The sequence below is a fragment of the Fistularia commersonii genome, chromosome 9 (genome assembly GCF_037954325.1).
Source record: "Fistularia commersonii isolate RoL2024-O1a breed Wild chromosome 9, RoL_Fcom_v1.0, whole genome shotgun sequence".
In the NCBI taxonomy this organism is placed as follows: Eukaryota; Metazoa; Chordata; class Actinopteri; order Syngnathiformes; family Fistulariidae; genus Fistularia; species Fistularia commersonii.
In genome coordinates this window covers 9520416-9582724 of record NC_141292.1, presented here as the reverse complement: position 1 = coordinate 9582724, position 62309 = coordinate 9520416, and the positions used below count along the sequence as shown (strand labels likewise).

The following is a 62309-nucleotide window of genomic DNA, read 5'->3' as shown; positions in this document are numbered from 1 at the left end:
TGAGAGCTCTGCCGGGGGATGGGGTGTAAGGGGGGGGCTTTTACAGCTCTTGGGTAGAAGCTGTTTTTCAGCTGAAATGTGTGGGTATTGATTGTCCTGTACCGCTTTCCTGATGGGAGCGGCACAAACAGGCTGTTGCCCGGCTGGGAGGGATCCATTGCAATTTTCTTAGCCTGTAGCGCTGAGAGAGAGGATGCTTTATATTGTCAATCTATAGAAGCAGCTGAGAGGAAAGAATTGTTGCTGGGCTTTCTTTACCAGGTGTGAGGTGTTTGCGGTCAAGGTCGGGTCGGATGAGATGTGGATGCCCAGGAATTTGAGGCTTGTGGAGAAGAGCGTGCACCGTTCTCCTGGACCTCCTGGAATCTCCAAGCCATCTCCCTGGTCGTGGTTGTGTTTAGGATGAGCTTGATGTTTGAGCACCGTTGAGTTAGGCGCTGGATCTCTTCTCTGAAGAGGGTCTCATCGTTGTCTGATATGAGACCCGCCACGGTGGTGTCATCTGCAAACTTGATGTGTTGTTTGTGGGATGGATGGCAAGACAGTCGTGTGTGAAGAGGATGAAGAGGATGCAGCCCTGCATTGTGCCAGTGTTCAGAATCCAAGAGGAAGATTTGGAGTTCCACAACCTCACCACCTGCAGCAGGTTGATGAGGAAGTTGTCGATCCACAAACACATGGATGCGGGCAGACCTAAGTTGCTGAGCTTCAGTGCCAACTTGTCTGGGAGGATGGTGTTGAAGGTCGAGCTGAAGTCCACGAACAGCATCTTGACATAGGTGTTGGGGTGTTGTAGGTTCGAACAGGGCCGTGTGAAGTGCTAGCAAGACAGTATCTTCAGAGGAGCGGTTCTCCCAGTAGGTAAACGGTTGGCTCTCCAGCCCAGCAGGGATAGTGTCCTTGATATGTCAGAGGAGGATTCTCTCGAGGCACTTCATGGTTACTGATGCCAGAGCAACACAACTGTAATCACTGAGGCAGGTGACAGTTGAACTTTTCAGCACAGCCACAGTTATTGAGGACTTAATTTATCCTCAGGGTGGAATGCAGCCTCAGGGAGGCACAGGCCAGTGTCTCCCTGAGCCAGTCCCAAGCCCAGATAAATGTGATAAATTGCGTCAGAAAGGGATGACTGGACTACAGTAGGTCAAAGAAGGAGAGGAGGAAGGTGTGTTGGGAAGCAGAGAGAGAAGAGAAAAGGCAAGAGACTGGGACTGAGAGCTTTGAATATCTGGACTATGTAATTGGTGCTGACTTCAATGGGCATGTTGGTGCAGGCAACAGAGGGGATGAAGAAGTGATGGGCATATTTGGTGTACAGGTTAGGATACCAGAGGGACAGATGGTAATAGACTTTGTAAAAAGGATGGAAACAGCTGCAGTGAACATATTTCCAGAAAAGACAGGAACATAGGGTAACCTTTAAGAGCATAAACTACATCTAGACTACATCTTGTATAGCCTGGGTAACCTGAAAGAGATCAGTGACTGCAAAGTAGTTGTAGGTGAGAGTGTAGCCAGACAGCATAGGATGGTGGTTTGTAGGATGACTCTGGTGACTAGAAAGATCAAGAGGACAAAAGCAGAGCAGAGGACAAAGTGGTGGAAGCTGAAAAGGAGGAGTGTTGTATGGTTTTCAAGGAGGAGTTGAGAAAGGCTCTGGGTGGTGAGGGAGAGCTTCAAGATGATTGGACAGCTATAGCTAATGTTATCAGGGAGACAGGTAGGCGATTATTTGGTGTATCATCTGGAAGGAAAGCAGATAAGGAGACTTGGTAGTGGAATGAGGAAGCGAAGGACTATACAGTGGGGAGAACATGTATTTGATTCACTGCTGATTTTTCATCTTTTTCTACTTGCAAAGCATGTAGAGGTCTGTAATTCTTATCACAGGTACTCTTCAACTGTGAGTGACAGAATCTAAAACAAAAATCAGAAAAACACATTGTATGATTTTTAAGTTAGCAATTTGAATTTTACTGCATGACATAAGTATTTGATCACCTACCAACCAGTAAGAATTGCAGCTCTCACAGATCAATTAGTTCTCCTTTAAGAAGCACTTCTGTTCTTCACTCACCTGTGCCAGTTTGAGCTCATTAGTTGTATAAAAGACACCTGTCCACACACTCAATCAAACAAACTCCAACCTCTCCTTAATGGTCAAGACCAGAGAGCTGTGTAAGTTTGCAAAATTCAGAGAAGGAATGGAAGAAGGTCATGTGGTCTGATGAGACAAAAATAGAGCTTTTTGGTCTAAACTTCGCTCACTGTGTTTGGGGGAGGAAGAAGGGCGAGTACGACCCCAAGAACACCATCCCAACTGTGAAGCATGGAGGTGATAACATCATTCTTTGGATATGCTTTTCTGCAAAGGGGGCAGGGTGACTGCACCGTATTGAGGGTAGGATGGATGAGGCCATATATTGCAAGATCTTAATACAGGGAATTCTGGTATTTTATAAGGAAGTCTGGAGTGGCAGTGAAGTATGTTGGACCGGTTGCAGGACATGTATGCTAGCTGTGAGACAGTGGTGCGGTGTGCTGTAGGGGTAACAGAGAAGTTCAAAGTGCAGGTGGGACTCCATCAGGGATCAGCTCTGAGCCCCTTCTTGTTTGCTGTGGTGATGGACAGGCTGACAGATGAGGTTAGACAGGAATCTCCAGGGACCATGATGTTTGCAGATGACACTGTGATCTGTAGTGAGAGCAGACAACAGGTTGTTCCAACAGGTGCAAATAAAATGGTGAATAAGCTACTCTGTAGGGCTCATGCAGTGTGTTTGTAAATCTGACTGTGTTGATGTCAGTGCCTCGCCAGCCATGAACCTCACCGCGCGTCACTAGGCCACGGGCCAGTTGAGATCAAGAAGTTGGAGGAATTCAGGTGCTTGGGGTCAACAGTCCATAACAGCGGCGGGTGTGGAAAAGAAGTGTAGAGACGGGTTCAAGCAGATTGGTCAGGAATGAGTCGATCAGAGGAACAGCACATGTTAAATGGTTTAAACAGAAGGTCAGAGAAGCCAGACTGAGATTGGTTCAGTCATGTACAGAGGAGGGTGAGGGAATATATTGGTGGATGGATGCTGGAATTGGAGCTGCCAGACAGGCGGTCTCGAGGAAGACCAAAGAGAAGATTTATGGATACGAGGATGTGAAGGTAGTTGGTGTGAGAGAGGAGGATCAAGAGAACAGGGATAGATGGAGAAGGTTGATTCGCTGTGGCGACCCCCGAAGAGAAAAGCCGAAAGGAGAAGACGACACAATTATTGAGGACTTGAGGAAGACCGGGACTGTGGACAGTCGCAAGGACAGATTGAAGATATGCGACTGAATGAACGGCTGAATGTTACTCCATAATGAGACATCAAGTTTACTGGTTCCTCCGGCCCATCTGATTTTTTTCAGAATAATGCGGTGAAAAACTAACTGACCCAGCGGTCGGAATTTGACACAGATGTCCGTTTGTGCCGTTGGATTATTATCATGTGCGGCTCTTTATGTGCTTATACGAGCGAAACGCATTCCACAAAGGATCATGGGCTGCAGATCCCCTCAACAATCAGTAATTACTGTGATCAGCCCCCCCCCCCGTCTGCGGGGCCACAGCCATCAGATGCGTGGTAGAAAATTAAAGCTCGGATAATGAAAAAAAACGTGTAATATGCTGCAGATTTTACAAGTGTCGGTGACCTGCTGCCCATGGGTGCACCCGTCAACTGCCTACAGCACCAGCGGGCGATGAGTAACTATTTTCCAGATTAACATTTAGTTAATCACTAAGGATTTGATCAAATGTGTACATTCAATGCTATTGTGCATATTAAAGGACAGAGCGGTTATATAAAACCCCCTAGGCCAGATGTCCGACCCCCAGGCCACCAGTCAAGAAAGGAGTCATTCAACCCAGATTGCCATCCGCAGGTTTCCAGTCCCCGCTGTTTTTTTTAGCCGTAGTCCTTCTCCTCCCTCCGCTCATCCCTCCTTCCCTTTGCATTGAGAGCATTAAGGGCCAAAATACATTTCATCAGATCGCTGCAGATGTACGTCAAGTTGGACCTGAGCCTAAGAGGATTTGTAGCCGTGTTTAGAGCGGCCGCATACAAAGCCGCCCCGGCTGCTTCACCGCAGCCCCGTGCTCGGCCGAGATCACAACCCCAATTTCTTACCTCGTCAACTTGCCATCTGGATTTTCGGCATTTAGGGGGTCAAAGCGCCTTATATTCGATTCTAACAAATACCATCAGCCTATAAGATGGCGGACGTATAGAACGGCTCACGTAGGGGGACGAGTAAATCCTGATTAAAATCTTGTTTGCCCAATGACTCATCGTGCTCTCCCGAATTGCATTTTTAAAGAGACATGTAAGTTCTGATGGCATTGTTTTCCAAAGATCTCCCTCATGTGACAGCACATGTACTAATTCCTCTTTTTAAATGCGGGAAGCAAAGTATTTTCAGAATTTTCTATGTGACAACGTGACCATGAGAAAGACATAGTTTCAGGCAGAATCTACAGATCCAACGTTGTCTTTTGCCGCTTTATAAGAAAGCGATCCCCTTTGATAAGAAGTCGGAATACCGAGTTCTTTGAGCGATGAAAGGAACCGTTAAGCCCGGTTAAACGCTGATCGGATGTATATCCCACTGTTAAACCTATTAGATGTGAGTTTTTTTCAAAAACAAACCACTGTGTAAAGTTCGGATCTACGTCACATTGAATCGGTCATTGCAGCAGTTTAGACTGTGCGGTTCACAGGGACTAAATCTGGAAGATATTTTTGGTTTTATCGGCAGCCCGATGGAGATTAACATCTTTTCCAGAAGGACGGCAAGAGTTAGAACTTTCACAGTCAACACCTGACAACCAGAATCCAAACAACCAACACTTTTAACATTTGCAGGAGTGAACAGTCAAAGATTAGATGTCTGAATATATATATATATGATTTAAGACTGATTAGTAATGGAGAGTTGAGATGCTTAGATGACAGATATCACCAGATTTGCGTCAACTCGATGCCGTACCGGGAGGCTGGGATTCTGCCAGTTCGAAACAGTTTGGTTGAAAATGCCAAACAATTGTGGACAGATTACTGGGGCTCTTAGTTAAACAAAGTAAAAAAGGGTTTCACAGAGTTTGAAACTGTACAGAGCACTCCGGACATTTTTTGGGATTTGTTAGGATAAAGGAAAATTCTGCGGTCTGGTGATGTGTGAGAGCCTGAAGTCGAGGGGATGAGGGGATTTCTGCATCTCCCACCCGAGGCCGATGGACAGGAACGGCCAAAATTGGTTTGGTATGATGTCAATTGATGAGGAGTTCGGAGGGTTTTTCATACGCGGAGCAAAGAGTTTGTCAAAAAGCTGATACAGATTTTGTCCCAGACGCCGCGCTTTCAGCCAATCCAAATTGAAACCCCTGACCCCTATGGTCAGACATGCCAATAATCGTCACATGTGCATCCTTACAGAAATAACCATTTAAATTAGTATTAGTAACCATTAGTATTTTGATTCAAGGAAAAAAAAATGATTTGCAGGGAAGAACTGCAGGTGACGTTTCTCAGGTTGATTTCTTGTGCTAAGCTAAGCTAACAGGCCTCTATCCTGTTTGTACCGTGGCGTTCGGCTGCTTATTGTGTTCAATCACAGCTCAGTTGTGGGTGACTAATTTTCCAATATTTAAACGATTTATAAGTGATTCTTTTCCCTTTGAATCTTTTCTGTTTGTTGATATTGTGACTTGATGTTTCCTCTCTGACTCGTGTGAAATTTCCCCCTTTTTTAACCCTAGAAAACTAACATCGGGTGATTTTCACACACACAATTCTTGTCATGTGATTTTAGTTGTGTTGCCGTTGAGTTTTATGGGTCCTTGGGTAGCTTCAGGCTGCTCACCAATGTTATTAATTCTGTGTTTGTTTCCTTCCTCCCATCGGCCCATCTATAAATTGATGAAAACTGTATTTTATCCTGGATATTGTATTGGGTAAATATACCCAACGTTAGTGATGGTGTAACTTATTTTAACGTTTGTGTTCTAGGGTTAAAAACACGTGTAAGTCTATGCATATAACAGTATGTATATAATTATATATTCCCAATTTAGGACCATCTCCATCATTCCTGGACCGCCAATCTGGTCTGCCTGTAGTTTCTTTACATACTTCGATGATATTTTAAATCGTCTCTGAAAATCCCCCCTCCTCCCATCGTAACATCTACAAGATGTACCTGTTTATTCCTCTTCTTCCGCATTTGTTGATGGTTTTAGGCCAGCAGCTTCAACTGTGACATAACCTCCGGGCTCAGAACAGGAGCACCGAGGCTCAGTGATGGGTGATTACGGCTCATTCTTCAGAGCGCTGGGTTTATTTTAGGGTCGGACTGGATAAAACAGGATTAGCATCACAATGAATCCCCGGGCATTCAAACCCAGAGGTCAGCTCCTGAGCAACCTTTGACATTTGTAATGTATATAAATCCCCATCTGTGTTGTGACAGCTAAACATAGAGCTCATCATCTGCATTGCAGTGAGGTGTCACGTTTTGAGAAGTGTTTTTTAAGAGGACCAGACTCGAGGTTATACAGTTTCTGTTCTCTCCGTCAGCGTTTATCCACTCCCTTTTTAAAAATCATGCTACCCCTTGTTTTTTTAGCGAACCACATGCAGGTGTTTGCTTCAACGCTGATGTTAAGGTTCTGCTTGGTCGACCATCTCTGTTGGGGTCACTGTTTGGTTTCGGCTGTCAAAATACTGACATTTGCTCAAGAATGGCAGGCATAAATTATGGGGGATGATGGGTTTTTTTTACAAAAAAAATTGAATTAGCAATACATTTATTTAACTGATTAATCCTCACTTTATCTAAGTTGACTCATGAGCTGTTTGGTCAATAAAGGTCAAAAAATAGTTAAACACATTAGTATTCAAGGGACCCAGAAAAAAGCATCCCTCCAATATCCACAGGCTTACAATGTTTATTAAAAAAAAATATATATATACGCACATATATATTTAAAATGTTTTATATATATATCATAAAATATTTTATGATATATCATTTTATAATATGTATATATAAAAAATATTCTATTATTATATACAGTATTTTATAATATATGTATATATATATAGTATCTTATAAAATACACTCCTGGTTTTTCTTTTTTAATATAATATACATTTTTTTTGTTACATTCAAGTCTTCAAGGGAGCCCAAAATATCCACTGCTTTCAGTATTAAATAAAAAAAGTTAAATTTAAAGTGAAAAAACAATGACCTCAGCCAAGACAGTGAACCTCCATTTGCACTATATTGATATAATCAGTGTTGAAAATATTGCAAACAAAATTGCATTCATGTTCTCTAAAAAACATGGTAAACTGTGAAAGCAGGTTAAGACATGAAAGGAAAAAACTTTGCTGCAAAGTGGAAGAGCTCTGCTGACAGTAATGGGAGGAGAGAGAGCTAAGTGAAGATTGACGGTGATCGAAGGTACATTCTGTTTCAGCGCCACCCTCCATTTATACGTTTCCTCTCCTCGAACCGCAGCTCTGAGACATGATCCTCTGAGGTACAGCTGTGGTTTTTGTATCTTATTCGAGAAGTTGGAAAAAAAAAAAAGTTTCCGCCCCTCTTGCAAGTCATTTTATGTGTGACAGAACAAGGTTGAGAGTTTCCATCACATTGACTCTGCAGGCTCAAAGTCTGAGGCTTCGATCAGCTCATGTGGGTCATTGGTGGGCGTCCATCACGGCTCCGGCCTCGGCTGAGCGACAGCCCGGGCCAAACGCTCGCTGTGTGATATCACACACAGCTTCAACTCGCAGACACCTTCGATATTTCCTTCTCTTCATTTCCACTTGGTTAAATCCAAACTACAGTAAAAGCCAAAAGTATTTTTGCTGATCTCTGCGTGTTTTTGCTTGTGTCTCTTGATTTATCGCTGATTTTTGCTACATTCTTGCACATTTTTTAGGTTACTTTTCTGACCTCTGAAAGCAGTTAGACTACTTTGTTCAAATTTTGAAATTCATTGCTTATTTTACTTCAGTGTTTATCTTGTTTTCAGGTATTTATCAATTTTTTTTTTTTCATTTTGAAGATTTCTGGGTAATTTTCGCACCACTACTTCTCAACTGCATGCATTTTTGGACACAAAGGTGCCACAACGTCATTATAATATTATAATAGAGACGTTTTTTGACTGGCTGGAAGAAATGGTGCCGGCCTACCGCGCATCATGAGACCTGCTGTGAACTGCTCTCAGAATGTGATGTGTGACACTCACAGGACACATGGGCCCTGGTACGCGAGTAACCGGCCTGTGAATATTTGGGGGGTAATACGTGGATGATAATTTTTTTTTTCTGTTTTTGAGGTGCTGATTTCCTTCCCTCTGTCAGTGAAATCCTCGTTTCCTCCTGCCTGCAAGACGCTTGTGAGTTGGGTGCAGTTTGAGTGGGCTACTTCACCAACGTCCTTCTCCATCAGTCTCTGTTACTGTGACCCGGCTCTCCCTCGCTCATCCTTCACGCCGCCACACGTCCTCATAAATTCTTGGGCCGAGTCGACGGTCGACCGCTGCTGTCGCAGCTGCCGTCACAGCGGTCGACCGTCGGGAAAAGAAGGCAACGCTGCGGCATTCTGCTAGAAAGTTTTATTGAATTTAGTTAAATGTTCCAAAGACACAATCGAGGTGTATTTCTATTTTTTCTGTGTGAGCTTTACAAAAAAATATACATGTTTTTAATTTTCTAGGGCAGATTTTAATTCAGGTCTTCAGGGTTTTCTTTAAGATTATTTATAACCGATTTATCTGTGATAATGTCATTGTGCCTCATTTTGGGTGAGGTTCTTTCTCAGTTACAGGATTTTCAATTTGATCTTTCAGTTTAGGCATATTTTCATTTCAGTTCCGCCGAAGTCGAAACCAAACTGGTTTCATTCCAGTATTTTGCGTGTATAAAGTCTGCCCCCGTGATCGAAGCTCTGGTTGGTTTCCAGCTGATGACGAGATCATGTCTTGTGTTGATTTAGCTCACCTGGCATTACTGACTCACATTTTTACGACCGGCCCACGTCTGACAGGCAGAGATAAATGACAGTAAAAGGATTGAAAGTATTTTATTCTTTATAGCCTGAAGCGCAGTGGGCTAGAACAAGTGAAGGGGATAAAGCGTAATAAACCCTCACCTTTCACAGACTTGTTAATATTTGACTCTGAATTCATACAGGATCGCTTTGTTTTGGAGGTTCTGTTGACTTTCTCCAGCCCGACAGTCTCGATGAAAAGCAGAATTAATGAAGTAAAGGGTTGCAACATGTTCTATTGATCTGGTTTTTTTTTTGTTTTTTTTTCAAAAAAATTTTGATCGCATTTTTCGAATACATTCTTCTTGATCATTAGACATGATTTCTATTGATACTGATGCTGACTTTTATGGAGTTTGTTAAAAAAAAAAAGATTTCAAGCTGCTTTTTTTTTTAATCTAACCTTTCCACTTTTCCACTTTACCTTTATTTTAAACCTTTTCAATTTTGCTTTCTGGGTGATTCAGGGATGATTTACAATTTATCATTATCTTCTATTTTGAGGTATTTGTTTTTCTTTTATCTGACATTGACTGATAGTTTAGCCGACATGTCCATGGTGATATTTTGGTAGATTCTAACTGATTCTAAATTTGTTGGTTTATTTGTTGGGTCCATGTTCCAACTTGACAAGTATTTCTTTGTGATTTCTAACAATTCAAGTAAGCAAATTTTGAAATGGAAGTGAGCTTGGGTAAGATTTTTTTTAATAAGGGAACACACTGGCCTTGGAGCAGGAAGGCTTAGGCCAGATCACACACACCACTGCTGACCGGGGGTGACGTCACCTCGCCTAGCCCTGCCCCTTGTTAATTACCAAGAGATCCATTTTACACCCAAGCAATTAGATAATCGCCGTGAGCATTATCTCTCAGCACAGTTAGGAGACTGCGTTACAGATTTATATCCCACGTGACCTTTGGGGGTTTAAGCAAAGCATGCATTCAGTGTAAGTTATGTGTTAAATGGTGTCTAATCACGGTTTGTCCTTTTGGAACAATCTAGATATCTGTTGAAATACTGACACGCTCCAGCACAACAAATATCCATAGACTGTAAAGAAACAAATGTAAGCTTCCATATGAGGGTTTCATCTGGTCTACTTCAGTTCAAGAGACTGTTGTCACCGCTCTTATCTTTAATTGTAATCAGTTTAGTCTCCAGGCAGTCGTATCTCCCAGACGCCTCATATTACTCCGGCTACAGCTGCTTGCTCAGCATATTGACCTTAATTATTGATTAACAATTTTAGTATTTACTGCACCAGGAGGCCATGGGGCGCGGCGCGCTAAGCAGCATGTGACCAAAGTATTTCAGGAGAGGATGTGGCGTGTTTGCAGCTTGACTAATCCCATCACGTTCTCCCTGGGATTGGAAATACCGAGGTACTTTAGTATCATGAAGCTGAAACTGTAATATTGATAAATGAAATTGTACATCACTTTGATGGAAAGCGCTCACTGAAAGTATTTATTATTATGCACATGTATATTTCAGTATTATGTTTCTATAAACAATATCAATTATGTAATGTATGTAATGTATGTACTAAATTCTTGGTATGTGTACATATATTTAAAAACTACGTATATACAAACATATAAACGTACTTATAAATACATAATTACATATGCATGTAGACATAGTACATCTGCTATTTCAATATTATGTGAATATAGGTATATAGGCATATCTATGTAAGTCTGATGTACAGTTCGGCCCAGAAATATTTGGAGAGTGACATAGGTTTTGTTATTTTAGCTGTTACGGAAACATATTCAGGCTACAATTATATAATGAATATGGGCTTAAAGTGCAGACTCTCAGCTGTAATTTGAGAGTATTCATACCCAAATTGGAGCAAGGGTTTAGGAAATACAACTCTTTAATACCTAGAAGTCTCTTTTTCAAGGGGAACAAAAATAATTGGACAATTGACTCGGAAGGCTGCAAAAAAAAAAAATAACAAGGCTGCACGGGCTCTTCCCTCTGTAACCTGCCATTAATTAAGAAGTTAAATGGTGGCATTCAAATTTTGAAGCTGTTCTTCTGAAGCGCTTCACTTCAATTCTGTTGTAGTTATTTCATTTCAAATCCATTGTGGTGGCATCTAAATATTTCTGGGCTTAACTGTATTGGGAATATATTTATGTAATATATTGCATATATGAAATATAAACACAATACTATGTATTTTATATATGTATGTATGGATGCACGCACATATCAATTCACATTTTTATTTATATAAAACATATAACACATGTATTTGAAAATATACATCCACATATACAAATATTTATGCAAAAGTATTCATACCCCTTGAATTTTTTCCAAATTTTGTAACATTGCAACTATAACTTTGTAACAGACCACAACAAAGTTGCACACAATTATGAAGTACAAGAGAAAGATACCTGAGATTACATTACAAACAGGTGGAATCTGTTTAGTCAATAGGCCAATTGTCGGTCATTCAGGAATCATCAGGGAACTTCTGAGGGCGCGTTATATCACTCAGATAAAGGGGGTCTGAATACTATTGCAGAGCGCAAAAAAAAAAAAAATCGAATATGATTAGCTTTGTCTTTCACAATTGTGCGCCACTCTGTGTTAGTATAAAACACATAGGTACGTTTGTGGTGGTATGAGTGATTTTGCAAGCCACTTTATGTATGTATGTATGTATGTACGTATGCATTTATGTATGTAGGTTTGTGGTGTGGGTGTGTGTAAATAAATACATACATACATTTACACAAATGCACACATTTATACTGACATACATACTTTCATACGTACAAACACATACATGCATACATACATACCCATGCATAAATACATACATATACACACACACATACATACATAACTATATACATATACACACACACACATATATATATATATATATATACATACATAAACAGATGCATGCAAACATACATACTTACATATACATGCTTACATATATAAATTCATACATACAAACATACAAACAAGCCATGCATATATATATACATACATACCCATGGAAAAATACATACATAAGCACACACACACATTCATAATTACATACATACAAAATACATGCATACATACATACATGCATGAATTAGCACATACACCCACACACGTACATACATACATTTATAAATACATGCATATATATATATATACATTCATACATACACACATGAATTGACACAGGCATGCACACAAACAGGTACACACACACACGTATACATACATATGTAAATACATACAACCTTACAAATTTACATATATATATATACACATACGTAAATATATACATGCATGCATACAAACACACATATGCATACATACATACATACAAACACACAAAATGCATTCGTACATACATACCTAGATACATAAATTCATATATACATGCATGCATACATACAAACACAAAAACATGCATACATACATACATTCATACATACATGAAAACATTCACACATACATATATACAGACATATATACACACACAAACACATACATACACAAATACATGTGTACGTACATACACACATGCATACATACATATATAAATACATACATGCAGGCATACACATACAAGCATACATACATAGATACACACAAACATGCATACATACATACATTCAAATATACATTCATATATACATTAATGCATAAACACACATGCATATATATACATACAAACATATATACATACATACATTTATACACACATGCATACATACTTACATACATACATGAATACATACAGATATGTACATATATACATGCATGAATATATACACACAGATACACACATACATACATACATACATAGATAAATACATGAAAACAGAAGCATACATAGATACACACAAACATACATACATATATACATATATATACATACGTAAACACAAACACATATATACATACATACATATGTTTATACACAAATGCATACACACATGCATATATACATACATACAGACAAATACAAAAACATGTACGTATATACGTACATACATACATACACAAATACATTCACACACACATACATACATTTTTACACACATGCATACATACATACAAACAAAAAACATATACAAACATACATACATAGATAATACATAAATAAACATATACATAAAAACACATACATACATACATAGACACATACATAAATACATATATACATACATACACACATACAAACAAACATAAATACATACATTAATACATACAAGTTTGCCAAAACACAAATGCATACATACATAAATACAAACACTCAAACATGCATACATGCATACATACATACATACATACATATATTCAAACATAGATAAATGTATAAACACAAAAGCATATATATATAAATACTAACATATATACATACATATATACACAAACAAATACATACATACATAAACATGCATAAATACATACATACACACACACACATACATATTTACATATATACACACCTGCATACATACGTACACACATAAATAAATATATACATACATTCATACATTCATACATACATGAATGCATACACACACATGCATACATATATATAAACAAACATACACACATACAAACATATGAAAAAAAAAATCCATACATACATACATATATACATGCACCCAATGCACACACAAAAAAACATACATACATACACATATATACATACATATATACTAAAATACATTCATTCATACATACATACATACATGCATACAAAAAATGAATACATACATACATACTTGCATACACACATACAAACATACAAACAAACATACATACATGCATATATATATTCATACACGCATACTTGCATACATACATATATACGTACATATATTCATATACACAGACTTGAATTCATACATACATACACACCTTCATACATACATACATACATTCATATATACCTACATACATACACATGAGTGCATATACACACACACATACAAATATTAATACACACACACATACATACACACACATGCATACAAACATACTAACATACATACATACATACATACATACCTACATCTATACATAAATATATAATTACAAACATTAATACAAACATACTTACATACATATGTATATACATACATACCTACACACATGCATACACACAAATGCTTACAAACATAACATTAATACATATAACATGTATATAAACATATTACATATATACATACATACATTTGAATGCATAGATAAATACATACATACATACATATATAGATACACACAAACATACATACAAACATACATACAAACATACATACATACATTTATACACACATGCATACACACATTCATTCATACACATGTATGCATAAATACATACATACATGTATACATATATACATTTACACATATATACATACTTACACACATACATACACATACACAAAAGTATGCATATATACATACATACATACATATATAAATACATACATACGAACAAACACACAAACATGCATACATATATACATTCATACATTTTTACATAGATAAATGCATAAACAAACAAGCATAAATACATGCATACATACATGTAACAAACAACCACACAAACATGAATATATACATACACACCTGAATAAACACACACATACATACAAACATATACATGCATTAATACAATTGTACACAAACAAACTAACCCTAACCCACATACATACATACATACATACAAACAAATATATACATATATTCATACATACATGCATTTGTACAAACAAATGCATACATACATAATGACATACAAACGAACACACAAACATGCATACATATATACATATATATACACACACACTTACATATATACATACATACATAAAGTACATAAATACATTTATACACACATGCATACGCACATTCATTCATACACATGTATGCATAAATACATACATACATATATACATATATACATTTACACATATAAACATACTTACACACATACATACACATACACAAAAGCATGGATATATACATACATACATACATAAGTATTTTCACACATACATATTTATGCATGTGTGTATGTATGTATTTATGTATATATGAATGTATGTATGTATGTATATATGTATGCACTTTTGTGTACATATGTATCTATGTATGTATGTATGATTGTTGGTATGTATGCAAGTCTGCGTGTATGAATATATGTAGGTATGTACGTATGTATGTATGTATGTATGTACGCTTGAATGTATGTATGTATATATGTGTATGTATATATATATGTTAGTATATTTGTATGCTTCTGTTTGTATGTATGTATGAATGAATGAATGTGTGTATGTATGTATTTATGTATGTTAGTATGTTTGTATTTGTGTGTGCATAAATGTTTGTACATATGTATGAATGTATATATGTAAGTATGTATTTTTGTATGTATGCATGTTTGTGCGTGTTTTTGTATGCATGCATAATTGTATGTATGTTTGTATGTATGAATATATGTATGTATGCTTGTATGCTTGTATGTATTTATGTATGTATGTATCTTTGTATGTATGTATGTGTTTTTGTATTAATGCATGTATGGCTGTTTGTATGTATGTAAGTATGTATGTATGTTTGAATGTATGTATTCAAGCATATGTATCTATGTTAGTATGTTTGTATGCATGTGTGTGTATGTGTTTGTGTGTATGAATATATGTATGTATGTATGTATATATGCATTTGTGCATGTATGAATGTATGTATGCAAATATGCATGTACCTTGTAAGTATGTATGTTTAAATGTATGCATGTTTGTGCGTGTTTTTTGTATGCATGCATAATTGTATGTATGTTTGTATGTATGTATGTGTGTATGTATGTTTGTATATTTGTATGTATGGATGGATGTTTATTTGTGTTTGTGGTTGTTTGTGTGTTTGTATGTATGTATGTATGTATATTTTTATGTATGTATGTATATTTTTATGAATGTATTTATGTTTGTATGTATGTATATATATATATATATATGAATGGTGTTTATATATTCATGCATGTATGTATGTATGTATGTATGTACATACGTATGTATGTATGTGTGTTTGTATATACGTATGTATGTTTGTATTTATGTATGTATAAATGTGTGTTTGTATATATGTACTCTAGCATATGTATATATGTATGTATGTATGTTTGTGTGTGTATATATTCATACATGCATGTATATGTATGTATGTATGTACATTAGTATGTTTGTATTCTTGTGTATGTATGTATGTATGAATGTATGTATGTATGTTTGTGTGTATGAACTTATGTGTGTGTATGTATCTATGTATGTATGTTTTGTTGTATGTATATATGCAAGTCTGCGTGTATTAATATATGTATGTTTGTATGTATGTATGTAAGTATGTATGTTTGTATGTATGTATTCAAGCATACGTATATATGTATGTAAGTATATGTGTGTGTATTTATTTATGCATTCACGTATGTACGTATGTATATACGTATGTATGTATATATGTATTTATGTATATATTTATGTATGCATGCATGAATGTGAGTATATATGTATATATATACGTAAGTATGTTTCTATTTATGCATGTTTTTGTATGTATGTATGTACATATGTATGTTAGTAAAAATGTATGCATGCCTGTGTATGTATGTATGTATATATGTATGTATTTGTGTTTCTATGTATGTAATCAATCATATGTATATTTGTATGTCTGTCTAGATATTTTTGCATGCATGTATGTTTGCTTGTATATATGTGTGTATCTATGTTTGTTAGTATGTTTGTATGCATCTGTTTGTTTGTATGTATGTATGTATGTATGTATGTATGTATCTATGTATGTATGTATGTATGCATGAATATATGTATGTATATATGTATGTATGTATAAAAAAAAAATATATATATATGTAAGTATGTTTGTATGCATGTTTTTGAATGTATGTACATATGTATGGATATATATATGTATTTATGTATGTTAGTATGTTTGTATGCATGTGAGTGTATGTTGTATGTATATATGTATGTATGTATGTATGTATGTATGTGTGTATGTATGTATTTGTGTATGAATATTTGTATGTGTGTGTGTATGCTCCAATGTATACGTATATATGTATGTACGCAGGTCTGTGTGTATGAATATATGTATGTATATATGTATGTTTGTATTTGTGTGTGTATGAATGTAGCCATGTTCATATGTATGCATATATGTATGTATGTAAGTCTGTATGTTTATGTGTATGCATGTTTGTGCGTTTTTTTATTATGTATGCATAATTGTATGTATGTACTTTTGTATGTATGGATATTTGTATGTATTTATTGATGTTTATTTGTGATTATGTTTGTTTGTGTGTTTGTATGTATGTATGTATGTATGTATATATGTATGTATGTATGTATGTATGTATATATGTATGTACTTTTTTATATATGTATTCAAGCACCTGTATATATGTATGTACATATGTATGTACGCATTTATGTATGCATGCATGAATCTATTTATGTATATATGTATGTTAGTATGTTTGTAAGCATGTGTGTGTATGCATGTATGAAGGTATGTATGTATATATGTATGTATGCATGTATGTATTTATGTATGCATGTATGAATGTACGTATGTATGTATATATGCATGTTAGTGTGTTTTGTATGCTTGTTTTTGTACGTATGTACGTATGTATGTATGTATGTATGTATGAATGTATGTATGTACGTATGTATATAAGTATGTTAGTATGTTTGTATGCATGTATGTGTATGTATGTATGTATGTATATATATATATATTTATGTATGTATGTATATGTTTGTTTGTATATATGTATGTATGTATATATATAAATGTGTGTTTATCTATTCATGCATCTATGTATGTATGTATGTGTATTTGTATAAAAGTATGTATTTTAGTAATTATGTATGCATGTGTGTGTAAGTATGTTTGTTTGTCTGTATGTTTGAATGTGTGTTAGTATGTATGTATTCAAGCATATGTATGTATGTATGTATGTGTGTATGCACTTATGTGTATGTATGTATCTATGTATGCATCTATCTATGTTAGTATGTATGCATAAATGTAAGTATTTATATATGTATGTATGTATATATATGTTAGTATGTTTGTTTGCATGTGATTGTATGTATGTATGTATGTATGTATGTTAGTATGTTTGTATGCATGTGTGTATGTATGTATGTATGTATGTATGAATATTAGTATGTGTGTGTATGAATATATGTATGTATGTATGTATGCATTTGTGCATGTATGTATGTAAGTAAGTATGTATGTTTAAATTTATGCATGTTTGTGCGTGTTTTTTGTATGCATGCAATAATTGTATGTATGTTTGTATGTGTGTATGTATGTATATTTGTATGTATGGATGGATGTTTATTTGTGTTTGGGGTTGTTTGTGTGTTTGTATGTATGTATGTATGTATATATGTATGTATGTATGTATGTATGTATTTATGTTTGTATGTATGTATGTCTTTGTTTATGTATCCATGCATGTATGTATGTATCTCTGTATGTATGTCAGTATGTGTGTATGCATGTTTGTATGTATTTATGTATGTATGTATGGATGCTTGTGTTTGTATGTATGTATGTGTGTATGTATGTATTCATGCATATGTATTGATCATGCACGTATGTATGTATGTGCTGTTGTGTGTATGTATGTATGTATGTATGTATATATGTATGTATGTATTCATATATGTAGCTGTGTGTGTGCTTGTGTGTATGTATTCATGCATGTATGTATTTGTATATGTATGTATGCATATATGTTTGTAAGTATGTATGTTTGTATGTATTTGTGTGTGTATGTATTTATGTATTCTTGTATTCATGCATGTATGTGTATATATGTATTCATCTGTATCTATGTGTATACGCATTATGTATATGTATGTATGTATGTACATATGCATGTGTGTGTTTGTATGTATTAATGTATCTCAGTTTATGTATGTATATAGATCTTTGTGTGTGTGTGTTTTTACGTCGTCTGTCTGTATGCTTGTGCGTATATATGTAAGTATTGTTTATTTCTCTGTTAGAGTTACGTCTGAAATTGCTCACACATTACTCCATCTATTGTCTATTTCTGCAGTGGAAAAGATCTGAACAAATATCTATGTGTATCAAGCAAGGACAGAAACGATCGGTGAAAGCCAATGACCTTCCACGCTTCAGGCTGCTGGGCACCAACAGCCAATACCTTATTTCATAAAGATTAGTTAGTTCACAGGGTATGGAAGAAAAGCATGACTGTATGCATACAAATATATATACATACATACATAGATGTAGAACATATTAAATTTTTTCAGTAATGATTGTCATACTACAAATATACAAACACCTGTGCACGCAAATACAAAAAGAGAAGCATATATAGAATACATATATATAAATAGTATGTACATAATAAACTACTTTCTTCAAATATGTTTGCAGACAAACTTCACACTTGTTCATTTGGACATATATATATATATATATATATACACACACACGCACACACACACATATATATATGTATATATATGTATACACACACACACACACACACACACACACACACACACACACACATATATATATATATATATATATATATAGGTATGTACACACACACACAGGATACATTTTGGTGGACTTAATAATCTGCCACTGTGACTTATTGCACAGTTGCCTCACACAGATCCCCAAGCACACCTTCAGGCTTCACAGTCCGACCACGTGTTGAGCAGCTCAATCCGCCCCATCATTTATTTTTGAGCAGTTGTCTCACCGAAGACAGAACTGACAGTGAGTTGTCCCTCTAATTACTGTTCCCCCTCCACCCCCCTGAAAGTGGATTCCTCTTCTCTTTATTTTAAAAGGTTACTTGGCCACACTCCAGGAATCGGGTTTCCTAGAAGCCGGTGTGAAAATTACAAAATGTCTTTCTCTATACCAGACAAGTTTTCTCGAAACCAGGGGAGGCTGGTTTTCATCTCCCAAAACCTTGGTGAACCTGCTGCCTGGAACTCGGCCGGGTCCTGGAATTTCTTGGATTTTTTGCTCCAGTCCAATTAAAACAGCAGACACAAGGAGGAACAACGTGGCTGCCCACAATGCTGACCAACAATGTATTGTTCAGTCGGGTCTGTGGAAAACCCCTAGCCTCAAGTCTGAGACAGGGGGTTTCCAAAGATGGGGTCAGGAAGCCCTAAGGGGGTCTCATGACTAAGATGGGGGGGGGGGGTATTTTTTTAATCATTTAAAAAAATTCAAAATAAATGACCTGAACTCTGAGATGTACCACAGCCTCGCTTTTCCATATCACTTGCTTTTGTGCCACAATGGTTAAAAAAGGTAACTAAGGCCTAACTGACAAATATAGGAATAGTTTATTTTTGTATCAACTCCGGCCTGCTGGTCTGCATGCTTCGGTCACGAGTATCTGGGGATGCCACATGAAAACGCTGTGGAGCCCTGTGGCAGAGAGAACTACAGAAATCAAAAAATATTTGCATTTCAGAATCTTAATGCACGTTTTTTTTTTTTTTTTGCTCCAGGGCTGAAGCACAAATACATATTTTTGGCTTAAAACATTAAGGTCTTGTCTGAGGGGAGGCCTGAGGTCGTGCATACACATGTGTGGAATGCATGTCGGGCACCAGGACTGTTGGTTAATACTCTGAGGAAAGGTGATTGATGGACTTTGCTCCCTAATAACTTCCGTGCAATGTCTTTCTAAGAGTTGCTCATCAGTGTTTTAGATATATCTGTTAAATATTACCAGAGTGCTGCAATGCCAGAGCCTCTGCTCCTGCTATCAGGGGTTTTCAAGATAAGCCGTCTGAACCCGTTGCCTTATCGCTTAACTCTGTCATTTACAGCTCAGCTCTGTATCCAGCTCAGCTTCATTTCAGTCCCTGTATCTGACCTGGTACGGAGCCCTGGTCTATGAAGACCCAGAAAAACACAAGGATGTCGGGAATAAAAATATTATACTATTCTTAGTATGACCTCAAGGCTGGAAAAGAACAGTATTCCACAGTACTTTCTTGTACAAACAAGTACTGTGCTCTTGTATTGTATGATCTGGTCCATTAACGGCAGCTGTAGGAACTAGAGGTCACAACATTCCTCGCCCAGCCATTTGCTACAATAACAATAATCTAAATTACAAGGCGAAGGTCTTTGGGTTTGAAAGTTATTTTACATTCAATACCTGAGATCTGCCATTTTTGCTCAAACACATTGGGCTTTGAGTACATGAGGGAAAAGAAACACAGCTGGACACACAGATTTAGTCCGTGACAGGAAGAGTAGTTGTCTTTCTCAAGACATCTTTTCTTCCTTAATCCACCACATTAGCATCCAAGGAGCTTCTCTAGTTTTTCCAAGAATCTGAAAATGACTTTTCATAGAAACAATCAAGGGATTGACAACTCAAAAAAGATCTGAATTCCAAAATGAATGACCCGAGACCTGCTGTCTCCTGCTGATCTGTAGCTTGCAAGCTTCCATCACATTCCTTGCCATTTTTGTTTCTCTTTTGTTTCTGTTTTGATTCATTTCCCATCAAATCTATAACATCATGCTAAAGCTAAGGATAGGCATCAGTAAGAATAGATAGATATTCTGACCTTGTCAACAGTTTTGGACTATTTTTTCTTTTAACATTTTCCAATTAACAGGAACACAATGTGTCAACTTAAAAAAAAAAAAAAAAAACACTCAAGAATAGATAAAGAAATGATCAAAAAATCATTTAGAAATTCCTTTAAGAAATCCATTGTCACTTTATAAGCGGGATTTAAACCTGGAAGAGCTATTCAGAGTTAGAAACTACCATGTACTAGATACACTCTTGAAAATCTGATTGTTTGCTTTTCCCCGCCCTATTGCCCCGGCCTTGTTAGCCATATGGTGACACCGTGTCTAATGGATTAAAACACAAGACAAAATATTTTATACTCTTAAAAGAAGTGTTTTATTTACTGAGCCCAATATAGATCTGAAGCAAAACTGGGTAACACTGGTAAATCTCAATCCAATCAACATGTCTGGGGCATTCACAAAGAGATGAGCGTGAAAATAATCATTTAGGAAAAAGAAATGAAAAAGAGACACCTAAATTATTCATACGACCCTGAGGGGTGAAGAAAATAACGGTGCACGTTGTCAGTGAATGTATATAAACTTCTTGTGACTGCATAGGAAAAAAAAAAAAGTTTATGCCGCCAGCTGGGGAGGTAAATAAAACCAAGACTTCTTCTGGTAAAATAAATGCAGGCTATGACTGATATGGTATCCATGACATTTATTAACGGCCATTTGAGAACCAATCAATCCAAAGATAAATGGCTGTTAATATCAACGTGTTAGAAGTGTAATCATGGATGAACAATTTGGTCAAATACACATAAAAACACATTTTCCACTTGGAACTCATTTCATTAAATTATATTGGAGTTCTGCCATGGGTTTGGGGGGTAGGGCCAAAATGAATTGAACTAAAAACAAAATTACTTTCCATGCTTGTTCACGCAGCGATTCATCAGATGATTTCTGTTAACAGAAAAGCAGTATGAGTGGAAGCCTGGCATCGGCCTGTTTACACTTTTTCTGTTGTGCCACTGTGAATCAAGAGGCAAATCTGTTCTCAAGGAAGCAATATTAAAATTACACTAGGTTAAGGTCTTTACTACTAATTCTTTACCAATTATGACAGCTGTGCTGATAGTGAGTACATTTTTAGAGGAAAAAAAAAATTCATGGCAAGGAGACCTATGGAGGTTGTGTGTGTGTGTGTGTGTGTGTGTGTGTGTGTACATACACATTTCTTAATGACAGATACTTTTACTTTGAGCAAACTGATTCGATAACTTCACATCTCTTGATTATGGAGACATAAGTAGTTTGACGTTTAAAAAGGTCTGATAAATTCTGGATGGGGTTAGAAAATGTGATTTTCCTGCCACAGCTTGTTTGGAAATATGACAATACAGAACTATCTGAAATGAGCTGATCCACCCATGTAAACACAGTCATTTTCTGATACAGAAAAATACTAAGTGGACGATGTATATTGATCTTTAATAATATCAATCCTTTGAAAACACCAGTCTGCTTTTATATATTCTTATGTGGGAACATATATATTTTATAACAAAATAAATCTATACTGTTGTTTTCATAGCGATGGTTGATAAGGGTTGTACACTCCCATCATCCCATTCTCTGAGCACTCAAACGTTCTTTGTCCATTTTAAACAAAGAATTGCATGAAGGCTTATTAGCTCTGTAAGAAAATGTACTTGTGACTGAAGCAGCTCACACACGCTCAAAAGGCTCTGCCTGAGAGGAACATTAATTTGAAGCGAAACAAAGACTAATAAAATATCATCTTTTCCGTCTGAATACCAGTTGTTAAAGTAATTCATAATAAAGTATGTTACTATTATCTTTAAAAATCATAAGCAGTTTTCACTGTATATTGGCATTTTGACACAAAATATCCTCTTTGGATATTTACACAGGAAAAGATACTTTTCAAGCAATAAAACAAGCTTATATCGGGGTTGCAACAGAGTTAAAGAATTCTGAAGAAACAATGGAGAAAGACTCGCATAGCAGATCAGAGTACAACTAAACAGGAACTGATCTTTTTGGTATGGTGCACTTTGATTCATGACTTTTAACATGGTCACATATATACATGAAATAGTTCAGTCCATTCATAGTTTCACCTGCCTGTAGTAAAGATCACGTTTACTTCTAGGCTATAACGTTCAAAAGTGAAGAATCTCGTCTTTTCAACTCTTCTCGTGTGCACTGGAGTCTTTTCAAAGAAAAAAAAAACAAAAAAAAAAAAAAAACGAAAAGAATGAAAAAAAAATAAAAAAATTTAAACATTTGTTTAAAAAGTGCCATTATGCTACATTTATCAGCTGATCCACGGTCTGCTACTGAACAGTTAACACAAGCCAACGTGTTAAGACAGTCTCCAACATCACACACTTTCCTGATTCTATGAGTTTTGGTCACATGGACAATCACACACTCACTCTCAGCCACGTTCACAAACACGCAGATGACATGGGGGTAGTGGATGTAAGCTGTGGCCGGTGAGTAGAGTTTCCATCTGAAGAGTTTATCTGCGATTAGACATTCTGGCTGGTAAAGCTCTGACAAATGACAAGCACCATTTGGAAAAGGCCTCAAATGTCCTCCGCCAGGGGGTTGGGGGGGTGGGGGAAGAGTTCAGCAGTTTCCGCTTGATTCTGTGCTCCCATAGAAAAGCAAAAGAAGTAAATCTACATTCAGACTTGCTGCTGCTCGTGGTCAGGCAAACTCACTTCAATGTCCCAGGCTTTAGTGTGTCTTTTTTCCCCCCAGTTTCAAGCCTGTGTATCGGCGACAGAGCCTTGTTTTTAAACCACTGAGTTCAATGACGCTTATCTCCATCTCCCACGAGGCCTTTTCTTTTTGTCCGCCAGGATATGTCCAGGTCCTCACCGTCTCTGCTGGGCGTAAACTGGGTATGCTAGTGTCACATTCAGAGAGTCATTGTGCTGGACCAAAGACGTGTGCTGGTAGTGAAGAACGAGTTCTTTCAAAGAGCTGTACAGGTTGTACGGCTCAGCAAAGCCATAACCTGAGGGGGTCTTGTTGATGACGCAGTGCTTCACCTCGCCATCCACGCTGCAAAGACAGGACAGCAGTTACAATCTGATTTTCTCTCCAATCAAGCAGCGTCAGGCTCTTACAGACAGATCAGTCGAAATTTTCAATGTAAAATATACGAGGTTCGACATCAACGCCTTCCCAGTGCCCCAATATGTCACCAGGATGTTTCAGTGAAAAAAATCAAAGTGGAAACATGTATCCTAGAGTGTCACTGATTTATTGGTCAGACATCTTTCTGAGTCATAATTGGCCTTTCCTCAGTTGATAGGTTATGACGTCATCAAATGACAGGCATTATGTTAAACAAACCAGACCATGAAATCAGTTGATTTCCAAATACCTGTTCTATGTCAAGGGTCAACCTGAACTTCATCTATACATTAAGTTTATCAACTGACTGATGTCCAAAACTAACAGTTTTCAAACGTGCCATGTGATGAAATTAGGTCGGCACTCGAAAGCTGTTCAAATACCAGTTTATTTGGATCATAATATGCAGGCTTTTGTTGAGGGGAAAAAAAAAAAAAAAGAACATTTTTAATCCTTGATACATACGCAACGCTGCAGGCGTAGCATCCCGCTTTGCTGCTGTCTCGAACAAGGAATGTTCCATCTCTCTTGCCCTGGAGCAGAGCCTCCGCCTTAAGTCGATTGATGTTGCCTAGTTTCCAGGATCGTTCATCATGGTGGGGAAGATCTTCATCGTCATCCACCATGGAATATTGACTAAGCAAAAACATGCCGTGACAGGGAGTTTAAGCGCAAGGGAGATTTAGATTTTTGCATCAGACATTGCAGTTTCTTTAAATAGATACTCACTCTTCTGTGTTCTCGTTCTTGATTCCCAGCCACTCGTTTAGTTTCTTCTGTCGGACTCCCTTCTGGGTTAACCACCTATAGAAGACAGCAAACGCGGATGTGAGAAATGAGGCCAGATTCTTTTAGCTTTTCTCCAGGGGGAGCACATTTGAATTTTTTTAGGGGTGCTGCACTTACATGAGATACTGGTCTCTGGTCTTGCGAAGCTGTATGAGGTCTGGCTTGATGCTGTTCATCCTCTTGTCAATCTCTCTATAGTCTGCTGCCTGTTTCTTGAGATCCTCCTCAAGTCGACTCTTGCTGTCGACAATCTCACTTATTCGGGATTTCAACTTCTCATAATTGCCCATGATTCTAAAAATAAAAAAACAACAAGGGTTTAAAATAATATTCAATAAAAAAAAAAATCACTTTTGTATAAAGTGCTTGTGAGAAGACCACGCTGCACTGTCATACCTCTGAATCTCCTTGTCATTGCCTTCTCTCCTGAATCTCTCGATGTAATCCTTGCTATATCGCTCCTGTGTCTGGCATTGTTCCTCGAAGATCTTGATAGTTTCATTAAAAGCATCAATAGCTGTCCTCTTCATTTGGATTTCCTAGAAGCACAGCAGCAATATTAACTAGATGTTGCGGAGATATAGTAAAACATTAAATAATTTCATTTCACACCAAAAACTGACATATTCCATCCTTTTTTGGGATTGTTTTAAATATTTAAAAAGATGTTGCACAATCAGTTGGCCAAATCCAGTCACCAATCATTGGCCCATAAAAAAAGTTCTGGGTGCAGCTGCAATTTTTGCTCACTTGTGATGTTCTGGTGTATTCTTCATAAAGGCGGTCATATTCCTTGTTCTTCTCTTGGTACTGCTGGTGGTACTCACAGAGCTTCCTTCCCACTGCTTCAATATTATCTTCTTTCACCACCTGATCCTGAAAGACAATAAATATACAAATGAAAAAAAGTTGCCGTCAATTCACCTGTAATGTGGGTCTTGTTTGGTTTTGTTATTTTTGCGCTCCTCCAATGGATGTTTTACCTGCTGGTGTTTGGAGACTGGGTACAGCAACTTTACGTCTAGCTTGGGGTTGTACTGTGCCAGTGACTCATTGCGATAGTGGTTTATGAGCTCAACAACTGAGCTGAAGGTCAGTGGGTCTGAGAAACCATACTTCCCATCCCGGTGGAATATCTTAATGAGCTTGTTGTTACCTCCTTTCCTGTACACACAAAACACTTCATGAGCCGCTGAAAAACAGATTAAAGGCTGGTGGAAAGAAATTAAACTCACAAGAAGGGCTTACCTAAGTGTCAGAGTGTAGTCTCCATGCATCTTTGTTGAGGCGTCTCGCACCAAAAACGTACCATCTGCAGTGTCCCTCAGTTTCTCATTGACCTCCTCCCTTGAGATGTCTCCCCAGTACCATTCGGCGTCTTGCAGAGCCATACTGTTGTTCATACCGTTGTTACTCACAGATGTGGGCTTGGGTGGCTTTGGAGGTAGCGCTGTAAAGAAGATAAAGAGAATCACAGAAATTAAGTAAATATATTAATTTGCTCATATTTACATCCAAATGGCTCTGAGCTGAGATTGCACATTTGATTTTCTGGCCAGTGGTGGCGCACAAAAGGGAATGTAACCCATTTGCTTATCCAATTCCACTGCAGAAAGTGAAAGACAATCCAACATTCACTTATTTCATTTTAATCAGCCCGCGCTTAAACACAGACACACACCATTCTTCCATTGATGAAATGGGGGGAGAGAAAAAAAAGCCCCAACAGGGAGGCAGTAATGACGAAGCAGTGGGAGGAGAAAATGAAGTCAGGCAGAATGAATTTCATTCAAGAAAAAGAGATTCCTATAAATATCCCAAGTTGCAAAGAAAAGGGTGGACAAAACGTAAACAAAATGTCAGCATTTAGACAAAATTAATAATACAAATCTGGTCTTAAATTTGAACACAAGATAAGGTTAAAATATGTATATGTAATGCAAATATAAATAAACAAGCACACTGGCTGAGAAGAAAATTCTTAGCTGACTATTGGGATTAATGCAAGTCTAGGAAGCCTATTCTAATGCATAATTATTTTGATGAACTCGTGCACAGAATATTCATTGAGGTTTTAAACAGCACAATCATTGCATCATACTAGTCAATTTAGTGTGAAGAATATCAACTCATCGAAACAATTGAACTGTTACTTTGCATCTGAAAATGAACCATAAGTCTGCGCAGGCTGCTCACAAGATGACAGTTTCGGTGAAGCAAGCAGAGCTAAGGTAGCAGGCTATTTTTAACCCACAAATCTGCACTGCCTTTGTTCACTCCCTCTGCATTAACAGCCTTTCTGCTGCAATGAACCTTGCAGGACTTAGACGATCTACAGGGTTCCAGACAGTGTTCACTTGACCAGGCAGTCAAGATTCTGATCAAACACAACAAGACCCATTTAGAATTTGTACTAGTCTGCCTATTAACCACTTCACATGGTTTCGTCTGCACTTCTCAACACATATGGTGTTCCACAAAACACTAGAAATCTAAATCCTAAAATCAGTCCAGTGCCACAAATACTTATAAAAAAGAGGAATTTCCTGCATATTTAGTTGTCTGAGAATCATCTCCAAATAGGCTAAATAAACTCTTAAAAACAACTACCAAAAAAGCCATTCAAAAAGCCATTAAAGGCAGCCTGCTCAGTAACGTATTACATCACTTACCACAGCCAATCGCATTGGGGTCTGTCACCAACCACTCCTGCATCTTTCATTTCCTGACAACGATGAGGTCATTCTGAAACCCTTTTAACTCCCTGCACTAATTCTTTACAACGCTTCATCTAAAAGAAATAAAAAGGCAGCCAGAGCAACTCATAATTCTCTCTGCAGCATCCTGCATAACGTCCTGCGACCATCCATCCATAATAGCAAATGTGTAACCTCTTTTCACTCGCAACAGCCTGTTCCATGCTTTTCGTCTGTCATCATCATCTCTTTCTCTCTCTCTCTTTCCCTCTCACTCTCTCTCGAGCTCGACTGCTCGCTCTCCTGCAGATTGCTCTGCCCCTCCTCTCTGCGTGTGTCGTGCGGAGATTTAGACCGTCCCACTGCTGGCACTCAGACAAAGCCAGCTCTGCTGCAGCAGCACGTACACAGCTAAATTATAATGCGTGGCCCGGTCAGCACCACCAAGAGCTCCGAAATACGCCTGTAATCCCGCAGCGTGACACTCGGCATGACAGAGATAGCTCCCTTGATTTCCTGAGTGATATTATAATAGACGTAGTTCTTGGTAAGGCATAATGACTTGAGCTCTATACAGTCCTGGGTTTAAATTTTTTTGGAACCATATTACAAGATATCAAATAGCACAATGAGAATAAATAGAATATTTTTCAAGACAGTAAATCTAGTTGGTTTTTTTTTAATGTACATAAATAAACCAATTAAATCAATCTTTATAACCCTACATAAAGCTTCATATTTCCATGTTACGTATGGATATTTAAAAATGTATTTCCTTTTACCCCCAATTCGCCATTTGCATGAACCTCAGCATTCAAAAGGTGTGAGTTTCATTACCATACCTCACAGCAATACTGAGAGACTGCATATTTTGGGTATGAGAATAATTCACAATAGCCAGCCAATCAACCCAGGGCAAAAAAGTTCACGTACTTAGCTTTGAAAACAAACATCTACAGCTCTTGGTCTGGTCTGGACTTGCCAGTTATGGCATTTGCTTTTTATTCTACCCATGTGGCTCTTTTCAACATAGCTTGACGGAAGCATAGTCAAACATACATATCTATTTATTTACGGCAAACAGCAGAAACTAATAAAAAAAAATTAAAAAAACACACACACAAAAGAATAGTTAAACATGTTGTCCAACTTACGTTGCAAGTTGTGCATATTTCGGCGACGCAACAATTTCCTCTTTGTAGCTTTTCTCTTACTTCCAAAAGGCAAATTAAATCCAACAGAGTCACTTTCAAGTCCTACAGTAAAGCTCCATGTCATAGTTTAAGGTCACCGGGAAGCTGGAAGTGGGTTTATTTAATTCACAAAAGGTTACAGCTTTATGTAGTTCTTAATGAAATCCAGGTAATCCGCTCGGCATCAGACAGGTGCAACATTCAACTGTCTAGCTGACAAGCTGCTCAGTTACTGCTGCGAGAGAGGCTGAGTCTTCTTGTCATTCTGAGCTCTGCAATACCGAGGCCTGCTTGCATGAAGCCAGATAGTTAATGATTAGCGGTAGCTGCTTTGGTGAGTGCCGCCTCTTCTGAAAGCAGCCACTCGTGCCAGCTAGCGTATTCGTGTCTTTCCCCCCCTCGCTTTGGTCACTCCCTCTTTGTTTGTAAAGGAGGAGGCAAAGGGGTGTTCAGTCTTATGATTAACTTGCAAAGTTTCAAATATTTGCTGAGCTGAGCATTTTGAGGCTGGGAGGACATGTGTAGATCCAGGCAGAGAGACTGGAGGGGGCGGAGTGGCCCTAGTAACTAGAGGCAGCCCTCAGTTAACAAGAAGTGCTCTGTAGAGCAGCCAGACTTTCTAGCCAACCAAATCTAAGTGGACCTTTTGTCGCTTACTTAAAATAGGCACGCAGTTACTGGGATGAGGCACGTAGACACCCATGAGCATGAGCTCGCTCTCTGTCTCTCTCTGTCGCACTCATGCACGCACCATTAAAAGAAATACATGGTGTATGCCGATGTAAAAGCAGAATATTCTTCCTCTTGACAATTCTTAATAACTTTGAGAATGTTGAGTGAAATGTTTATGCACCTTTGTCTGTAAAGAAAAAAAAAAGCCTGAAAAAAGCCTGTAGTACTAAAACCCTGAAAACAAAGTTTCAGGCTTTTAGTACTACATGTGTGCCCACTCTTCCTCCCATCCATCAATCAATCCTTCTATCCAACTGCCAAAGTCTTTCCACAGGTGCAAATTACTAACAGCTGAGGGCTGCCATGCACAAGACTATTATAAATAGCCCTAACAGGTAATAAAATGTTTAAGCAGCCACATCCCATCCTGGGCCAATGTGCAAGCCAACGGCAGAGCTTTTAACTAGCACTGTAAAAACATAATTGTGCCACGCAATGCACTGCACTCACATGCTGCCAGAGTGAATACTCTCAAGACCACCACTTCTCCTGCTATACAACCACACTCTGCTGTGCAAGACTTAATCAACAGATTTCAATCAACTTCTTAATATGCATCCAGTATTAGATTAAAGGGAAATGTTTAGAAATAGGGAAACAGGTGATGTAAGAGGGCTATCACAAAACATCTCTGATCAGCACACACTTAATTAAAAACTGAATAACTGAAATTGCATGCGGCCATCTACCACTTGGCCTGAGGCAAGATAACAAAATAACACTCACTCACACAGAGACACACACACACACACACACACACACACACACACACACACACACACACACACACACACACACACACACACACACACACACACACACACACACACACACACACACGTATGCAAAAACAAAAATGTGCCAAAATAATTCCCTTTCCCTCTTTTCAACAGAACTGAATTTCTTCAACGTTGATATTACTTTGATTCTTGTAGTTATATCATCAGTTCATTTTATTGCAAAATACAGACTGATGACATAAATCCCTACCTTAGACTGTGACTGATAGTGTTTAAGTGGTACAGCGTCATGGACTTAGATATGCTGTTTAAATTGTACAATTTAATCAGCTGTAAAAATATTCAAGTATTTATAAATAACATTAAATTAAGTCGCTCAAAACTGCTTTGATACGGTCAAAGGCCTTTCAACATATTTAAACAGTTTTGCTGCTCTGCTGAGATAAAGAAATGTGTTAAAGCCAGAAGTGACTGCACATTGCGCCCACCGATTCAGACATAGTGAAACAGTCTCAACTTTGGTTTAGCTCTCCAATGTCAGCGGTCTACCACGCCAGTATATCCTTTAGTACCCTACATGTCTCAACACCTTTCTTCAAGCTATTAATACTTCAGTACTCCTGGTTTTCAGTTCAAATTCTGCCACCATTTCTCAATCAATATTCTGTGTGAAAGTATAAGTTACTGTTAAAAATTATTGCATTGCAGTTTTGCATTTGCAAAAATAGGCTGTTTATAAAAATATGCTGTTTCACCACAATGCGATATTGAGCACCAATTCTAAACATCCCAACACCTTTAAGAATTGTGTGTGAATTCGAGGTAAAGCCTGGAATACCAAAATATCTACCTGGAGCAGCCTGGCTTTCACTCCATTCGCTTGTCACCATAACCTCAATGATCTTGATGTGAGCCTCCAGGCTGGGTTCACAACTGTTGGGAGGGAAAAAGAAAGGCAAATGAAGTAAAGGTTGTTTTATGGCCCAGGTGAGAGCTTCTGCTTTTCTGTTACTCTTGCTGGGTTCAGTCAGATAATAACTCAGCTTAGCAACTTTAATTGCTCAGCACAGCTGGTAAGCAGAGAAGCTCCAGCCTATGTATGTGTACAATTAAAACTCATGACTGCCTGACAGGCTGCACTTGCACAGTGTGACTGAATGACTCTCTGTGTGTCTGTGTTCATGTATGTGTATTAGCACGCAAGACAGAATGCAAGGGTTTGTAATGGCGCATGTTTGAGCGTCTGTGTCAGGGTATTGCATGACTGAGCCTGCACATTTGTCTGTCTGCTGTGCAAGTGTCTGTCTTTGACAGATCAGACTATGAAGCAACACATGATCCCGCAGCAAAAGTCATACACTGACACCCACCTGGTAGCCTGTTGTCTGAAAAACACAGGGCTGAAGATCTCGCCCAGTGCTCTTGCTGAGAGCAGGTTCTTAGAGCTGTTTTGACACACCCGGGCAAAGTGTCTAAGCAGGCAGTGGAGGGTTAGCCAGTATTGAGATGCCAGGCTTGGTGTGCTGGCAATGCGATGTAGCAGCTGGGCACATTCCTCAGGATTCACCACCTCTGTATGATCGGATAAGAATGTCGAAACGAACAGCAAGAATCATTACAAAAGGTTATCTCAGCTTGAAGCTGTTCTCAATCAAAGAGGAGCATGACATTAAAGATACAGTCTTAAGCAGGAAGAGGTGGAAACTATCATGTGCAGTAGGGTTTGAAAACCACAGCGTACATGTTAACAATAAGTGTAAGGTACACTGGAAGGTGGTTGGTTACTTCAATATTTCTTGAGATAGACTTGCGGGTTGTTTCAGTTCCTATTAACCATAGATATCCTGTTTCCGGCTGTCTCATGAGGAGAAGGCAGCAATAGAGAAAAGTGCATGCTGTTGAGAATATTGCTGATATTTGCAAATCAAGATAATAACTAGGTTAAGAAATATGAAAACAAGAGAATACCAAATAAAATGAATTTCACTTTTCAAAAAAAGTCTAGTGGGTTGCATTCAAGGTGCAAGATAGTCAAGATTTCATACATTACGCAAATCACCATTTTATGGCCTATGTAGAGTTGAGCCAAAATATGATTTACCAGGCATGAAATACTAAATTAATGTGTAAATATGAAATATGACTGACTGTTACAAATAGTACATTTTTCATTTCACTTTAACTGGAAAATAAATATAAATTGACTGTGCTGAGGTATCGGCCCCCCAAAAAAAATCATGTTCCATTTCATAGGATAAATGATTTGCAGGATTGTGCATCTACATAGTGCAACAATGCTTTCATTTAAATGAATCTCAAACAGCAATAACTTTATTTTATTTGGATCCCAAATTAGCTGCACTGCAAATTGATGATAGTTTAATTAAATCATAGAACCCAAGTGTCCTCTAACCTTTTGCAGTGTGGACCATCTGAGTATATATTGCAGAGGGAATGATGGGCTGGGGAAGATCCTGCAGGTACCTGCGGAGACCATCGCACAAGACGGCAAGGTCCAACTGATCCAAGTCACCAGGGGGAGGATCTTCAGTTTGAAAAATATGAAGTTGCATGTTAAGACTCAAAATTCTGCTTTATACCATCACCCACAGGTATACTGTATAAAACTGTGTCCCAAATACAATATAGTCATATTCTTAAAATAGTGATCAGACGCTGCATCAAACATATGAAAAGTTGAACATTTTTCAACTATTCTGATGAGAATTTTCTATTCATACGGAACCATTTTATGTTATTTGTCTTCCACATTTTTAGATCATGTCTCTCATTTTAACTTATTTTTTTAAAACTCAAAACTTTAAGACATGAACTGACTTTGCATTAGAAGACTTGAAATCCACACTAATTTATTACAGTAAATACAGATGTATTAGATTACAGGTAAAAAAAAATTACAATTTTAAATACAATATCAAATCCATGACGGAATATTAAATTTCAATGATTTTCCATCATTTCCCTAAGGGTATCCCAAGGGATTAATAAAGTTCTATCCAACAAGTGTTATATTACACTCTCTCAAAAATGGTTAAGGCTTTATGATAGCTATTAAAAATTATGATAAAATAAATATATTCATATCTTCATATCTTCTTACCAGCATCAAAATACTGCCTGATTTCAAGCCCACCACCAGCAGTAAATGTCCGGTACAATGTGGGGTTCTCCAGGCCTAAAGACAATCAGTGAAACAATTACTTATTCGGTTATTTAAACTGTTTGTTTGTTTTTTACATCCATGTGAACCAACTGAAGACAAACAGATATGTTCAAGTGTAGAAGCATAATAAGGTGTTGTTTGCCTTCAGGTCTCTTTAGTTACACTCACCTTTCTTTTCAATAGCCTCCAACAATCTGTTCAGCATAGGTGGAGCGGTCTCCGGAAGGGAAAACTGCTCTGTCAAATCCAAAAGACAGAAGCCTAAAAGATAGAGATCCCCCCCAAAAAAAACCTTAGTCAAAGAGTAAAGGGTCTCCCTATTGAGCAGGCTTCTAACGCAAGATAATCTTGTTGAAAAGTGTAACCAAAACTAGCATGTGAATGAAGCAAAGAATCTATTTAAACCAAAAGATTGTCAGTAAAAAAAAATAATCAGCAAACACATTTCGTATAGATTACATAGAAAGAACAGATCACCCCATATGTAGAAGTGCTCCTGAAGCATTGTCGACTGCACAGATTAGGCGTGTTAATGCAAACCAAATGAGGTCTTGCTTTGTGAATGACATTTTTTTTTTACATACAGTTAGTGGCAGAGCCACTACATCAACAAATCGAATTGATAGTTATCCATAACTCTTGTTTTTATGGATCAACAACTTAAATTTTATTTGAGATACCACCAAGTTAGTGGAACCCATTTTAAACAAAAACTGATACATAGAGAAAAATGGTCAGCAAGTCACATAGGCTTAATCCCACAATCACCAGGATGGTGTTGATTTTCATGTGACAATTATAAGGTTTGTAATTCCTCTGAATCAGCAATGGGATGATAGAAGAGCACTAATAAAGCAGGGGACCAATTGACCTCCATCAAATGTTAAAGGTATTTAGTACAGTATTTACAACAGACCGAACCAGAAGCAGAGGCTGCTGAGTACTAAAGTTAGGGTTGAGTGGGCCAGGGGACAAAGTAAATACCCTGTAATATGAGGTAAGGACCGGTCTGAGTTTTTTTTTCTTATTTTTCTTTAGAACTTTGCACCCAGGTGTGTACATGAAAGGATTGAGGGATTGGCAAGGACTTTATTTGGTTTTGCAAAGGCGTATTTTGAAAAAGCACTTAAATGAATGGATCAACTGTTTTAAAAATGCAGAGAAACTATGAATGGAACCCTTTCTTGTGACCATTTTTGTTTTCTTTTTCCCTAACTTAAAAAAACGACTACATTTTTAAATCAACCATTAAAATGAAAAATTGCTGTTCCTATTGATGAATGTGTGCTCATCGTTACTACACTCTTTCCACCAAACACTGTTTAATCAAGCCAATAATGAAGCACTTCATTCAAATCCTCATCCTCTCAAGAGAGCACAGTACACAGGCTGGCATGTTGCGTGTGAAGAAACTGGATTACTACAGTCCTTCTAACCACAGAACACACAAACTCCATGTAGGACAACTAGTCATCTGGAAGACATTATTGGAACTGCAAAGCGGGAGGGGGGTTTTCTTAGAAGCAGTGAACTGAGATGGAACACCAAAGTTTCCGCCTAAAATACCCATCAAATAAAAAAAAAAAAAAAAACAACAAAAAAAAAAAAAAATAAAAAAAAAAAAAAAAAAATAGAGATGGAGACACGCAGTACCTGCCATCGCACACCTTGGAAGTGTAAACTGAGGTTATATTTATATACTCAACCACCCAGCCACAACGACTATTTATAGCCATAAAAATGATATACAGTTTCGGGGCAGCTCGGCTAGATTCATACCATTTCTGACTATTCTGAGCCTGACAATATGGGCATTAGTTACCATTGCATTACCATGCAATACAGCCAACATCACGTGAAATACAAAAAAATAAAGGAACTTGTCTCACAAGTCATCTTTTCAGTGTTTAAACTTTTAACAAGGTGACAAAAAGATCCAGTGCTTTGTGTTTATTTACTCTATCCTTGGCTGGCCTATGAGTAACACGGGACAGGCGGGAGATTGAGTTTCTTCTGAGTACTGAAGACGATGTGATAGTTTCGGCACCAATGGAATTGTATCGGGTAGCAGACAAAATATGGCAGACATGCTCCTAGTCATCAAGGATGATGTCTAAGATGCCATGGTACGAGATCAAACAACCAACATGACCCCACTAGGATCACCATATTACACCTTGGAAACATTTAAATGTAGAATTATCTGACTCACTAGCAACTGGAAGAGCAACTGTGTATCTTGAAAGTCTAATTGAACAAAAATGAACATCTTTAGTGTGTCCAACAAACACTGCTCCTGATTAATTAGCAACACTGGGGTTTGCACTCAAAACAGATCACCCAGAATACACCATACCTGCATACTGTGGTGCTGCTCTGGGGTTATGAACGGATGTTTGTCTGTAACAAATAAGTGCATTCTGATGTTGGAGGTTTCCTAATATTTTTGTATAAAAAATGTGACCTTATCAAAAAAATGGTTAATGTGAAGGTGATCAATGATTAAGAAGTGCAAAAGGGATGCCAAATAAATTAATAAACGAAGTGTGCCTCAATGTAAAAAGATCTAGAAATAATAATAATAATAATAATGATAATAATAATAATAATAATAATAATAATGAAGGTATTTTGCCAAAATGTAATAGCTTGCAATGTACATCCTGCTCCATCTGCAATCAAATTCTGAAACTTTTTTAGTCGCACAAGAGTGTCCTTGTTGAAAATTATGGTGGTTCTGTCAGTATTGTATTGTTTAGAACACCTGAGGGGCTGCATATATGATGATACTTTTCAAATTAAGATTTAGATCTGTGGCAACTTGGTAGAGAGAAAAAAGGGACGGGGGCCCCTGGACATGTATCTACAAGCCTGCTCCTTTGGCAGCCCTCCTCAAGATATCCCAGAAGGCCTAGCCAGTCAGTCAACCACAAGCTGAGGAAGTCAGTGCAGCTTGCATTGGTGCTGCTGCGGTGTGTGTGTGTGTGTGTGTGGGGGGGGGGGGGGGGGGGGGGGGGGGGGCACAAACTCCCCGGCACAAACGGTATGTCTGAACTGAAAGAACTGCAGACTGTGGGCAAGACAGGGCTGGGGCGCCATGGACACACTAAAGATAGGATACACTTTTGATAAATTTAGAGGACCTACTCAAGTAACCAGCATTTTTAAGTTATACCCTTTCTCCTTGTCTGAGGACGTGTCTAGCCAAGAAACTGAAATTTAAAAATGTATAATATACTAAGAGGCTACAGCAACTCATGCATGGCACCACGTTGAGCAAAGACAGTCATACCCAATATACTAAGCTGAACAGTCTTTTGGCATGTTGTCGATTAGGCTGCAGTTCATAACCAAAAGTTCAATATGAAAATCTCACACATTTTCAAATTAAAAAAATCCAAGAGAAGTTGTCAAATGTAACATTCTAGATCATCAGTTCCACACCTTCATGCAAGTATAATAAAAGAAGGGCAGGCAATATCCCCTCCTGCAGGATGTAAAGAACATTGCAAGTCTAAAACAACAGCCAATGAGGAGACTGTTGCTACAGCTTGAAAACCAACTCCATTATAAGCAGTCCATAAATTGTTTTCAAAACCTAAATATCCAGGTTACTGAATAATATAGGGGTGGTCAGATCAAACAAGGGAACTTCAGCTTATTTCACATTTGCATTTATTGTTCTGGACACTTAAACCTATTAATGCTCAAAATGAAATATTTTAATATGGAAGGCTGAGGCGTAAAAGAAATGCAGTAACCAACTTAAATTCATAGATAAAACCCCACAATGTGAGTTACATATTAGCTAGAATACAAATTTGTCACTGTCATTTGCAGAGTCACAAATAAACTATGAAAAAAACAGTATGCCATGCCATTGCCAGTAATCTTTATACATGGTACATATGATGCAACGCAGCAGAGTACATTCAGCAATATAATTTTTGTCTTTATCAGGGGAGGTGGTGGAAATACTTTTCCCATATCCCCCGGCACACAGCGACCTCTGACTCTACTGAGCATTAGTTGCATCTCTCATGACATACAGCATGCCATGAATTTGGTGTAGCATGCCATGGCACATCGGTGTTTTAGGGAGATGCCCAAGATGGTAATCATGAAAATGACAAATAGTTAGGTTCGGAAATCAAGTTCTGAATATTTCCAAGATTTGTTACAGTTAAAATAATTGTAACCTGTATTTTTACATAGTGAGGAACATAGAACTGAGCAGTTTAGGAAATTCTATGACAAAATATGGAGAAAAAAAAAGGATTTTTAGCTGAAAGGGTGTGCTATTTCAGAGATTTTATCCTATAGTTATACAAGCTACTTTGAATAGAGCTGAAAAGTATTATTGTGTTAATTAGTAAAACATGTTGAAGAGTGAAATTAAGTTAGGCATTTATGAAAGCACCGATCATCCATCACATTCAAAGTATATGCAACATCATACCTCCAAAGCACCAGCCACATGCCATACCTAGCCCCACTAGCTGGTCCACTGTGTCTTACACTTAATAAATCATCTGGAAAGTCTTTTCTGTTTCTTTGGACTTTTTCCTTTTCTTCAATCATACTCCTGTCTTACGGCAACAATTTCAAGTTTATTAGTCAGTCTCCCTGCTTTATTCTCTCTCGTTCTTAATCCTGCTAGCAGACATGCTTGGACTCTAGTAAAGAAGATTGGCCAATACAGACTTCAGGCTCTGAACACAATAAAGCAATGAAACTGTTATGCATGCTGTCATGCACATATTTCAATATCAATCTTGCCAGCTTAAACACTGAACATCAATGCATCCACAATAAGTTTACAAGTTGATTTAACTGTTTAAGTATTGCCTGTGGCCAGCTTCTTTTCTTGAAATTATCAAAATCAACTGCAAGAATTTGACCTTGAGATCAATATTCTCTGATGCAGAATCACCGACAAGAGCCAATAATACAGCTAACCCTATCTCATTTGTAACAGGTATAGAGACTGGTCACAATATTTTACATAGGATGATCCAGCTGATAGCCACATAAAGCAGCTTAGTATAGGTCACTTGTACTTTGACCGAGGTTAGAATTCTAAATTTACATGTGGCCAGTTTAAACTGTGCTGTCCTCCTCATGTTTGTTTTTCCACTGTGAACTGGTAGGGTATAGGGGTGGCAGCCAAAATTAAATAACTAATCAAACTGAACATACAAACTTTATAGTTGATTAACAATCTGGTGAAATGGTAAAAATGTCAAATGCTCCCAAGATCCACATTGCCCAGAGTGAGAATTTATTCTTTTTCATTGTCAAATGTTAAAGTTGGCTTTGAAAAACAAGCAACGTGAAAAGGTCTTAATTGTCCTCATTGGGAAGTGTTGTTGAAAATGCATCCTGAAATATGAATTTGGGCAAAAGACTTGATTGCAATGTGGAACAACTAATTAACAATTGTGCAGATTTTATATTAAGTATGACTTTGCCAAGGAAAAATGACAATTCTCTGCTGTGTAGCAATGAAATATGGCATTAGATGATTTGCCAAGAATAAATGTAGTTCAGCACATGGGCTGCAAATTCACCACTGTCTCCATATCTAACAGGCATTGGAAACATCAATGGTTACATTTAAGAACACACATAACATTACCTTAGACTGCATAACATCTCAATCTACAAATCTACTGAATCACATACACTTGAATAAGTCACATTAACATTGCACCAGCAGGATGTACACTGATAACAATGACGGTGTGAAACAGCAATCGCTGGAGTCCTATTCAGTGTGCAACCATTTATTGTCCTGCTGCATTGTGCACCAAGTTACTGCAATCAGCACTTAGCACAATACTGATTCATCACAAAGCTACAAATCAGTCTACCATGCAGTCTGTGAGCAGCCCTCTACCAAAGAAGTGCCAACATGGCCCTGTTTATTTCTACAGTCGGACTCCATATATGTGCTAACTATAGTGTCCTAAAGACTTTGGCTAAGTCCATTCTGCACTTCTAAATGAATGGTTATTATAATCTACGATTTTTTCTATTTGGTTGGTTAAATGTTTCTGAAAAGAAAAGGTTCATCAATTTGAAACCAAAACCATTGATGCTATATGCCCAATGTCAGGGAGAAGTGAATTCTTAACAGATAAAAATGGTCAGTACTGACAGAAAGTGTTCAGTAAAGCAGATGTCTGTCTGAACTCTAAAGAGGCCCAAAGAAGGAGAGCAACATTATCTCAATCTCCAGCTATGCAAAGTACTCTCCCTGCAACTGTCTTATTCAAGAGCCTGCTCGCTTCTTTCCCAAATAGCACCTCATAAAATTGCTTTGGGAATAAAATGAAATGACTGACATGAAGTTCTCAATGTATAAATCAATGAAAAAAGGCTGTTTACATAAACTCTCTTTTGCAATGTACTGATGGTATATATTACATATGGTTCAAAAAGCTTTCTCAGTATGGATTTCAATAGATGCTTTACAACACTACAGCAATTCATACACAAAAAAATAAATAAATATACTGATCAAGTCACAGGCATGCAAGAGAGGATACTGGTATCAATTATTTCTTTGAACAAGATGCAGCATGTAAGGCTGAGCCTTGGAGGCACAGGAAGAGAAACAACTGCATGTTCACAACTTTATCCTGAAAATTTGATTGAATGTGGCCTCATACCATCTCTGAAAAGGCTATATTACATATTACACAGGGACAGACAGAAATGTTTTTTACCAAACATTTTTACAATCCATTCAGTTACAAATCTTATTATCTAGAAAAATGAATTATCTCTGAATCTACAAGGCTGAAACTATTCCTTATCTAGAGGGTGTTGGATTCTACTATTAACACATCAATGCTTCAAATCCTAATCCAGGCCACCAAACTTTTTCTACATGTAAACTCACTAAACTGATTTTTCAATTCACAATTTTACTTCTTTCAATCGGACTTTATTGATACAATAAAATAAATAAAAAATGTAACTGTACACAATATAAGGAATTATTCAAAAGATGCTTTTCATTGAACTGTGCTATCTACATGGTATCAATGTAAATTAATATTAATATTTGTACAGAGCAACAGGGGAAAACAGTTAAGCTCATATCACATAAAGGAAGCAACATTTTAACTGTGTTGGGCTTTTTGCCCTTAGAGACCAGAAAACAAGTCTGCTGTCAAACATTTATTCTACCCTGTTGACTTTTGTTTGAGATTGGATTTTATAACCAGTGTAAATTCAGGCATAATTGGAATAGGACACATGGATAGAGTTAGTGTTATTTCTATCGCAACAGTTTAGCCAGCAGCTTGAATGTGGACAAAATAGCTACACCACACCTATTCTTGACACTCACAATATTATCCAAACAAACAAATCTGACAAATAATTTATCCCTTTCACTGGTGTGTGGCTCACAGATGTATCAAAATATTTATAGCTGCTTTTATCACAATATAAGTTTGTGAAGAAAACTCTTATAGGCTAGTGTGCGTCACGTGATGGGCACCATACTTGTGATTACACGGTTTGGTCACTATGTCAAATTGGCTCCAAAGCTCAGCGCTGTTCCCGAAGACTTGGTTGAGGCATGCATACTAAAAGAAAGTAAGTAAAAGTGACTACAATATGTGGAACCAACAAGACATCATTTACCCGTGATAGTTGAGTGCAGCCACATAGATGGATAATAAACTTTGTTCATTTACTTGTTTGATAAAAACTCTAAAAGTGCAACTGTTTCTGTTAAATGACTAGTTGGACGACTATCTGATTCAGATCAGTGCCACATTTTAGAATCAAATCAAACTGTCAATGATGAAGTAATGCTGAGCTTCATTATAGGGTCAAAGTTCTGAGCTCCTTTTGCTTGGCAGGTCAAAAGAAATACATATTCTTTCAATAGAGGCCCAGAAAAGGAGCAACACTTTGTTTTTCGAAAAAGAAAAAAAAAAAGGCTGGGAGCTGGAATGAGGCGGAATAGTTTCCCAGCCCGGCCCTCTTCTTTTTCTCCTACCCTCTCCACATCTGCTGCACTCATGTAAACCCCTGTGGCTTAGAGAGGAGAGGCCCCTTTTCAAGCCTCCATTCTCTACCTCTTTCCCTTTGCCAGAGCTGACTGTAGGAACTATCAAAACATTAAAAAGAGGGAGGAGGAGGGGAAAAAAAGGCTGAGGAGTAGGAGGAAGGGAGCAAGATCCTTTGGTGGTGTGCAATAAATCACAAACACTCTGGGAGCTAAAAGGGCCCTGCCTCAATCACTGAGCCCTCGGCCCCTCTTCAAAGCCCCTAGAGCATGCAGGGCCTGAGTTCATACCAAGCCCCCCTGTCCCTGCTTCAGCCCCTTTGCCAAGCACATAGCATTGCTCCAGACCAGCCCTGATCCTTTCGCAAACCACCCATTCCTCTGACACTTTAGCTAGCACAGGGGCTCTCTCTCCCTTGCACCCATACCCCCCCCCCCCCCACTCCACCCCAGCTCAAGACATAGAGACTTTTCTTCTCATAGTGCTACATTCACACTTGCTGCAAGCCTAGTACTGCCACTCTACCACGACGCAGTGATTCAACACACACCCTTCATAAGGCTCCTTCATTGCTCTGCAAACCACAGCAAAGAATTTCACGACTGTACAACAGCTGCTCCTTTCGTGACTTTTAATTGCAGTTTAGAATCATTGGCAGTACAGGAACATTGACTTAAAAGGGTAGTTTCCAGAGTTTAACCTTCATAGAAGTACAATGAAGTCAAATTTATCAATGGTCCCAATGGGATTAGAAAAATAAAAACAATGTTTCATAAACATATGAACAACAGTCAAAGATTATGCTAGATGTTGCTAATAAAATTTGGAGCATTTGCCATGACCATTTTACCAGCCATGCACAATGCATGAAGGTCCAGGTACAAACAAAGACTAGTGTTACCATTTCAAACACAGTACACAGCAGGAGCATTTCTATGTTAGATGCCCTCACAGGGGTGGGAAGTTGGGTTGGCATTTGGAAGTCAGACAGAGGATATCCTGTATTCACCCCAATAAGTTTTCCCCTATATCCAAAGCCAAGAACATATAAAGAGAGGGAATGTTTAAAAGATTTTAATAGAATACGATTGAAGTTTCTCCAAGGTGGACACACAGCCACCTCGACCCAGCTATTCTGTTTGCCTTCGATGAAACTTGTTAAGACTGGGAATGCAGGCAGCCCCCCTTCCAAAAAATAAAATTTCCTCTGCATTTCAAATGGTAAATATCATAAATATCACTATACACACACAGTGCAGTATATACAGAATACCCTGCTGATATTAGTAGATTATAGAAACAAATGTCTCTGTCTGGAACACATCTCAGTTGGTAATGTCTTGGACTTGCATGTTTTACAGTATGTTCTGGTTGCAAACGCTTCATAGAAGAAAGTGAGGGGAACCAAAAGTGAGGGAGAATCCCTCAATAGACACTGGTATGGGTACTATTCTGTTGATAAAAAGCAAATTACACTATTTTCTGACTGCAACAATGGCAATTTAAATCTGTATCACCCTTTGTGGGCATACAAATGTACCACAGCGCAATCAAAGTCAAAGTAAGATGTGAGACACGGATGTGCGCCACATCACCGCCGCATGTCCATCCTAACAGTCTCCATCACTGCTCAGAAATAATGTTTTATAATAAATTAGTATAATACAAGTCTGGTTAAATTCAGGAAAGGTCAGAGTTTCTCTCATGCCATGCCTCAAGCTGGTTGATTTTACTGAATTAAATGAAGTCCTATCATTCAAATCAATTATAGAAAATTTCCCAATCAAATAAGTGTGTCGTCAGTCCTTTGGGCTGGAGGGCCTCAAGGTTCTTTAAAGCCTGTGCAGTACCCTCTCTATGTTTACTGTGTTTTCTTTAATGCATTTCCTAATTTGTGAAGTCGTCTATGGAACTTGATACCAAGACTATTTTGCGCTGCAACATTTGCACCTCATGCCAACTAATAGTAACAACAAGAGAGATGTATTTCACAGCAGGCATTAGTTAAAATTCCAATATAAAAAAAATTCAAGCAAGTTAACAATAGACATAATTTGTGATTTTTTTTTTTCTTAGTAATTTTTACACCCTCAACCACTAATTTCATTTCCCTAAAAATGCTCACGGGAAATTACAATCTATGATTAATGAAGGGAGATTCTAGGGACACTTCAACAACAGCTTTCTCCAACTAACTATATAGTCTGTTGTCGGCACAGCAATTTAGTTTTGAGCGGACTAACTTATTGAAAACTGCAATTGCTTTGGTTCTTTTGCAATCAGTTTACCAAAATAAACTTCTGCGAGCTGTTGTGTTTTCATTCAGCAATTAGAAGAGAGCTATAGGAAAAAAAAAAAAAAAAAACAGTATATCCAACCTAAGACCTCAACCATAACCACACAGGGTCCAAAATTATAAACTTAATAGCAACAAAACTGAAACCACATGTTTGAGTCAAACTACTACTCAAATCCTTTCATCATTTTTTCTTTGTTTCCTTCCCACTACTCTGACAGTGAGTAATACATTCATTACTTTAAGGAATTTCCTAGAAAACATTCATGTGAAACTGCATGCTAACCACATTTTCAGATTTTCAAATGTGATTCAATGTAATTCCTAGCACAAGAGAAATGAAATCATCCTTTGCTTTACTTTAAGGCAAAACATCTTAAAAAATAAATAGGTCAGTGTTTGCTCCGTAAACATTTATCGGGTTCCTTTCATTACTGACTGACATTTTATAAAGCAAACAATTAACACTGAAAACAGACACAACCTATTGAGAAGTATGGCTAATTAAACTTTGGCAGTGTGGTGTTGAACTTACCTTGCTCTGAGTCTGAATCTGCCTCTGACCTGAAGGAGCATGGGGCAACAGGTAAGGGCCTGACAGGCCTTGGCTTGGGTGTGGGAGGAGAGATCCATTTTTTTCCAATGTACTCGACATATGTCCCAGGGAAGTCCCCCTTTTCCTGAGTGGTTTCATTGAAGCCGGGCAGCCAGCCAATCTCATCGGGCTTCTGCTCCAACCCATCAGTGTACCCAAGGGCCACCAGAGCCCCTTTGCTTACCAACAGTATATCCCCCACATGAAGGTCAATGTCCTCCTCCCTTTCCTTCTTGTAGTCATAAAGCGCTCTGTATTGATATCCTTCAGCACTCATACTGTTCACTTTCAACAAGATGTTCTCTTGATAACCTCTAGGTCTGATAGCAATTTCACCAGTAATGTTAATTTTCAAGTTTATCTGATTGTGTAATTAGCAAAAGAGGTCCTTTGCTAGTTTAAATTCTTGTTGGATTCCAAGAAAACTAGTCTTCCAGGTATTTTGAGGCAATATCTAACTTGTCCTCATTCTTTCACAGATCCCGTCTCTTCTGAATGATTTACAGTTGCAGTGCTGTGTTGCCTTGCAATATGTACCCATCAGTGAATGGCCAGCAGCTGTGATCCTGTGAATGTTTCCTAAACCTGTAAGATGGAAATGGAGGCCAATTTCAACACATTGCATTTGATAGTTTCTTTAACATAATATAGCCTGGGAACAGGTTTACAAGATAATGTAAAGATATGAATAACTGCAAAAAATTGGATAAAACAAGAAAAACCTCAGCAATAGAAAAATAGAGCATGGAGGCATCAATAATGTGCAATCAGCTTAGACATGCTTTGATAGCTATTTGATAATTGAAAGTATGAGCTGTAGGCCATAAAACAAATCCTGAGTCTGATTTTTATCACTCACAAAAATGTATTGTGTCTGCTTAGGGCTGCACCTAGCGTTGGGAACATAATATCGTTCCCAAAATACCATCTAATAACAGAAAAGTACGTAGTAAAAGGTATTGAATAAACAATTACAACTTAATATGTACCGCAAATTACTGTCTAATATTAACAAACCCACCTCCTGAACATTACATGGAGATGATGGACTGATTTTCAAGGATTGTAAGACTAGAATTTATCTGGCTATTCACCTAGTTCCTATCAATTCATGAAATATTTTGGTTCACTGGCCAGCTAGGATGTGGTTATTATTCAAAGCAATTCCAAAGTTATATACTAGCCATCTAAATTTGGAGTTAGCGTTTGAAATGACCACATTAGAGTGGCTCTGAGAATAAACCAACGTGGGCATTTTAAACGATACCACTGGTATTTGAGAAAGTCAAAGGGAGCAGCGTTCCAGTAGCTACACAGCAACCCCGATGGTTAGTTAGCTAAAGAAGCTAGCTGACGTAAACTTGCACATGCGAGGGAGCGCGATTAATACTCCGTCTGCTAAAACAATTCATTATAAAAGTTATCTGTCAGTATATTTCATAGCACTTTATCACCTATTAATTTTCAGAGAAGACTAATACAAGACAGCAGCGCACACACAGAACGACGAAAATGTGCATTGCGAGATTATCGAGTATGCACAATGGCGAAAAAGTGACGTAAACTCGACGAAACCAAAGTCAAACTACATTATAGGTGTCGTATTTGTGTTAAAGTAGTTAATGTTGGTCAGCTATGCTGGCAGGCTGGGTCAGCAGTGACTGGCGCTACATACCGTGTCTGCACGTATCCGAATGGATCCTGGTCGCTCCGCACCGAACGATTTCGACTTCGTTAAAACTCGTGAGTTGCACTTAACTCTCATCACAAAGAAACCCACTATGAAATTTGCCGGCAAGTTTGAAAATTTTGTGGGAAAAAATCCTCTCTTACGGGGTTAAGGTCGTTGTACAAGCTGGACAAATTGTTTCACCCCACAGCCTCTCGACATAACGGCTCAGTTTCGCCGTCCCGAACAAACGCTGCCTTGGACGTCGCCTCTGCGGCCAACAAGGGGCAAGACAAAGTACGCCTACCTATTGGCTTCTATTTCTGTCAATCATCTATAGCTCAATGATCGCACCAATCATAACCGTGACTGTAAAAGAATACTCCCCCCTTCATGTTCTCTTGGCACGCAACATGAGACACCTATGGAAGTTACATAACTTTTGCACGCAATCGTAATGCAACCAAGACCCTTCGGATTTTTGCTATCAGCACATGGTCTCATGACTGATTACGGCAAAAATCCTCATTATTATTTTTAAAAATATTGAAAGCGAAGATAGAAATGTCCACAGTGTGTGATCACGGATCTAGAAACAGGCTTACGTGAGAGGACACATAGCAACACTTGAGGAGTTTTACGTTTGTTTATTTGTATTTTCACACTCTAATTTAGTTTCGCTTTAATTTTTCATTGCATAGAAGCGTGTGAATTCTCGAAAGTCATTGCTCAACATTGAATTGTACAGCATGGACATGATTACTTATAGCTTCAGTTATTTTTTTCTTTTTAATGAAACATTGAAAAAGTCAATTGTGTGTTCCAAAATATTACAGGGTCAATATCTGTATCTGACAGCACCGTAAACGTGTATGGCCTCATTACTGTGCGAAAAGAGGGCTGGCTTGCAGAAATCCCCTATCTAGCATAAACCCTACCATCCTGGCTGGGCTAAAAGAGGCTGTAAGCAGCTTTGTACAAGGACAGGCCCCTTTAAGATGACCACAGGGAAAGAGGAACAGTCATAGAAAAGAGGGGAATTGCTCCGACGACATCAAATCTCTGGAATGGTGAAATTCAGGAAGAACAAATTTATCCAAGTCAGCTTCAAGCATTTTCACATCACCGCCAACATATGAAAATGGTGCCATTTTGAAGCGGCCAGCACCCTTTTCATTTCATTCAATCTTTACCCCATTGACAGCCATGACAAGCGAGCCAATCTTTTCTCCTTTTTGAATGTGAAGTTAAACTGTGTTAAACTATAGCCACTGCATATTATACAGGGATATTTATTTCTGCCGCAGATGATTGAAATGAATATCTGAACTGCCAGACCATGTAATCCCCCACTCTGCTAGCATCGCTCCTCGCCCCTTGATTAAATAGTCAGGCTTTGGTGACCCATCTGGCACCCTGTAGACAACCAAACTACACCCCTGGTAGGATCCCAGACAATACATTTGAAGGACATGACTTTATTAATATTTTTTAATTAACTTTGAAGAATGACACTTTCAAGACTTGTCCAATGTTTGCTGAGTGGAATATTGCGTAGACCAGCTTCATAAGTACTGGGTTCATTTTTCAATGAAAGTAGAACCATGTGCAAATTAAACCCAGACTTTTCATGAATGGTTTTATATGGAACCTTTATGCAGAGACACATTTGTTCAACATAAAACTATTGACAATCATTATTGGATTATCTCAATTAACCAAGTCAAATTTTCATGCATAGAATTTAGGGTTGAAATGTCCTTCCAGCCATCCTTGTCAGGGCTGCACATTTAGTGTTCATGGAAGTTGTCCGACTGTCTTTTGAATATTTAATGAACGCTGAGGAGCTTTCAGTTTGAAGTGAACCAAGATCCATTTATGATTTATAGAACACTCCACGGGTGACGGATTTTGTATTCTAAGAATATTTCATGGTAGTTTGTTGCAGTTTAAGACAATATCTTTATCCTATCACCAAACTTGCGGTAAAAGAGTGTTCACTTGCAAAACAGACTCATAAAAGGTCCAATTCGTATATTTTCTTTTCATGTAGATTGTTATTACTTTCACGAAGAATATTAGTGATTGACTTTTTCCAAACTATGATTAAGTCATCGACCACTCTTGTACCAAACTCGAATCTTGATCTTCTGGTGTTATTCATTTAGATGTATAGAGACAGTTTGCACCAATTACCATGTGTCTTCTGATTACTTACCAAATTCATTTTTGTAAATGTCCGGTACAGCCGCCTGAATTCCTCATTGTGGGCTCATTCTCATTTTAAAAGCTGGATTCCAGATTTATTTTTAATTGGTAACCTTACTTTGGTTAGGAACTTTCGGCTTCAGCATATATTCACCGTAGCAACAGTACATGAGGCCCACCGAAGTGATGGATCCTTTACTATGCAAATCTTTAAAGTGAGAAGTGTTCTCAGACCACCTATCATGCTGCAGCATTCCAAATCAGTCAAATATAGGCTAACAACCACAAAAAGCTGAAATATGTGGCTTATTTAAAGTATCACAAGCTAAGCACATCCAAACAAGCGCATGCCTGGAGGTTTCCATGAAGACAAGGCATACATTTCCTCTTCTGAGTAAAACACTGCAAGTGTATTGCTGTATAAGAAACATGTCTTTAAAAATTTAAAGTCAAAATGATGTTTTTCTCATCTCTTCCACAATCTGTCACAAGGGTTTTGCTTCAGGAAGTGGAGCACGGTGCGGTCGCAGGTACAGGCTGCGGTTTCTTTTCGTGTCATAACAGTGAGACCCACTTCTAAAAGAATTCACTGTGCGTGGATTGGGCCCCTTAAACCATTAATCTATGCAATGTTTTCAGGGTGTTGATAATGGCTAACTTTGGTCTGTGGAGCTCACAGTCCAGCCGCCTTTTATTCTCCCCCCAGTCCATTCATTAATTCTTTTACTTTTGTGAGCAAGCTGAGAATTCTCACTTGGGTAGCCCCATAATGCTCGCTAACGTAAGATGAACTTGTGAAATGCATCACCCTCCAATGCCCATTTAAATACAACTGACCCTCTCTTTCCTCCTTATGCTTTGCTTCCCCGTTGCAGGGATCCTCTGCTGTAGCGAGTCATTTGATTCATTGTGTTTTTATTGTGACGTGCCCATTGTTGAGTGAGCGATGTCATGAAAAGGAGGCTGAAACTTGGAGCGCACACACAAAACAGACTGAGACCCTCTTTTTAACCCTGTGCAACAAAATACACGATGGCTTTCAGGTGTCAAACCAAATGCTGCAGAAAGCACGGCAACAAATTGGAAAGCCATTTGAGCAAACGCATTTATTTTGCCCGTGCAATACAGTTCCATAGAACATATTTCGATACAATCCTGAGTAGAGCAGAATGTGAGCAAGTGATTCTTTGTGGACTTTATCAGAGATTACTGTAACTCATCTGTTCATACAGCTGCATTAGACTGTTGACTGTAGACACAATTTTATCATGTGACTTGTCCATTGTTTGCATATATCCATCCATCAATCCATCCATCTTCCCCTGATTATCTGGTGTCGGATCGTGGGGACAGCAGCCAGAGTAGTGAGGCCCAGACCTCCCTCTCCCCCACCACATGGTCCAGCTCCTCCCGGGGAACCCCATGGCGTTCCCAGGCCAGCCTAGAGACATAGTCTCTCCCACATGTCCTGGGTCTTTCCCGGAGTCTCCCAGATGGACATGCTCAGAATACCTCCTCCCGGGAGGCTTCCAAGAGGCATCCTGACCAGACGCTCGAGCCACCTCATCGGACTCCTCTCAATGTGAAGGATCAGCAGCTCTATTCCAAGCTCCCCCCGGATGACCGAACTTCTCACCCTATCTCTTAGGGAGAGTCCAGCCACCCTGCGGAGGAAACTCATTTCGGCCGCTTATATCCCCGATCTCATTCTTTCTATCACTACCTGCCCACACCTGCACAGTGCCTCTCACCGGGGGCGGCTCCAGAATAAAAAGAGTCCAGTCCCTCTCGAGAGGCCCCACGCTGTGCGTCAACGTAAGTCAGACTCTATCTAGACAGAATCTCTCAGCCTCACGCGCCAGCTCGGGCTCCTTTCCTGCCAGAGAGGTGACATTCCATGTCCCAAGAGCCAGCCTCTGCGGCCGAGGATCGGACCGCCAAGTTCCTCGGCTCCGTCCACCGCCCGGCTCACACTGCACCCGACCCCCTTGGCCCTTCCTGTGGGTGGTGAGCCCAGGGGAAGAGGGACCCATGTTGATCCTTCGGGCTGTACCCAGTCGAGCCCCATGGGTGGAGGCCCCTCCACCAGGTGCTCGCCATCAAGCCCACCCCCGGGCCTGGCTCCGGTTGAGGCCCCAGTGACCCGGATCCAGGCAAGGGAAAACTAGGTCCAATGTTTGTGCTCTTCATTAGGGTCTTCTGAGCCACCCTTTGTCTGGTCCCTCTCCTGTTTGCACATATATATAACCAAAAAAAAACATGCAGATATCATATCTGTAGAGCCAACCCTTAAATGAGGAATGTTCCTTTGCGGTGTCAGTAAAACAACACTCTTTGCCGTTAATTCCACATCAGGCAGAAGTTACAGCTGTAACTGTGCAGCTCTTTGATAATAAACCATAAATGATTAGTCTGATGAACTACACAATATACATGGATCACAGTGGATGACTTGCATTCATTATCATTCAGTAGTAGTTGCGCTTAGTTTTAACAGCAAAGACTTACTTTTATTTATGAACAATAGAAAATGTGCAGGGAATATAACTTTGCAAAGAGAAATTAGATACAGGCCATTTTCTCTTGTTTCATCCCTGCTGTTGTGAGTAATATGCTGAACATAAAGTTCGAGCCAGCTAGTATGTTAGCTATGCTAATTACAATCTGCTCAGTTTTGTTCTGTAAACAGTTCTCAAAGCAGATGTTCTGTAGTGCATAAAAAAAAAAATCACAAACTTATATTATCAAATAATAGACAGAACAAATCAATAAAAAATAGACATATGCATGGAAAAAGATTTGTTCATTTTAATGTCTTTTTCATGGAACTAATTTCAATGCATCTGATTCAAGTACTAAATGTTAAATTGAAATTAATCATTTGGATTTGAAAATTTCGGGTAGTCAGATTTCGAAAGTCAAAACAGGGCATGAAGGAGCGTTGAATTCCATGGTTCTTTTAAACCCTATTCCAGATTCATGCCATCGGCGCAATGGTTTTCTCTGTAATGGGGAACTAACAGAACAACAATTTGATACTGTTGAAAGAATGATTGCATTAAAGCATGCATGCCAGACAGTGTGGGTGAGGCAGCCCGATCTTATGTGCGTGGCATTTCTGGTTACGCGTTGATATTAAATTATGGATGTGGTTAAAATCAGATTCAGTGCAGAAAATAAAGTAATTTTTGTCCATTACTGTTCTATTATTTGATGAAAATACTGGCATTTGTACCTGAAATATGACCATCTTTTATCACTCTACAGTAGTATATTTTCAGTTCATACATTTTATCACTGCTACATGAATACTTTTATTGTTTTCGTTGTTATCATAACAGATTTCTGTAAAAGTCCTTTTTGGCCCTTTTCCGCATTTTTTGACTGTCATTAAAGAATCCTCTGCAAATTCGTTACACAAAAGGCTTGTGCGACTGTCAGTAATGACATTCCTGTGGTATGAAGGAACACTCAGCTCAACCATCGACTCATCGCATCTAGCAGACAATGACCTTCTTCTCTCGTCTCAGACATAAATCATTTACTTGCAATATTAGCCACAGTTCAAGGGTTTTCTAGCCTAAGAGTTCTTACATGCCTTTGAGATCATACAGATATGCACAGAACTAGCACATCTTTCATGGACATTTGTAAAAATACATTACTCCGGCACCTTGGGCTATGTTGGCAAACAGCTCGACAAAGAAGATCTGAAAAAGCAAAATCCTTTTTTTTGGCAGGACATAAATTCTATCAGTACACAGTGATATCATAAATAAAGTAAATTGGACTTCATACAAATAAAAATGTGCTTTTAAAGCAGTTGAATAGTAAGTTGTTGAGTGACAAAAAAAAAAAATCTTTCAAGAAGCTGATGTTACCTTTTTATTTCCAAGCTCTGGAATGAAGGAAAACCACACTTCTAGGTATTGGCTCTGCATATGGGTTCGACTCATCCTCACAGGGAAGCCACATAACTCGTACTTGCGCAAGTCTGTGGTTCTCAGCTCAATTCAGTGTAAATTATTGAGATGAATTCGCAGTAGCATATTTTCACGGATTCATAAATCTGATCTCTTGCATATCAAAGTGAATCATCCAGTTGATATCTCTTTGATTTACCATGGAGATGAAAAAAGGAAGGTGGGAGGTGTTATAATCTCCAAAATAAATTTCACTGAACCGTTTTATTTTGTCAAGTCAAGTCAGGTTTTATTCATATAGCACTAAATTATGACACAGTTGTCTAATGACATTTTCCATGTAGAGCATGTCTGGACCACACTCTTTAAAATGATTTGTTATGATATTAATCCAACATCCCCCCACGAGCAAGCACTACGCAACAGAAGCGAGGAGACACCGTCTATTACCGGTCAGAAACCTCGGACGGATTCAGGCTCAGTGTGGGCAGCCTTCTTTCTCAACCAGTTGGGGTAGAAAGAAAGAAAAAAAAACGAGAGAGAAGGACAGAGATGACAGAAGGGTGTGATGAAGACAGGTGTGTGAGTGTGTGTTGGGGATAATAACAGTTACACAGTAAACGCTGACATGCTATGACATGCACACATTACTATTGTGCTTTTATATTTCTTGCAATGTGAACTATGTAAGTATTTGTAACTCACTGAAAATGCACATCAAGTGGTTAATTGTAATAACTGGAATCTGAAAATGTGTGATTATGTTATGTAAAATATAATCACACATGCACAGCGTTGAGATACCTCATGGATAACGTGGAAATAACATTTTTTTCCAAGCTGGGGATGTTCAAGTTCCCGGTTATGCGTTTGTCAAGGGTCCAAATGTGTTTTGATGTTGCTAGCAATATATCCACATTGAAGGGAAGTTACTTCTGCGTACTCATTCCCCAGTAGTTTTGCTACTATATAAATGATATAAAGCATTCAAATACTCTTATGAAAACTAATCGAATTAGGGGTTTTTATTTAGGGGATCCAGATGATGACTTGACCACAATCATTTTCCAGAATATTTTAACATAACACCCCCCATTGGAAGTCATGGGTTAAGCCGTTATGCAACGTTTTGGCATCCAATTGTTCATAAAAGGCACTGAATTTCAATTTACATGCTGCAGGCTTGTTTGTATGTTTTCTCTGTAATCAACAATTAGAAAAAGGCACATCTGGTATGCACTCTGCCACCTGGGAATGTTGGTGGAGCCGGGAAGACCATGACATTTATCAGATTGTAAATAATCACAGTAAATGAGCCTGAGACATATTTATTGAACAATTTAACTTCACACGATCCACTTGTGTAATATTTTTCCAGCCACACTGTGATGGGAATGCACAGAGGAGCCATTCCAGTTATGGCCGATACGCACGATATTAAAAGACAGAAACATTGAACAAAAGAGTAGAAAACCCAACCACTTTGAATGCATCAGAGTGAGTCTGCGTGACTGTGGGCGAGATACGATCTGACCCTTATATGAAAATAAAAAAAATTCTGTTTACCCATCTTCGCAAAATTACCAATGTGGTTTTAATAAGTATGATGGGAATCAACAACAGACCTGTATGATAAGCGAATGGAAAATGTCACACCCAGGTTATACTATTTTCTAATATTTTCTCTATGATTAACTCCCATCTTTGATTGTTTCTGATATGGTGTAGTTCTTGGGTGTTTTTTTTGTTGTTTTTTTCAAATTTCAAACTGTACTTTAAGACTTTAATTGATCTACTGGTACCGTGTATGCTCTCAATCTTCAAAAATTGAAATTTTAACAGAGCTGGTTCTTAATCACATCTCAATGCCTGTCAAGCCTGGACACCCCTTTATGTGCTGAACCTTCTTCCCCCCTCATGACCAAACGCACAAGGCAAACAAGGCAATATTCTGTTATCTTTCTCAATGTTTTGGCTGAAAACCAGAGGCGACTGCTGCCGGTTTACCATGGAGCCTGCTGCTCTGCAGACACTGGCGCTCCCAGCCCGAGGAGATCAGATGTGCTGCATCAATTTAAACCCCTCATAAACACACAAATGCACAAAGGAGCTTTTAATTCTTGACACTGATGCTGTTGTTTGCCGGCTAGATTTTATTGTTTGATTGTTGGTCAAAGGTCAAAGCCATTACTGTTAGACTTGTTCCCATGCATAATATCCTGAAACATCATATCAGGATATTGTAACATTATGTGATTTGTAAGGTTAGATAGAGTTTCCTGCCAATTTGAGCATTCTAATAGGAAATCCTTCAGTTCCATCTCTTCTGAGACTATCAGTTGCATTTAGTTTGTTTCCATGAGAACACTTAACAATTAAAAAAAATGTTCAAAATCTATTGTAAACCATCTGGTACTGTAAATCTCAGAAGGCTTAGAAACTTCAAACAGCTTTGAATTTATAAGCTGTCTTGGAACACAAGTGCAACAATGTGATTAATGATTAACACCGCCGAGAGAGATGGGCTGCACAGGAAAAATGCACGCGTGTCATCTGACGTGTATATTTGGACAGTTGTTTTGCACGTGCTGGCGTTCTTTAAAAAAAATAAAACACACAACATATTTTAAATATATATCAGAGATAACCGCACCATCAAGAGCAGGCTAATGATGCGTGGCATTTTGAATTCTTTTACAAATTGACAACATGGTGAAGATATTTTGCTGTTAAACTTTCATCTCTAGATTTGCTATTACCTCATACAGGCACTTGCCCTCTTGCTCTTTCTTTCCTATCCCTTCCATCCCTTGTTAGCCCATGCTTGTCTGAAAGTCTGTTCTCATCCGCCCCTCTCCCTCTTCTCTCCCTGCAGTCTGTGGGATCAAGAGGCGGTGACATGTCCAAAACAAAGCGGGGAAAAGGGGTCACATCATGCAGAGGTGCAGCGCAGAGAGCCAGCCAACACTGCACTGGAAGCCTCCATTTGATGTGAGCGCACAGTAGAACCGTGACCTAGTTCAACAGTGACATGTTTATGGCTGATGAGCACAGGCCAGTGATTTTGCCAGCAGAGATTGCACCCTCGCCTCAGGGCCCTCTCATTTGGTTCACTTGGGCTTGAGACCATTCCAAGATACGAGACATGATTTTTGTTGTGAGGAATCTAAATACTCCTCCTTCAAGCAGGATGCCATGTTCGCTCATCTTGGCTGTATCTTACAATTGTTACAGACCTTGAGAAGTCTGTCTGATTCCCAGTTTATATTGATTCATATTCCAATTCTAATCAAACAAAAAGACCAATATGAACAGTAAATGCACCTTATTTACAATGAAGTCAGGGATAAATCAGCCATATTTTGTAACTATCAGACAACTTGATGAGAAAGTACATAAAAATGGAAGCAACGGAAAATTTGTTTCACATAAAACTAACAATAACAAATTGGATCCAACCCCTTGATGGCAATTAAACATAATGGATGTTAGTGGAGAGTGGATGAAGGGGTGGATTTCACCTTGAGAGGATTTTAGCTACTCAACAATTTGGATGAAACTGAAGACATAACATGGTTAGGTGCTTAGGTGTTTAAATTTGAATTTGAGAAGCCTCTATGATGAGCCCTTAATTACTTTCAAGAAATTAAGCAACTCCGTTGGCTGCAATTGGATACATTTGCAAATACCACAACCTGGACTGAGTGAGAATCAACACAGTTGAATTAACGATTCAAATACCGGCACATGTATATATTGATGGATGAGTGAAGTGATTGACAGATGTTGTATTTTGGAATAAAATATCCAAATAATCCAAATGTACTATTAACAAATTGCTAACTTGGTTTATTTTTAACAATTAACAGAAATATTTCGTGTTTTGTTTTTTTTTGTTTAATAAGTTATTGTTGCCATTTAAGTTTCATCCAACTATGAACTGAATTGATGTTTAATTTATTAGAAAATGTGTGAAATTCACAATAATCAATCAGTAAGAACCCCCCCCCCCAAAAAAAGGAAGGAGGCAAATATATCATATAATCGTCATATCTCACATCACACAAAAGAATCCTGCGATCAGAATTATTTGAACTATAAGGGCCAATAACCGTGTGCATATTCCCATTTCTCTAGTCATCGAGAAATGAATCCGAGCCAACTGCAGAATAAAATTCACTTCTGCAAAACTTTTCTGCAAGACTCGCTCACTTTTCCCACTCAGCATGCAGCTCCTCCAGACTAGTTTTCCTAAGTGCCTGTACGCAGAACAACTTGAATTATTCATTTCCCTCCTCCAGTGCTTTTCTTGGGCTGCTTTTCTGAGATGACACACTTAAAGCCACGAACGCCACTGATCTTTATGATGCCTCTTTTCTTTTTGCTATCAAAATCTATTGGCCGGTGCCTAGCCGCACTATTTTACCTTTTTCCTCACAATTTCGCAATCATAAATGTGACAACATGATTTTATAATATCATGGGTTCCAAGGCAGCAGTGTGTCTTTACGCTTAATGCTGCATTTAAGGTCTTATGTAAGTCGCCACTGGGCTAGTTTGCCTCACAGCCCAAGTGTCTTCATTTTGCAGAATTAAAGCCTCTGATGAACAGGCCTGCCCTATAATCACAAGCATCTCTACAGTCACTCTTTTTGAGATTCATGTAACCATGGCAACAAGCAAATTAAATATGTTGTAGCAGAGGGTAAATATACCCTTGCTCTATACGGGTAATCTTGTTTGATGTGTTTGCCACGACGCTGCCGGAGAGTAGACATTTCACAGACAGGACGGGGAAGGAGCCAAAGAGAAAAAGCCCACTGCATTGCTCTGTCATGCAATCAGTCAGAATGCGGGGAAAGATGTTTTTTTTTTTTTTTCAATAAGAGCTTTTCCTTTTGACATTAATAACACGGTTACAAAGCCACAATAGATGATAATTCAATGTGGTTGACTTGGACTCAGGATCAATTTCCGTCAATGGTCCCTCTCAGTAGGAGGGATTTTATTTGAGCGGCAGTGGTCGGGCTAAAATCACAGACTGACAGGGGAAACCTTGTCAACACGATTAGCTTTCACTCCGGACAGTATTAGATTTTTGCTATCGTAACATCGGCTTGTCATCTGTCAATGCAAAAACATCCGAAACGTCTACAGTTTTTATACCTATGAAATCCAGCTCAAATCAAAATGCACAGAGAACGTGTATTTGTGTTTTTTGGGGGGGAAGTTCACATTTAGGTTCTTTTATCAGATGTCACATTCATGTCCCCAACCCCCACCCCAGCCCTAGGGTATCTTTTAATGACCTTGATGAAAACATTTCCTGAGATTGCATGAAATGACATTTGTATTCCCGCTATCTTTCGGACGCCGTTCACGCTTGGCCGGACACATGGATTCAGATCTTCGCCGATTTTAAAAACGGCAGAGACCCTAACCGTAGACAGAAGACGGCCCGATTTCAGCCTCTCTGAGCAGAGATAATGAACAAAATCTCCGACTGAAGGCGGAAATAAGCTTGTAATCAAGTCATTCCCCAATGTTCCTGTCACATTAAATGATCTTATCCAGGTCTCATTGATAAACACCCAGTTGATATTTAAGAATTAGAAAAAGTGGGGGAGTTCACTGATCAGCTATAAGATTTTGTTTGGCAACGTGTCACAGTACGGCGCCCTTTGGGTAGATTATCAATTCTGTGCAGCCTCAGATGTGTGACACTGTCACGTCACAGCAAGCCAAGTCAAATTCAATTATAAAGCCCAGAATCGCAAATCTCCGCTTGCCCCAGCGGGCTTTTCAATCAAAGTAAGAAGGAAAAAATTCTCATAAAAAGCCTCACATCGGGACCTATAAAAAGAAACAGTTATACTATGGATTTTAAAAGCTCTCGTGTGTAGTCAATAAACCGAATCGGGCGTTGGGAAGTTTTCAGAAAAATAAAAGATTTGTATCCGAATGCAGCAGCTTCAAGTGTGACCAGAGCCAGAACCTGGTAAAAACAGAGAGAGAGAGAGAGAGAGAGAGAGAGAGAGAGAGAGAACTGACAGGTCATGTGGGAACAGAAAAATACAGCAGCTACCAGGCTCTTTCAAGGGTAACATTTTATATTAAGCTTCTTTTATAAGCACTGGATAACAGCAGTGATGTCTTAATAAGACCTTGTTATCATTTCCCAGTAATAGCTAATTAATTTAATTACTTTCAAGTGTACATACATGATTTATCAGCCTCAGTAAGTACCTGTCTTACATAAGAATTAGTGGCAGCGACAAAAGAAAGCAATTAGACATTAATTCATTAACCATAATAGAGCCTGTATTAATACAAACAAAGTAATGAAGTAATATGGCAACTTAGGCTGTTGTCAATAAGTTTCTAAATGACACAGACTGATAGATGAAAACCCGAAAAAGCCTCTTAGGAAGCGATTTTACCACATAGTGCCCAAGGTTTGATAAGGAATCTTAATGCTTGGTATTTACTGTGTTATCCTTTCAGATTATTTGCACTAAAGAATCCGAAATCACAAACAAAAGCGCTGTGTTTGACCATATCGGTATATGAGTTGTCGCAGCAGATGATATTAATGGGTGGCGTATTACCGAGGCTCCATCTCAAGGATTAGTCCGGCTATTTCTCACCCTTGTTTCAAATTCATCATCAGCACACAGCGAGGGTTTCAAAGTGTCGATCTGAATTACATGTGGAGGCTATAAGATCTGGATGCAAATTGAATTTCCTCGCAGGAGCTCATTCATCTCCCTGTCATTGGCTCCGCAGGTCCACAATCACGTTTTTCTGGGAGACGGTGAGAAAAGACGTCGTGAAGATATAGTGACTGCCGCGCAGCTGTTCTCAGCAGACACTTACTAACTTTACGTGTGTTCATCTCAGTTTATATTTAGGGATTCCAATCTTTATCTTACTCAGAATGTGATAAATTGGAGCAGGGTTTGTGTCCCTGAAGGCTCAAAGCAATGTTTTTGTTTTTGCTGATTTGCTGGTGTTTTGTCAAGCTGTGGCGTTTTAAGGCTTTCGGTGCCATTACAAATCAAGGCGCCAGACACATCTATTGAGTACAACAAAAAAACAAAACAGAACTCAAATCAGGCCACAAAAGTAATAAATTATCAAATTCGCAGTGATTCATGTTTGTTTTTTTTTTTACAGCAGAACAAGACCTATGCAGTCAAGCACACATGTTCCCTCCCTCTCTGCAGAGATAAACACATTCAAAGTCATTAATAAGCCATTAAATGCAAAATGAGAACAGATTCAATCTACAATCCAGGATGTTACTGCAGGTCACTCATTTCCATGACAACGAGACAAATCAGCTGTGAGGTGAAATAGAAAACTTCAACTGTCAAATTGTGACGATGAATTTACTGTTACAAGAACGATTTGCTGCCGTTTTGATTCAGTTCTGTATGAAACAGGGAGCATTAGTTGGCCCCTGAGGTTATACATGTATTAATAAATAAAAAGAGAGTTCACTCAAAATCATTTTAACATTGCTGGGACAAAACATTTGACTTACAACCTTGAATTTTGGCTTCAGTTGAGAACTTTGCAAATGGAAACAGCAAGACAAGGAGGAAAATTAAACAAAAAGACATTAATTCTCCAATGACTCAAGGAAGTGTATCAGGTCCCCATGTTTTTTAATTATTGTACAATTGACGACCGGTCGTCCACAAAATGTGTGACTTTCAATTAAAAAAAAAGCCTCAATGAAAATTCCAAATGTTTGTGAAAAGAGTCAATAAGGTTAAATCCACCTGGTTAACAACAGTAATGAATTGTACTTTTAGAAAACTTCTATTTTGATTAGTTAATTGACAAACATGGATTTGAATCTAGTTATGAATACAATATTTGTTCTCCAGTGTGGCTCCTTTCATGTATTTCCTGTTTACAGTTATATAGTAATTCATGTTTTCTTCAAGTTCTTCCAGAGGTAGATGGAATTAAAGCTCATGCAAATTTCCTTTTGACAGCAACCCCATGATTTCTAATTTCTAACTTTTTTTTTTTACAAATCCCTTTTATTTTCATGAAGTGTGATTCCAGATGGACAGAAGAGAATGTTTTTCAGGAAATTAGAAGACAAGATGGAAGTCTGAAACAAAGTGCGTGATAACGGAGTTGGAGTCCAGCGATAACCCTTATTTGTGTCGGCTGGATTTCCCGAAATAACCCAAATTCTTTTAAATTCCAGTAATATAGCACAAATTGTCCTTTAGCCGGAAGACACGAGGGGCTACGGCCTCGGATGCCAAGGACCAGAAGGTAAGAGCATCAGGGTAAATGAGAGACGAGAGAAAAAAAAAAAAGGAGTCAAGAGAGAACGGAGGCCTCAAACACACCGAGGGGGTCTGGGCTCCGGAGAGTACAGAGTACTTGAAGCAACAACTCTGAGGAAGGATTGACCCTGCTTACTTTCATCTGGACTACCCATCCAGTCGCCCCCCACCTTCATACTGTAGGTACAGTGACATGATAAAGAGCGTATATTGTGTATTAGCAGTCTGACCATCTGGCGTCATAAAAAGCCAGGAGAGAAGAGGCCCCACGTGGAGATCATGGGACGGTAAACACCACTACGTCTGAAAAGCGGTTGTCAACAGCGACTCGTCGGTTTGTATTAAAAGCCGTCTCTCTCCGAGGAGGTATGAATCACTGGAATATTTGCTTTTTGCTCCTATTCTACCCCGATAGTCCAGTGCTTTGATGCGGGAAGAAAGTGTTTCCTTACACGTGGACCTCGACGCCTCGGGTTACAGGTTGATTTCGTTTGCCGTTCGTCGTCCGGTCGTGACGCCGCGGATAAGTGAATTAGCTTGCAAGTCTCAGCTGATTTGTTTTTTTGCAAGCAGATCAAATCAGTCACCATAAAAACCACCACAACAGTGCTTTTTTCCTAGAATTTTTGTGAAGGCTGCCATGGGAACAAATAGAGGACGACATATGTATGTACTCTACGCGTATGTTCTGGACAGTTCATGGAACAAAGGGTCAGCCCTGGAACAGAGACGGCTCAGAGAGGAATATGTTCTGTAAACTCACATGAGCAATTTTCATAGGGAAGTTATAAATACATTGCTATAATCATCTAAATCGTTATATGTCCCTCAATTATAAGATAACGTCTCTTTATGATGTGTGAATGAGAGAGAGAATAATTGAACGTGTCTATATGCGGCCCCATGACCGCCCCACCCGAGCCTGAACACAGGATAAACGGTACAGATAATGAAAGCGTGAATGAATGCATGGTTCTGAACATTATTTCTTTTGATGTTTTCGTGACGATGACTG

At 38.4% G+C, this 62309-nt stretch overlaps 1 protein-coding gene across 3 annotated transcripts; it reads right to left on the bottom strand.

The window, feature by feature from the left end:
* Positions 1-22114: 22114 nt before the first annotated feature.
* On the bottom strand, positions 22115-47082 carry pik3r1 (phosphoinositide-3-kinase, regulatory subunit 1 (alpha)). 3 transcript variants are annotated; one of them, XM_086152354.1, is made up of 15 exons: positions 46858-47082; positions 45123-45767; positions 34430-34522; positions 34199-34273; positions 33491-33622; positions 32448-32649; positions 31928-32010; positions 26965-27166; positions 26700-26880; positions 26467-26592; positions 26113-26255; positions 25834-26010; positions 25657-25731; positions 25393-25563; positions 22115-24852 (listed from the first exon to the last, which is right to left on the bottom strand). In XM_086152354.1, exons 2-15 carry the CDS (start codon positions 45457-45459, stop codon positions 24663-24665), a joined length of 2187 nt encoding a protein of 728 aa, XP_086008480.1. In that variant the 5' UTR covers positions 45460-45767; positions 46858-47082; the 3' UTR covers positions 22115-24662. The 3 variants fall into 3 exon arrangements, with proteins under 3 accessions (XP_086008480.1, XP_086008481.1, XP_086008482.1); XM_086152355.1 differs by lacking the exons at positions 31928-32010; positions 32448-32649; positions 33491-33622; ... (2 more) ...; positions 45123-45767; positions 46858-47082 and adding an exon at positions 29567-29942; XM_086152356.1 differs by lacking the exons at positions 31928-32010; positions 32448-32649; positions 33491-33622; ... (2 more) ...; positions 45123-45767; positions 46858-47082 and adding an exon at positions 28389-28681.
* Between the last annotated feature and the right edge of the window lie 15227 nt (positions 47083-62309).

Excerpts from the sequence above, each read along its gene's own strand:
- pik3r1 (XM_086152354.1), bottom strand. The coding sequence starts at position 45,459 with ATGAGTGCTGAAGGATATCAATACAGAGCGCTTTATGACTACAAGAAG. Across the intron at positions 32,650-33,490 it reads GATGGTCCACACTGCAAAAG|AGGTGGTGAATCCTGAGGAA; the intron begins GTTAGAGGACAC and ends CCGATCATACAG. Across the intron at positions 25,732-25,833 it reads ACCAGAGACCAGTATCTCAT|GTGGTTAACCCAGAAGGGAG; the intron begins GTAAGTGCAGCA and ends TGTCTTCTATAG.